This window comes from Crotalus tigris, unplaced genomic scaffold (genome assembly GCF_016545835.1).
Source record: "Crotalus tigris isolate CLP2741 ecotype Arizona unplaced genomic scaffold, ASM1654583v1 scf7180000017551.9496454, whole genome shotgun sequence".
NCBI lineage: Eukaryota > Metazoa > Chordata > Lepidosauria > Squamata > Viperidae > Crotalus > Crotalus tigris.
This window is the reverse complement of record NW_024096469.1, coordinates 6673454-6745542: the sequence shown is the minus strand read 5'-3', so window position 1 is coordinate 6745542 and position 72089 is coordinate 6673454. Positions and strand designations below refer to the sequence as shown.

General features: G+C 42.2%; 1 protein-coding gene and 1 long non-coding RNA gene across 3 annotated transcripts; one reads left to right on the top strand and one right to left on the bottom strand.

Annotated features, from left to right (window-relative positions):
* Positions 1–23286: 23286 nt before the first annotated feature.
* On the bottom strand, positions 23287–26036 carry LOC120308995. 2 transcript variants are annotated; one of them, XR_005556975.1, is made up of 2 exons: positions 24363–26036; positions 23287–23593 (listed from the first exon to the last, which is right to left on the bottom strand). It is a non-coding gene; the product is annotated as an uncharacterized LOC120308995 (long non-coding RNA). The 2 variants fall into 2 exon arrangements; XR_005556977.1 differs by having other exon boundaries at positions 25506–26036.
* A 7451-nt stretch (positions 26037–33487) lies between these two features.
* CBX4 (chromobox 4) lies at positions 33488–41751 on the top strand. The gene is made up of 5 exons (XM_039345735.1): positions 33488–33683; positions 33796–33839; positions 34821–34886; positions 37310–37376; positions 38269–41751. The coding sequence occupies exons 1-5, from the start codon at positions 33615–33617 to the stop codon at positions 39628–39630; spliced, it is 1608 nt and encodes a 535-aa protein (XP_039201669.1). The 5' UTR covers positions 33488–33614; the 3' UTR covers positions 39631–41751.
* Positions 41752–72089: the final 30338 nt, after the last annotated feature.

Here is a 72089-nt window from a genome sequence, read left to right as displayed (position 1 = left end):
GACTTCTATTTAGCCATGGGACTGGTGAACACCTGATCATACCAACATCAGATATTACTGTCTCTGGATTCAGAATGGAGAAATCGGTGGTAACTTTTTGTAAGGTGCTACCTTCACGAAAGACAACTAAGGCCTCAGCTGCCCCCTTTCTGCCCTTTCCACTTTTACGCAAGCACAAACCCCATGAAGACATCAGCAGGACAGCATGCTTCTTCCTGTCTTTCGTAGGTGACTCAGGCCTTGCTCAGAGAATAGCTATGGCCTTCTTCTTTGCTGAATCACCATAGACAGCAATTGTTCTTGCCCTTTAAAGCCTTCCTTTTGTAAAGTCAAAGCCTATGGAAATGTAATGGGAGAATCAACAAGCCATTGTCAGAAGGGCTTAATTTAGCAGGCAAGCTATTCAGGCACACAGTAAACAATGCCCCATGGTGCGTAAGCAAAAGCCCAGGAACAAGATGAATCAGCCATATTAATCTTCAGCACAATCTGTAGAGGCTGAGCTGGCAGAGAAGACAGGTATGCCAACCTGTAATTTATTCCTACATGAGCAAATGGGTTGGAAAATGACAGCTCTTTATTAGATGTCAGAAGACAGCAATTAGCCAGGAATTGACTTAGTCAAACCACCATTTGTATTTGGGTTACATTAGAGCTATCAGCTTTTATTTTTAAAGAAATCCTCTTTTGCTTCAAGTATTTAAATGTAGCCTTTTTCAAAAATTGGCAAAATCAAATGAAGCACCTCTTACACCACTTCTCTATTTAACAAAACTTTTTAAAATCATATTTAGCATCCTTGGTACAAGCTTGGGAATATTTATTTGGATTTCATATGCTCACAGGTAAACTCCATTGATGTCAATGAGCATTGTATCCTAGTAGACTTCGGTATGGTTGGGCTGTAGGTCATGCAAAACTCAGTGGAACTTGTTTCCAAATAAACTTAACTAAATTTGAATAGTGGTTTGCGTCCGATGCCAGCTAGTCACCAAGGTATCCAGTTGGCACTTAGATTTTCATTCATTCTATAGGGAAGTCATTCCATCAGTGATTAGAAAAAACACTTCCTTCTGATTTTTGGCTCATAAGGTTGGCAGCAATTTTAAGAAAGGATTCCAACCTCCTTTAAATTCTATAGATGTCTAACAAGACACTTTTAACACATTCCTGTTTTTATTCTATTTGCTTTTCTTAGATTTCATGAAGCCAGCTAGGCCTTTGGTATAGCGTTAGGATGGCTTTTAATATGTATTTATTTAAATATTTGAATTATATCTTACTGTTTTACTTTGCTTTATATCTTTTTACATAATTATCACCCTACTTGGTTGTATTGATTGGATGGAAAGATGGGAATAAATGAATGTACATTTCCTGTGTTATCCTTGTAAGAGCTCTGTTCACACAGTAAACATCATGGCTGAGTGGGAATATAAGTTTAAGATTAATTCTCTGGTCGTGTTCACCTAACATTTTATCTTCAGGTCATTTATAGAGCTACTGATTGTATTTGCATATGCTAAACTCGGTCAGTGTCAACCTTGATTAAGTTTTTTGTGGCTTCCTGGATATGTTGGATGAATCCCCCCAGTGTGGTTAATTTAAAATTTAGTATATTGTTGAACTCTGACAAAGGGTTCCTTCATTCAGTAACCAATTAAGCGTGCTATGTGAAAGCAGCCTGTTTTGTTTTTATTTCTTTTTTTAAAAAATACTATTCTGGCTGTTTCTCAACTATCAGGAGAGATGAATGGCTTCTAGTATAAACTAGCAGCCACATGACTGTTCTTCCATGAAACATCCATTTCCAAGCTTTGGGAATTGTTTGGTACATTTCCTTTTTCTTTTATTAATGTAACAACATGGAGTTTTTGCAGCCTCCACGCAGCATGTAAAGGAAGATTCCTTCTTGCCCTTTTCTCTTGGAATAAATTAGTAGCAGGGAAAAGAAGGAAGGGAGGAATGAAAGAAGGAATCAGTGAGAGAAAAGAAAAAACAGAAAGACCAGTGGCATGAAAGCTCCTCCTTGGCTTAATGACACTGTTGTAGGTTTCTTTAGCACAGTTTATGTTTGAAAAAGTTATTCTTTAAAGAATAAAGCCATTATTGTGTGTTGAGAAAAGCTGCCTTTGAGTTTATTGGCCGTGGATAAGGACCACCACATGTTGGTTGCAGGAACTCCAGATGCCAAAAAATTGTATTCAGTCTTTGGTTGCTATCACTGTACAAAATATAGTACTGTTCAAATGTACTCTTCGTTACACTACTTTCAAAGACACAATGAGAACCAGACATGCCTCTAAACCTCATTCATGGGTGGTCAGTTTCATTCTCAATTTGAGCTCACGTTTAAAAAGTTAGCAAAGGCGATGTCTGCCTTCATGGGAAAGACATGCCTGGTATTAAAATTCTGTCCATCCAGGAACCCTTATAGATTCCAGCTCTTTTTGGCTGATTCCAACCTCAAGGTACCAGCATTAATCCAGCCCAGCTGTCACACACGTGTAGTTACTTCTCAACGACACTAGATGTCCTCAGTCTGTGCTTGGTCAAAGAAACACAAGATTATTCAATAAATATAATTGTCCTTGTAATCCTCCTGAAACATGTGTCACAATTCAGCCTTAGCATCATATAACATAGCTCTGGAAGGGCAGATTTAAAAACCTGAATCCAAATCTCTGCTCCTTACAGGAATCCTGTTTAAGGCATCTGTGACAGGTCCAGCCTCTGCTTGACTGCATCCAATAACAGAGAGCTTCCCCTTCCTCATATAATTGGTCCAGGAGAATTAATCCTAATCCTCATTAATCCTAGTATTAAGACATTGCTTTATATCAATATCTGTTAATTATTAGGATGAGTGCTATTCTTGATTTTTGCCCATCCCCTGCAAGTAATGGAAGAAGCCCTCCTGAAGGCTGAGGGTTGTACAGTACTGAAAAGCCCTACCGTAGGTAGAGATAGGTTGGGGTATAGACTTGCACAAGATTTTCAAACTTAGAAAAGAATTTTGAGACCAGCTTTGGAAAGTGGGATGGCATTGGCTTATTTAGCTTGTTATTACAGATGCTATTTTCTGTATCTCCATGACTCAGACCCAAGATGGATAACAGTCATCCGTAGAAGAAGGTGACCCACCCAATTAATAGAGTAAGTCCAAGCTATCGAAAGATGAATAATGAACTCAGGGAGGCTTATTTAAAGGAAACATGTTCAGGAACAAAGTATATGTCCTCTGTTGAGAAAAGCATTTTTGGTAATGTAGTAGAAAGCTGTGGCCAACCTCAATGAATACATGTGGAAGGTTTATATGCATAGCAACAGATGGGAGCCAGCATTATAACATTATAAATTAATTGTATTTGGGGGGAGGAAGTTGGCAGATCGGGACTTGCTTGGTAACACTTTGGGGAGGGGAAAGAGAGAGAGGGAAGGGGAGAGAGAGAGAGAGGGAGGGAGGGGCAGGGGGAGAGGAGAGGGGGTGGGGGGAGGGAGGAGGAGGGAGGGGAGAGAGGAGAGAGAGAGAGAGAGATTATTGCCATTTTAGTAAGTTTATAGAAACTGCCTGGTCTGGTTTCCACCTACTTGAGTTAATAGGTCAGCTGAACACTTGGATGCATGCCAGTGCCTAGCAGAGTTGGGCAATCTACTCCACAGGATAAATAGATTGAGCCTCGACTGTCCATACATACATTCACCCACTAAATTACATGATATCCAAGCTGTGAATAATCATGATTCGGCTGGTATGCTTGGTGTTACTGCTGCCAAGGCCAAAGGTGCTATGCGCTTAACTTCTTTGTAATGCTACAGCTGTAAAAAAAAATTACAGCAATCATTTAATGAAAGCAAAGAGTTTTATCTGCATCTATTTGTTGCCATGTAATGGTCCTCCGCACTTTCACAGCCCAGATGTGATAGCAGCACCAGTAAATACAAACCTGGGCATATGGAAAGGATGATTGATTTATAGCAAGATGGTCCTGGGAAAGATTTTGCTGCAAATTCCAGAAAATTTCAGTTTTTAACCAGTGATGCAAAGCTGAACAAGCTCAGATCTGTGGAAACAGGAAAACTGTATCAACTTTCCCTGATTTCTCTTTTGTTGTCTACTACATCATCTCTTTTATTGTCTACTACATCACCTCTTTATTCAAAAATAGGTAAAAAGGAGATGGGTGATCTAGAAACATGATCTATATATCATCATTGTCATCATTTTAGCCATTGTCCATCCACTGCAAGATGAAGGCCTCTTCCACATGTTTCCTGTCAATACTGTTCTGAGCCTTTCTTTTGCCAAATGGGTCCACAATACTTGCTGATGTCATCAATCCATCTTGTTTTAGGTCTCTTTTGTGGATGCTTTTTATCAAGTGGGATCCATTCTGTGGCACCCTTGGTCCACCTGCCTTCAGTTCTTCTTGCCAGGTGATCAGCTCATTTCCATTTAAATTCTTTTACTCTCTTGATGATATTGTATTCTTGTTCTCTAATCCCTGTGCAGGTATGTGCTACCTGCTGTAAAATATGCCGGTGAAACATGGACATTCTCACAATTGATACAAAAGCTACAAGTGGCGCAAAGAGCCATGGAAAGATACATGGCATTATAAGACAAGATAGAAAGAACTACACATGAATTAGAGAGAACAAATGAAAGTATATGATATCATCAAGAGATTATATATATATTTATATATACATATGTATATGTGTATTTATAGATAAATAGACAGACATAGTCAAACAGATAGATAGATAGATAGATAGATAGATAGATAGATAGATAGATAGATAGATGGATGGATGGATGGATGGATGGATGGATGGATGGATGGATAGACAGACAGACAGACAGACAGAGAGACACACTTGGTTTGCTCCCAAGTATGTACATAGAGTAAAATTTAGAATAAGTCACATTGACTCAATGGTACTTGCTTTGGAGGTAGAAAGTGTAAGATTTTATTGTCTGTTAAAATTGATACCAATTGTGAACTGTCAGCTTATGAATTATTATGCCACATGTCAACATTATTCTCAATCAGTTGTATTTTGCAAGAATACCTAAACATTCTAGCTCAGTGATGGCGAACCTATGGCACACGTGCCAAAGGCGGCACTCAGAGCCCTCTCTGTGGGCACATCTGCCGCCGCCAGCTTGCTCAGGTCCATTAGGCCGCTGCTGGCATCCAGAGCAGCAGCTCCATCCAGCACAAAGGAGGCGAAGCAGCTGGCTAGCAAGCTTGAGTAGAGGTGGTAGAGAACACCCCATGTGCTTGCTGGCCTGTGTGTGTGGTGGCTGATGGAGTCAGGCAGCAGCCACCCCTGCCTTACCTTGCCCCACAGCAATGGCACCCCCGTCCTATCCCCTGCCTCACCCCGCAGGATGAGCTTCCTGCCCACCGCCTCCCCCACCAGAGACCCCCTGGATCTCCCCCAATCCTGCCCAGCTCCCACGGGCATCCCCCCACGAGCAACATCAAGGTGGCCATGCCCATCCCAGCCACGCCCACTCAGTCTGCTGTGACCACTGCAGCCACACCCACCCAGAGGGCCATGCCCCCTCCTGAGGGCACCACAATGCTGATGTGGCTCTGGCACTTTGCGATAAATAAGTGGGTTTCGGGTTGCAGTTTGGGCACTCGGTTTCTAAAAGGTTCCCCATCGCTGTTCTAGCTCTTTTCAGGAAAGACTGACTGCCGGGGCAAACTTAGTTCCTCCTCTTCTTTCAGTTTGCCATTTGGATGTAACAAAATGATGCGAGGAGTTTATCACTAAAGGAAAAGAAACACTGAACATTCTGTTCACATTCCTTTAGGCCTGAAGACACATTGGCCAAGGATGAATGCTTGATTGACTGATTGATTGATTGATTGATTCTTTCAGGCTGATTGCTAGTAGATTCTATAAAACTGCACAATAGATCATATCTACCAGAAATGTTATTCAAGCACAATACAAGGTCAGGAGAAAGAAGCAGATCTTACGATTCATACAGCTGGTGTGGGGTAGTGGTTAAGATTTTCGGTCAATCATTGTCTCTTAACCTACCCCATAGAGTCCCTCCAGAGGAAAAATTGAAAAAAAGATTGCTATATATATCACCTTAAGTTCCTGGAGAAAAGATAGGATATAAATCTAACCAATCAATAAATGTGATAGAAGGTGAATTAGTAATAACAATAATAATTGGTTGGGGATCATGTCTTAAAATGTTCTTAGCCCAAACCTAATCATTCATTCAAGTTATGACACAGAATGGGAAACAGCAGTACAGTATTTAAAAGTAAGAATAAAACAAATACAAACAATAAAGCAGTAAATCATAGTAAAATGGAGCCGGCTATGAGAGTCAAAAACAGGATTTAAAAAATGTATGCACGTCTAAAAGCCAGTGAAATGTGCTCTGACCGGCATCTTGTAGTTAGTCATTTCTCTGCCACATTCTGAATTAGCTGCAATTTCCAAACAGATACGTCCCACATGTAACACCTTGCAGTAAGTAATCTAAGTTGGGTAGTAGAAAAGCATGGATACTCATAGCAAAGTTGTCTCTGTTTAAGGAATGAGAACGCTGAGAAGGATAGATAGTTCTAAGCCAGGAAACTGAAATTCCAGTTTCTTCTGAAGATAATGGACAGGATATAATGTAGTGTACAATCACATTCCATTAAGCAATTTTAACTCTGATAAATGGCTCTGGGTGGGTTTTTTTCCTTATCCTATGTTAATTCAGAAGTCTTTGTTTCATTTACACACACGCGCACATAAAGAGGAAGCATGAACCTATTTTTGTAAAAGTCCCATTGAACTCAGTATAATACTTAACACAGGCTTCTGCCTTTACGACTGATGTCAAAGGAATAAAAAGGATTTTGCGTTAGTTGAATCATCTTAGCTGAGTAACTTTTGAATGGAAATAAGAGGATTGGTTCTATAAGCATCTTCCAGGTGGCTGTTGAAACATTTCTGCTTTGTTATGATTTTTAAAGCAATGGAGACTGAATTTGTTATTAGGTATCCCTTTCTATTTGTTTGTTTGTTTGTTTGTTTAATTAATTAATTTTTATGCCCCGATCTCCCTATAAGGTTATTTTGGGCAGTTTAATAATGTTAATAATTAGTTTATTAATAGTTTTAATAGTGCAATCTTAAAACATGGATTTCTGTAAAATGTTGAATTTCTGCTTTATAGTTATGGGAAGTTACTTTGGAGAAGGGGAATGTAAAGGCAGATAATAAACTGACAAAATTGGCTGTGTAATGGTCCTTCAAAAATGCCATTCTGATGATTCCTGTTAAACCATGTATGTTGTTGAAATGTTGTAGTTATAGATAGTCCATGTCATAGCAATCATTAGCAACAATGTGGGTTGATTAATGCTCATGGTATTTATGGGAGTGAGAAATAATGCTTTTGGGGTGCAGGATATTCTGTAATCTGGCATTTTGCCATACATTAATTTAACATGTGTAATTATTTCTGAGCTGTATGTAGTGAATGGTACATTATTTAGTGAAGAGCTAGTTGTTTAACCATTACAACACCTCGGTATAAAAAGATGATGAAACTCCCAAAGTTTAAAGTTATCTTAAAAAAAAACAAATTTCAGAAAATGTTGTTGAAATACACAATTATTTAAGCAGTAAGATGAAGCTGATCCTCTTTTTTTTTTTTAACCTGTTAACTCATTCAGTGTCAGTGCAGAAAATTTGTTCAGGTTCATGAGAAATAAGGTGACCAACTTCTTTACAATGAGAAGGACACAAATAAATTGAAGAAAAAAAGTGAGTCTAATGCGTGCGTGTGTGCCATGTCATGTTTCGGTAAGAAGTAAACAAAGCCACTTGCATGCGGCGCACTCTTGTGCACAGCACACTCTCTCAAAACAATTCTCCTGTGCGGAGCGCATGCGTCTCATAATTGCATCTCGCCGCATTGTACCGAGCCTTGACGAATCATCATATCAAATACAAATACGTCACATCACATGCAACGGATCAGATCAGCATCGATCGAATACGGAGATTTACAGATTAGTCTTCAAATGTCAAAAAAGAGGACATGTAGGAGGACATCTTTCGAGAGAGGACAGAACTTACAAAAGGAGGACTGTCCTCCCTAAAGGAGAACGGTTGGTCACCTTATGAAAAAAAACATATGAAAGCAGAAAAGGAACAATATTTATCTGGTTAATCTCTAAAAAAACCCTGCTGTCATTAAAAGTACAATAGGCCAGAATCATTTGAATATGGTGGGGAATAAAGGCTGAAATATCTACCCATCTACCAGAATTGGGTAGAGTTGAAAAGAGCAGAAGGTAGTTTGGGTCAGAATGACAGAAGCCCTCTTGTGTAGACATTATAGAGCAATAAAACAAAGATCTGATGAAATTCATGATAGTGAGCCAGCGAAGAACCAAGAATAAAAGGAAAGTTGAAGGTAGCAAGGGAGATTTCTGAGTCCTGTCTCCCTCCTCCAGCTGTCCATTCATTGCTCTTACAAGATAAAAAGGCAAACTGTAGCAAGACAGGGCTCTTCTCAGGGGTGTGGGAGACCCCAGCTGAAATTTCTTTCCTCACCTAAAGATCTTGCACAGTGGCATGAAACCAGAAAGGCAATATACAAAATTAGCCCAGGAAATGGCACGCCTCTCCGTTTGCCCGGCTGGAGTTCTCAGAATCTACTCAGGGAAAGCTTAGCTGGTTGGGAGCAGGCCCATCTTTCCACAGGACCACGACAATTATAGAACCGATGGCCTTCAAGGTTGTCCATCTTGACAGTAAAAAGTACAGAAATCCAAATGGTTTAGTATGGTTTTTCTGAACTAGAAAAAGGGGAGGAGAGAGAGAGAGAAAGAGAGAGATGTGGTTTGATTCCTTTTTCGTCTTTTTTTTCCCCCTCTCCACTGCTGCAGCAAATCTAATGTAAACGTACAGGAAATCTGTAATATATTTATAAAGGATGAGAACCTTCTCCGGAACTGGAGAAACTGTTCCACTCCCCCCCCCCCAAACATTCCAGCTTGCCTGTTTTTAGCTGTAAGCCTCTGCCTGCTAGGTCCTTGCCATACTGATAAGAAGATTTATTCAGCAGGAATCCTGCAGCTTATCCCCCACCTTTGTTTCTGACATCATTCTGGTCTCTATAGCAACCAGATGTGATGTAACTCCAAAAGGTTCCTTGGTCCTGGAGGGCAGGGTACTGGAAGCAGAAGAAAAGTCAGTCAGCTGGATGCTAAATAGGGAGGATCCCTTTTCAGTGTCTAAAATGGGGGGTGGGGACTGGCTCAAAAAGAGAAAGCCGAGTAGGCTGCTTGGCATGAATAGGGGAGCCCTCGCCCATCTGCCTGCAAGGAGGAAGAGACAGTGCATTGACACATAGAACTGGGATCTGGTCAGAAAAATCCCACTCTCCACCCCCTTCCTCTTGTATTTGGCAGAAATGCTATTTGTATAGGTTAATGTGTCCATATGGGAAACATCTTGTGTAATGAATGATGTCTTAGCCGATGGTTAAATAGGGCAGAAGGATCATTACACACACTTGCTCCATTTAATCAAAAAATGTGCAGCCTTGTGCTCCATCGTGAACAGGTGTGCCAAAGGCTGACAAGCAAATGGGCTATTACTCAGTTAAAATTCTTTGCTTGGTGATCTTTATCTAAGCGTTGAGCTGCCCTTCTTCCAGATGTGCTGGCTGGATCTGTGCTTCACCTCTCCCCCAACATTTTCTTTCTGCTTCTTTTCAGTCACTGCAAGCAAATAGATTTAATTGGTTGAGGTACAGTATGCATGATGGTGATTAACTCACTCATTGCTGGATTTCCCTGCAAAGGGACAGCCAGCCTGAACAGTCATCCCTGTGACACTGGAAGGTGAACAACGAAGCGTTCAGCTTGTGGAGCAGGTGGGTGAGCCTGCGTTGCACATTTGCACCCTCACCTTTTCGCCTTCCATGGCCCACAGTTGCGTTATCCCCACTGCATGACAAGAGGCCATTCTACTTAGGGTGAGGAGAGAAGGAGTTAAGTCACACAATCATGGGGCTGCCTTGTGAGTGGAAAAGAGCTCCTACCCCCCCCCCCCACAAATCATCTGGTAATAGGTTTACTGGAGTGGCCCTGGAGGTTGAGCTAAGCAGCTTTATGGCAGGGAACACCCGAGCAACTAGGGTGTGTATATACAGCACATGGAGGAAGGCTTCCCGGCTTGTCCACTAAATCTTTCCCAAACATAAAGGCCTCTGTGTAATCTGCTGAGAGGATAAAAGCTGCAGGGTGGCCACTGGACTGGTGACATCGTTTCACAAATGGCTGTGTGCTGGCATTTCTTTCAGCCTGCCAGGGCAGGGCTGGTGAACTGCACTAGAAGGGGGAGCAGAATCTGCAGAGGGAGCAGGGTGGGTGGGCCGAAGCTGCTGGAAAGGCTGTGTGCTTGTGTAGCTCCACTGGCATCTCCCTTCCAGGATAGTGAGGGCAGCCTGGCGCTCTCTCTCTCTCTCTCTCTCTCTCTCTCTCTCTCTCTCTCTCTCTCTCTCTCTCTCTCTCTCCCTGCCTCCCCCCCCCCTCAGGAGCCCGGCCATTGAAAAGAATATACTTATCCTAAGATTGTGCCGAAAGGTTTCTGCAAATCAAGGCAGATTGATAGTATTGCAAGAATGTGCCTTTATCTTAAAAGGGGCATCCAGTGCAAGACAAATGACTGAGTTGTCAAGGTTTCAAACTTACTCTCACATGGGAGGGTCTGTGTGTGTGTAATATATGTGCAGAGATTTTGGGGTGATGCATGAGTAGGGAAATTGTATTTGCATATCTACAACTCTGTGTCTCCATGTTTCTTATATGTGTGTGCATAGTTTTATGGCCCTCAAGAGCCTGCCTCAACATTTAGTGTCGCCCTCAGGGCCCAATAATTACTCAGCCCTGCAAAGCATCACTATATCATGCTATTTTTACACCATACATGCTATTTTACAGCCAGTGGATTAAATCTCCTGTTGCTCAAAGCTCTGCACTATTAATCCCCTGAAATGAATATAGGTTATGGCAGTCACCTAGAGACTATTGAAAAAAATATTTCAAAGTGGTATTTTCATAGGACACCAGATATCTAAGCAGGTCATAGAAAGAATTAATGCCCTATCTTTTCGCTGACAGCCAACACTATTGAGAAAACTCCATGGAACGAGGGAGGCATGATGTAACAAGAAGCTACTGTACCACTGCCCCAAAGGATCTGTTTGTAGCTTTTGCAGAGTGGCCGTGACATAGAAAAGCAATATTTTATGGCAGTGAGGTTGAAGTGATCCTTCCAGGGCTGTTATAAAATGAAACCTGTTCTCTCTACCTTTCATTGGATCTGTATATCAACTATGGAGACCAAGTGGTCACCAGGCTTTGAGGTGTTCCTTAATGTCATGACCCAGTAGACAGGGAGATTGCTATCCTTTGAGCATATCATCTTGGCGGAACAAGCAGCAGACAAGGTGTCAACGTGGATTTGGGAGCTCCAGGTTCAACTCCAATTCATCACAGAGAACACTGATAATTTACACTAGTCAATTTCCCAGCCAAAGCTTGCTGAGGGAATAAAATTAGGAATCTACTCTGAGCTTTTGTAGAAAAGGTGGGATATTAATGCAATAAATAGATCACACCCATATAGTCTAGTTCAATTTTCTCTAACGACTACTACAAGTTCACCCTAGTCAGTATTAATGCCCTCCAGATGTCCTAGATATATAATATCTCAACATCTAAAAGCATTAATTTTTAGAAAGGAGGTACGATGTGTAACATAAGACACATTTGGGCATCTAATTTCTTTATTTGGTCTTTTTTCCTGGCCTAGCATACAGAGGAATCATTATAATTAGGCTCCAAAGAATCTTCAAAGGAAATTAGTTAGCAGAGTCCACCCAAAGAGGCTTGAACTGTGGGATTTTAGAGAGTCTGAAATTGGTGGGGAGATAAAATATAAGGACTGGCTAAAATCATGATCAGAAGAAACCTATACTAGAGCATTTTGCTTTACTGTGGCCCCCAAGTGAAGAAAGCACAGAGGATGAAGCTGCAGATTGCCTCTCCCTTCTGCTTTTGAGGGGTCCTTGGTGCTGTCTGAGCTTGGTTGTTTTCTTGCAGACGTTTCTTTACCCAATAGCATTGGTGCTTAGACTTATATATCACTTCATAGTGCTTTACAGCCCTAAGTGGTTTACTGCCGACCTGTGGGCCGGATGCGTCACGAGGAAACCGTGCCCACCCCATTGCCAGCAGTGGGGAAAAAGTTCCGATACGTCGCATGACATCATGTGACGTTGCGAGTTTGATATGTCTGGTTTACAGAGTCAGCATATTGTCCCCAATAATCTAGGTCCTCATTTTACTGATCTTGGAAGGGTGGGAAGGCTGAGTCAATCTTGAGCAGGTCAGGTTTGAACTGTTGGCAGTGGGCAGAATTAGCCTGCAATACTGCATTCTAACCACTGCGCCACCAGGGCTCATTACCCAAACTAGGCAACATCATCAGTGTTAGTGTGATGTTACCTAGTTTGGGTAATAAAATGTCTGGAAGAAAATAACCAAGCTCAGACAGCACCAAGGACCCCACATTTCAATCCTGAGCTACAAGTACTCTCCTATTTTCCCTTTTCTGGTTTTTGTGTGAAGGGGAAGGAAAAACTCACGAATGTATCTAAGTGCAGACTTTCACATATGAAATTCATAAGCTGGTTGAGTAATTTGCTGCCTATCACAGTTTTATTAATTATTGCTGCTGTCAGTATGAGATGGAAGAGATGCATAAGATTTGTGCCACCAGAAAATGTGGATCTTTCTGGGATTTGCATTCTAGATATTCACAAACTGTATGATATTTGCAAAGCCTTTCATGTTTGAAGGCTAAAGGATGGAGAGAGAGAGAGAGAGAGAGAGAGAGAGAGAGAGAGAGAGAGAGAGAGAGAGAGAGAGAAGGGGAGTAAGAAGCACAGCTGTAAAATTGTGCCAAATATCTACGCTGTCTCACAATTCACTGAGCAGCTGATGGGCTCCTTGTTGCTCCTGTCATCAGCCCCTCTTCCTTCTGTTGCAATCGACGCATGTGCGGACCTGTTTTTCGAGGAGAAAATCCTTCAGTTATACTCCTCTTTTAGCAAAGCATCCTCTTAAGTGACATGTAATATGTGATGCTCAAGACCTAATTTTCTCTTGGCTTCCTCACCTTGACCTCAGTGCTTTGCTTGCGCACAAAATAATATGAAACAGTCCCAATGGTCTCACTGAAGTGTACAAATATCTCTGCACCTTTTGGCACAAAATAACACGTATCCCATATATTCCTTACGCTTGACTACAAGTCAGATTTAGGAGGTAGGATGACTGTGTGAAAATGAGGCCAGTGTGGCTGCCCTTTTCATAATTGTACGGTAGGCAGAATTTCAGCTTAGCTTCCCATGCTGAAATTCTGTCTTCCAGCACAAATATTAAATGTGCAGAACCATTAGTGACTTTTGCATCAGACTGACCCTGTTAACAGCAGCAGCCAGACGTTTTACTGAATCTAGAGGTCAGAACAGGAAATTGACAATAAGGATATTACTCAATCTTAAGAGTGAAAGAGATGGAAAAATTGAAAACTCTGTCCAGCATAAGCAGGACCAACATTTTGCCAGCTTTTATCTGCTTGTCTGGGGAAGGAAGTGCAAGAACATTGTTTCACTTTCATTTTTCAGAAATAAGAAATAAACTATCAAATAGCCTTCCTGTTCTTATTTATCTGAGAACTAAACTAAGCACGCCTGTCCTGCCTCCTCCAGCATATTCATTGTTAGCACCTCATCACACCCAGAGGCTAAAAATAGGTAGAAAGAAAAGATGCAGCTTTTAGCTATAGGAAATATTACCTATCCCGGTATAGAGAAACAGGCTGCTTGTTTCTTGTTTACATTATTCCAAATGCCTACATTTCATTACAATTTATAATAAGTGTTGGGATTTCTCTGGAAACCTGGGAAGGGTGCTGTATCTGAAAAAAGAATGAAAAAATGGTTAATCACAGGGACACTGCACTTTCTCATTTGCCAAGAGATTGTCTTCCTAGCTTTCTTAAGCAACTTTCCTTGAGAAAACCCCTTTTCTAGCTGCCGTTCCAGAGCGATGTCTCTCCTGCATCAATTTGAATCTCTCCCCTCCCCCCACAATCATAGTGACAAAACTCTGCAGTGTGGATTGTCTGCCTCAGTGAAAATATGCTATGAGAATGACCAACAATTGTCTTAAATATAATTTTGGCAGGTAAGATGAGCAAATCACTTCCTGGGTTGTCCCGGATGGGCATTGGGACTATGCAAAAAGCAACAGAGAGCTTTTTCTGCTAATTCAAACAAGAATGCCAGAAAGTTTCTCTCTTAATTCTTAATGCCATATTTGAAGTCCTGGGAAATTCAAGCACCCATTTTACACTATACAGGGACAAGTTTATTTTAAAGATACAGGTAGTCCTCGACGTACAACCATTCATTTAGTGACAGTTCAAAGTTGCCACGGTGCTGAAAGAAGTGAATTATGACTGTTCTTTATACTTACGATCGTTGCAGCATCCCCATGGTCACGTGATCAAAATTCAGACACTTGGCAACTGGCATGTATTCATGACAGTTGCAGTGTCCCAGGGTCATGTGATCACCTTTTGCGACCTTCTGACAAGCAAAGTGAGTGGGGAAGCCAGATTTACTTAGCAATAATGTTACTAATTTAACAACTGCAGTGATTCACTTAGCAACTGTGGCAAGAAAAGTCGTAACATGGGGCACAACTCACTTAACAGCTGTCTTGCTTAACAACAGAAATTTTGGTCTCAAAATTTGCAGCTGTAAGTCGAGGACCACCGGTAAAGGGCATTATATATGTCTTGACTTTGGTTCCAAAATTGTTGTAATCCCTGCCCTGGAGGTGTCCAAGCACCAGTTCATTCTTCAGGACTGAGAGGTTGCCACAGTATTTGGCATTTGTGATGGACTAATGCCGTGATGGCAAACCTTTTACAGACCGAGTGCCCAAACCGCAACCCAAAACCCATTTATTTATCACAAAGTGCCAGGGCCACATCAGCATTGTGGTGCCCTCGGAGGGGGGCAGGGAGGCGCCTCTGAGTGCCGCCTCTGGCACGCAAAAACCAGGGGCGCAAAACTGGGCCACCATGCTGCAAGGTGCAAAAATGGCCACCACTGCGCCACGGAGTGCAAATACAAGGCGCTGCACCATGCAAGAACGGGGCAGGGCTAGTGAGTATCACACAGGCACTAGCCCTGCCCCATTTGCAGCACATGCATGCTTGCGGCCCCCTGCACACACACATGCATGCATGTAAAATGCTTCCCCCTCCCTTTTCTTCCAGTCCACCAATCGACAATGGTTGGTGACCTTTGCTCTACCATCTTTATTCGAACTTGCTAGTTGGCTGCTTCTCCTCCTTTGTGCTGGGTGGGGCTCCTGCTCCGGGCGGCGGTGGAGGCCTAATGGACTTTCTGCTGGCGGTGGTGGCGCACGTGCCAACAGAGAGGGCTCTGAGTGCCGGCTCTGGCACGCGTGCCATAGGTTCGCCACCACTGGACTAATGGTATGGTCACCTTCTGTCTTGTTTTTTTTCAGTTGAGAAGGATAAACAACTGGCTCCAAAATCCTCTCAGAGGAGGGAGACAGGTTTTAAAAAGGCTGCTTCTGAAAAACACACACAGACACACACGCATACACACACAGAGAGAATAAGAAGAGGAAAATAACTACTAGTTACATGGACAAGATGCTCAAGCAAGGTGTTGCTGATCAGTTCCAGACACTTGTTGACAGAAGTAACTTTGGGATCCATTTCAATTCACTTTCAGGGATTAGTCACCCTGTGGAATTACCTATTCTTGGAGGGTAACAAAGGGAGTGTAGTCCTGTCCATTTTATGGACCAGTGCCTTTTAAGCTGGGGTGTAAGAAATTGTATACTGATAGTCCTCAAATTACAATCACAACTAAGCCCAAAATTTCTGATGCTAAGTGAAGCATTGTTAAGTGAGTTTTGCCCCATTTTTACAACCTTTCTTCCCACGGTTGTTAAGTGAATCATTGCTAAGTTAATAACATGGTTGTTAAGTGAATCTGGCGTCCCCATTGACTTTGCTTGTCTGAAGGTCACAAAAGGTGATCACATGACTCCTGGACACTGCAACCGTCATAAATATGAACCAATTGCCAATCTGAATTTTGATCATGTAACCATGGGGATGCTGCAATGGTCATGTGAAAAATAGTTATAAGTCGCTTTTTTCAATAACATTGTAACTTTGAACAGTCATGAAATGAATAGACTACCTCTATTGCAGTGGTTTCACTCAGATCAGCATAGCCAGTTCCATCAGCTGGTGATGAGCGATCACTGTTTCATCCTGTAATAATTTTTAAATTTTTAAATTCCTAAAGAATATTACCTGGAGTTGTGAACTAAGTAGGGGGATGATAGCAAGTTGTATTTTTAATCTAATACACCAAAACAGTCATTGTTCTAAATCTAAATTGACTCAATCTAGAGAAATGGAAATACTCTATCTGGCTGGATTATGTTCTTCCTCAGGATATTTAACCAATGAGGGGAAACATATAGACATAAGACACGGTCTTTTCCGTAATGGCACACAACCTTCAGAGGTTATTTCAAAAGGTTTGCTTGGTACCAACACTTTAGTCTTTTCAGCACCATTTATTTGTTAGTTCCATGCTACTGATTTGACTTTGAATTTATAAACCTCACTATTAGTTTTACAACTCTCATTTATCCATCATGTTTTAAAGTAGGATAGCTAGAACTCTTTAGCTATGGAGTAGTCTAAAAGTGTAATAAAATGTAAATTCATTTAAAACATATGTGGCAAAGTGGAACTTAGATATTGTCTTGAACTACTTATTGCATTTTTATTACTGGAAAAAACAGACCTATAAACAAGATTCAGGCCATGAAACCCACAATCAAAACTCAAAAGTCTCCTTGGAGTTTTAAGATTTCAGGTGTTAAGCCCAAAGTCTAATTAGATGCCAGCCTGCTTTTCTGGGGTGGTGTGTGTGTGTGTGTGTGTGTGTGTGTGTGTTTGTGTGTGTGTATCCTGTCATGTTTAGAGGCATGGCAAAAGGCTGAGAAAGACTTGCTTAGATCCAGAACTATTTCTACTCTTCAACATCCCCACCCCAGTTCTTTAAAGTCAAGGCTTTCTGACTTCAGAAAGCACCTTATGCATAGACTGATCAGAAAGGATCAAGGAGAACCTGTTGTTAAATACTCTCTTTTGAGAACAGAGACTCATCTCCAACCTTAGAATGTGGAAACTAAATAATCCTATAGAAAGGCTATGGGATCAGCTCTGCCAAAATCCAGATGACCACTAGAGGAAGGAGAAGACCAAGAAAACCTGGTTAAATGATGTTGATGAGATCCTCCAAAAAAAGAGAGGTTAGCCATATAAAGAACAACAGGCAGTGTCTAAAGCAGTGTATCGCAAACCAGGCAACTTTAAGATATGTGGACTTCAAATCCCAGAATTCCTGAGCCATTCAGGCTGAGGAATTCTGGGAGCTGAAATCTACACATCTTAGTTAGAGAAAAACTGATCCAAAGCAATAGATGGATGTAGTAGAAGCAAGGACAGTTTGCAAATACAGAAATATATGCAGGAATATGGTGTGTGCTATTAGCTGTAATTCCTTTTCGGTTACTTCGTGGGTGTTGCTCATTTCTTTTCTGAAAAACAGTAGCATGCTGCACGTATGTACATGTGCTTGTATGACAATGTTAGCCATACAGGTTACACGTTAAGTAAGCGATAAGCCATGATTTACAAATGGGAGAGCTGGATTTGGACAATACAAAAAACCAAAAGCTATTTAAAAATAGAACCAACAAACCATTTTTGGAACTGGGAGGCAGGGCAATTGCGTACCCCATGCAAGGAAGAAAAGAAAGAGAACAATCAGCAGGTGGAATGTTGTTTAAAGAAAGGCGGAAAAAGCTTGGAAATGAAAATCAATGGGATGCCAGAAAGTAAGAGGCACACAAAGAATCCCTGCTCTGTGTTGCCAAGGCAAACCTGTCAATAGAGTATTGAACAAGCGTTTCAGACTTGCAATTATTGTTTCCTTCGAAACACAACTTGCTCCTTCACCTCCCCGATCAAACTCAAGGCTCGAGGGTTGCAAAGATTTCAGGGGGAAAGGACCTTGCTTCAAAAGGAGAAAAAAACTAGTCCCTTAAAAGGAAAGCTCTCAAATGGTGCCTTCCTGAAGGAGCTGACCAGCCGCTGATTGACAGCGACAAATTTCTACACTACAGAGGGGCTCCTTTCATGCAATGCAGCAAAGCTCACAAAAGGGATGTGGCATACCTGAAAGGCTGACATATTTGCTATAACATATCTGTATGTTCTCGACTAGGATGATCTAGCAGAATTCAACCCACGAAAGAATGGTTCTCAGCTATCTAGTGTAATTACTTACAGTATGTCTAATAGATATAGAGGAAATAAATGTAGGCTGTGAGGCCAGATAGCCATGAAATACAAAAGGTGCAATTCGGGACATTCAGTGTACTGCTTTAAGATTTAGATATAACTTATTTACCTAAATATATTGTGATTGTTTGGTCCTACTGTGGATCTCCCTCCCTCTCTCTTATCCACTATTTTACCAAGTTATTAACCAACAAGGAAACGTCTCATCTCTCAAAGCTTATGCCACAATAAATCTCTTTATTTTTAAGTTCCACAGGTCTCGGGGCTGCACGTGGAGGCAAATCTAATACTTTAGCTAAACAGTCATCTGAGCTTATTGTTGGCAATTGTTCAGCTGTCTGAGAGACAACTACAAAAGCAAAGTGACTGAATTTGAAGACATGTCTATACCTGGAATGAACAATCCAGATGAGGTCCCCACTTCAGACAGGACATGTGTAATAAGCTCAAAACCTAAAAACCTGCCATGCTGTTATGTAACATTGCTAAGGTGCTATTAGAAAAAGCCATTTCACCATACCTGCTCCTGAGCTGGGTGAGGATTGGGGAACCCCTGAACAATATTGTGTTAGTCCCTAAGTTCTGCAGTCCTGGGACACACACTACTTTGTTTAGTTGCCTGTCCATGGTAAAGGAAGGAGATATATAGTACTTGTCAGCTTTATATGAACCATTCAGACTATGTGGACTGAAGAAGCAATGCTGGCAGTTGGCGGCTACTGTTCTTGTCTCTTTACAGATGATTTCCCACAAAGTCTAGACAGAATACCAAGCCAGACGTGGGAAGCTCACCTGCAGCACAGTCCTAACGATTGTATTGATTAAGACTCAAGGTTTTGTAAAGCTCTTCCCCTGGATATAGAAAACAGATGGAAAAGCGCATGTCCAAGGAGAGTTGACAAAGACAAACACACAAAGCAAAGTGGAAGCCAAATGTATGGAAAACAAATGTTACCTTTTGATATCTGGAATTAAAAAGTCAGATAATTTCCCTTAGCCATCAACAGCCACAGGATCTTGCCAGCAATAGGCAAGATAATCATTCATTGTTCACAATACTTGTATTTCAGATTTTCTCCATATATTTAAATAGCTATCATTTCTATGCATGTCAACCAATTGGAATAAAGATAGATTTACTTCCAGGAGAAGACACACACACACACACACACACACACACACACACACAGCCCTGGTGGTGTCAAAATTACAAAAAACTCAGTGGCTCCTGCATTTTTAAACTTGGCCCAAAGAAAATGCTAGAAATTGCCTCTTGCGTGAGAAGCTGCAACAGTCTTCCCTAATCTAATGTCTTCTAGTGGTTAGTACAATTCTCATCAAACTGATCAAGAAGCTGTAGTGATGGTAATTGTAGTCCAGTCCTTTAGAGATCACTAGGAAAAGAAATGCTCACCCATGTCTTTATTTTGTCTTTCCCAAGGCACAATAGTCATATCTCCTTTGCCTTCCACCCTACTCCAAAGACAGTGGAGCAATGTACATAGATGCTGTGCTTACAGTTCGAAAAGACAAATAAAGAAAATAAGCCAGGGGGTCTTAAGCTACAAGGAAAGATCTTAAGCTACTAGGTCATAGTCTCAACCTTTTTCTACTTTTGCTGAAAATACTACTCAGGAATACAGTGAAATTTTATTGTCTGAAAAAGCAAGATTTAAGGAAAAGGTTAAAGTCACTTCATGGGCCAGAAAACAGTCTGCACATATACACACTGCACAGCAGAGCAAAATCTAGTATTAGTACACAGTCTGGAAGATCCGTTCTGCACCTACAATGCCCTGTATGGTGTCCTCATTGCCATCCAGTATTCATTGTATTAATTCAGTGGTTCTCAACCTTTCTAATGCTGTGACCCCATAATACAATTCCCCATGTTGTGGTGACCCCGAAGTGGGTGTGGCCACCAATAAGAGGGAGTAGGACAGCTAGGGAAAAGGGGAAAAAATGGCGGACAGCGTGGTTTGGCGACCCCCATGAAATGATCGTTCTACCCCAAATGGGGTCCCGACCCACAGGTTGAGAACCACTGTATTAATTGAATGTCTTTGAATTTTTCTATCCAGTATAGCACTCTGCATTTGTCTCAATTAAAGTCCTTTTACTGGCTTCTGCCAATTGCTCCAGGTTGTCCACTGGAGCTGAGCAGCTTATAAATTCAAATTAATAACCATAATCATAAGAAGCAAAAAGAAGTAAAGGTAATAATAATAGTAGCAATAGCAACAGCACTTAGACTTTATACCACTTTACAGCCTTGTCTAAGCGGTTTACAGAGTCAGCATATGGCTCCCAACAATCTGGGTCCTCATTTTACCAACCTCGGAAGAATGGAAGGCTGAGTCAACCTTGAGGCGGTGAGAATCGAACTGCTGGCAGTCAGCAGAATTAGCCTGCAACACTGCATTCTAACCACTGCACCACCATTGCTCTAGTAATTATAGTAATTATTAAAGGTAATAATACATAATAATTAGCACCTTGAGTGGAATCCCAAAACATCTAGAGCGCCACTTGAACACTATCAGAACTGACAAAAACAGTCAATTGCAAGAAGACAACTTTACTTAGAATATATATCCTGTCACAATACTTTAACACTATCAAGCAACAACACCTGTCTATCTCTGATCCTTGTGAAGGACTTGAAAGGTGGATAAAAGTGTCAAATCCAGTCTCAACATCCAGTTGACTGTGTGACCAACAACAACAACAATAATGGCCAAGACCCTCCTGAATCCAGAAACTGTGATCTAAGGTATTTGCTATCCCCCTGCCCCACTATTTTTGTGTCATCTATCTCTTGTCTAAGCCATTTATAAGTATGTTGAACAGTGTGGGCTCTAGCACTAAACTCTGCATTATGCCTCTTGACACTTCCTTCCAGCCTGATGTGCAGGCATTGATGCATGCATGTTGGATATAATGACTCAAAGAACTCAGTATTCATCTAATGGTAGCATAATCCATCCCACATTTTACTGTTTTCTCAATTAAAATCTATTGGGAGATTTTGGCAAAAGCTTTGCTGAAGCCACAGTTCATGTGTTAACTGCATTCCTGTGGTCTGCTAAAGAGGTTACACTATCACAAAAAGATCAGATTAGTTTGATATGATTGGTTCTATATGCAACTGGAAAACCATTATTGTATTTACTCTCAATCAGACCACTACAGATCTTAAGGAAATGGGTGGAAAACTCTCCTCTCTTTTATATGGTGCTGTTAATCAATGTAAAACTTGTTTTTGATATGGGGGAAAAAGTAAAATCCTGTACATACGGTACTTCCCTAAGTGAAAATTTCACTTAATTTAAACCACCAAATTCAATGAAATTTTCACTCAGGGAGATATTTAGGATTTCACTTGTACCCCCTATTAAAAAAAACCAAAGAATGTAAGTTGTTTCCTGAAAAAACAAACATGCCCAGGATTGCCCAGCATTGTTTTCTGATTATACAATTCTACCCATGCTTACTCAAAAATGGGTTCTAGCATGTCTATGACTTTTTCCTTTGTTAAGTGCACTAGAAGTGTAGCTAATTTATGAGGCAATAGTCACATATCTGCCCACCAGTGTTAAAGAAGAAAGATTTAGAAGGCTCTTGGTTAAGACAATACAATAGGTATGCATTAAATAATTTTATGGATGTCTTAATCTTATATTGTGTCTAGTTTATAATCCTTCTGTATCGTATTCTTTACAGGAAAATATTTATTTATTTATTTATATTCCCATCTTTATTTTTACAAATAACGTAAGGTGGCACACACATATCCAACACAACTTCCTCCTATTTTCCCCACAACAACCTTGTGAGATGGGTTGGGTTGAATGAGAGTGACTGGCCTAAAACACCCAACTAGCTTTCATGGCTGAGACAGGACTTGAACTCACAGTCTCCCGCTTTCTAGCCCAGCGCCTTAATCACTAGACCAAACTGGCTTTCTTAATATAATAACCCTTAGTCATTAAGATAAATAAAGGCATTGTTCTAGTGAACGTGGCTTTCCTGTGGTTTCTTGCAGAATGGCATATTTTTGAGGAGACAGGTATCACGAAGCAAAAGTTCATGAAACTCTCAGCTACAGTGAAGCCAAAGACACATTATAAGCCTGATTATAATCATTACAGTACTGTCAAATTAAGTGCAATCAGTCTGGGAGAAGAAGCCAGATGACATTCCTGCCAAAATCTATATATCAAAACAGCTCTGGCTTTTTAGCAATTTGGACTACTTATGGAATAGAATGATTCTAATATCAAATGCTGGGTTCCAGGATGTATCTTCTGCTCTTGTACATGACCAGTGCTCCCTTGTATTGCTAGCAAAGAATTAAGGGAGAACTGGAATAGCTATTTCAAACTTTTTAGTTCTTTTCAACCAGACATACCCTTCTCACATTCGAACCTGGGCCGTCTACATGTTAGGCAGCTGTGTTAACCTCTAGGCCACAGGCTTTCTCAATTTTGCCAGCTGTGTTAGGGAGGGAAGTATATATATGTGTGTTTTCTGAGGTTTTCGCGGGTGTTTGTATGTAGGTCTTTGGTTATTCAGGTTTTCTCCCGCATCATATGCAAAGTATATATGTGTATGCGTTTTCTTAAGATTATAAGTACATGTGTCATTAAAAAAAATTAAGAATTTCTCTTCCGTCCGAAAGAGTTTAACAAATTCTTAGCAGAAATACATTGATAGAAAAATTAGCATTGCTTAAAGAAAGCACGGATCCTTTTATTTTTAGAAATCGGCCCTGCCATATCCTGTGGGTCTTCTATATCAGCCTCTGTTCACAATGGATAATAATTCTTACATTAAGCCCTTTCAGGCCCTCTGGGAAATCAAAATTGTAATATCAGTTTGGTTTTTATTGGTTCAGCTCTGTGACAGTGCAGAGGCAGAGTCTTTGTTCAGCTGAAAGTCCGAGGTCTCTCCGAATGATGATCTCCAGCAACCTCTTCGAACTGCAAGCTACGATCTCTGTTCTTGTTCACCCTCAGGAAAAAAAGGGCTGCCCTGTCTAATAAAAAAAAACCATTCAGTGGCAGTCCTTTCTTTTCTACTCACTTCTTTTTCGCCCACTTGATTTGGTGATTTATTAACAGCTGCATGCACACACATGCACACACATTTTCTTTTTAATTAGAATTTTTGCCTGACAGCATAAAGATTGTCGGGCACAAGTGATTTATTTTAAAAAATCCTTATGATTTTACAATGTATCACCCTGCTATAGAATCTAATGAATGTCCCTGCATTACTTTGAATGGGATCTGACCCACCCAACGTATCTTATGCCTCAGGCAAAGAATCCAAATTATGCTTTGCAACCATGCCCATCTGATCCATCATAAACCCAGGAGCATGCACATATCTGTACGTTGCTCATGCTATGAAAAATTAGACCATGAAATTAATATAGAATGCTTCCCTCCTCCATTGCCTTAATGCATTAAACATCAGTTTTATGACATCAAGCCAGTGGTGGGATTCAAATATGTGAACATATATGTGTGGATGCCGCTTCAGGAAGTCCATTCTGGGCCTGGGCAACAAAAAATTAGCTACTGGTTCTGCCGAATTGGTGCAAACTGGCTGAATCCCACCATTGCATCAAGCTACTGCATTACAGAATGGCTTCTACATGTAGATGTGTAAGAAAGTTTGTTTTGCCCTTCAAGTCAGTCCTAAATCCTGCTGACTACCTGGGCAAGCCCACAAAGTTTTCTTAGCAGCATTTTCAAAAGGGGGTTGCCATGACCTTCTTCCTTTGATTGAAAAGGACTTACCAGCTCAGAGTCATGCAGTTGGCTTCCATATGTTAAATAGCATTAGAACTCTTATCTTCCAATCCAGTACCTTATTCAAACACACATAAATGGCCTTTCTTCTCTGGTGAGTTGAAATATTATCTGCTGATTCCGTGAGTTAGCAAAATCTTTGCCAATATAAAATCTGCTGTCTCTACTGTCAGTTCCTATTCTGCCTCTCTTTGTCTAATAATGTGCTTCAAGGCTGCCCTTGAATTTGGTCTAGAAACTTCAGCTATTATAGAATACAATATTTTTCTAAGCACAGGTCAAGTTACTGTTATTGGACTTTAGCATCCATCAATTATTCGGTTCCAAAATACTTAAAAGAACATCCATATAAACTGAAATATTCAGGTCGTTTTAACCAGGCTCTGTTCTATCAGTTTAGACTGACAAAAGTTTTTCTATTCTTTTCAAGAATATTTATCTGCTCTTCTGCTTTGCTATTGTAACATAATCTTAGATTAAGTAAAGTTGTTAACATCATTTTGTTATAAAGTGTTTATGAATAATGCTGAGTTACGAAGTAAGCCATTTCCTCATTGATGGATTTTAACGCACTAAGAATATGATTTGTGATAATCAAAATATTGCAAAGTTCTCAGGATTCTAAAAGTGAAGAAAGAACATAGCTTAAGAGACGAGGCATCCATCTAGTTCAATTTTTCAATACAAATTTATAAATCCTCTCCGGAAAATGTTGCTTTGTGGGTTTTGTTTTATTTTTCCAAAGTCTTCCTAGAAATGTTGGGCTTAAACCTGGGATCTTTTGCAGCTGTCCTGCCACCAAGTTATCCCACCAGTGCAATCTCAGTTCTTATTGCTGACATTTACTGCAATTTATGTTAACAATTTTGTTCTTAAATACACTGGTTTAACTCCTGTTCATTTGCCCTTAAATTTTCATTCTTTGGATTTTATTTCAATTTATTAATTTAAATTGAAAACAAGCCTTCACTTAGATATACACACACATACACACAAACTTGGCAACACGTTATTCCATTCCATTCTCCCTTTTCAAAAGCAGATCACAAATATATATGCAAACTAAACAAGTCTACTCTCCAAATTAATATAAGATGGGGGAGGGGGGGAAGCGATGGCTTGTCGCAATACCTGCACATTTCCTCTAGCTGTTTTCACCAGGGTCTTCCACTGAGAGGATTGCATTTTTAATGGATGAAGGAAACATAAGCTGTTTTTTTTATTTAAAAAAAAATGGATACCAATATCCTTCAGTCTTGGAAGACCCATTGCTTTGTGCAATGATGTGTCTGCTAATTGACTCAAGGCGGGACACGGTACATGAAGCACAACTCTGCTGCCCTTATCTTTTCATCATTTCTCTGTTTCCGCCAGTCTCCATGCAATGCCTTCACGCTTGTCAGTATCAATGGATAGCTTCTTCCATACATTCCTCCCCTGGTAATTCTAGGTCTGTCACTATCATTGTCATTACTGCAGGAAAGAAAATGTTTAAAAGAGGCCAACTAGTGAATAATGGGATATCTTCAACCTTCATTAACATTTGATAATAAAAGAGCTAACTAAAAGGGAAGAAAGTCCAAAGTATTTTTAAAATAATGTAAATTGCAAATATCTATATTAATATTATTGTTCTATGTTATTACTGGTCACGCTACATCGTCTAGAAACTTACACAATACATTTGCCACAAGACTCACTGTACTTGTTGCCACAACAGAGTAACAATGGTTACTTCTTTGGGACTTTTAAAACTAATGCATGGTTATTGAATTTGTTCCAGTTAATTTTTCAGGGGGGGGGGGAGAGTGCAGGGGAGAGTGAAGATTATTTTGCTTGGCTTGTTTTGATGTGGCACAAAACACAGATGAAAGTTAATGCAGCAACTGCGTTGTATAATTATAAGTGCTTTCTAGTATCAACAAGTAACACAGGGCTCGTGTTTAGAGAAGCAACACATTTTTGTGATTGTCTGATTGATCCACACTACTTCTTGTAAGCTTATGCTTAGGAATGGACCTTGGCTTTCCAATGGCTTTAAAAGAAAATGGAGAAAGCATATCATAACCGTACAATACACATCCAGGCAGTCCTTGACTTACAACCATTCATTTAATGACTGTTTGAAGTTATAACGGCACTGAAAAAAGTGACTTATGACCAATTTTCATTCTTACAACCATTGCAGCATTCCTATGGCCACATGATCAAAATTTGGGTACTTGGCAACTAGCATGTATTTATGAGTTGGTCATGTGATCACTATTTGCAACCTTCCCTGCTGGCTTCTGACAAAGCCAATGGGGGAAGCGAGATCTGCTTAATGACTGCATGATTCACTTAACAACTGCAATGATTTGCTTAACAACTACAAAAGCAAAAAAGGCGTAAAATGGGGCAAAACTACTTAATAACTGCCTTGCTTTAAAACAAAAAATTTGGACTCAGTGTGGTCGTAATTAGAGGACTATTTATATAAACTTCCAGCATTGAAGATAATGTGTCTTTGAGTATCAATTGCTAGGAACATGACCTGGAGTGATTATTGCTTGTGGGCTGGTTGGTTACAATGTTGGCCTTATTTTCTTCAAGCCAGGACTTTATGTCAATCCCATTCTGGAAAATAACTATTTTTTCCTGCTTAAACAGGCAGAACCTTCCCACAGAACATCTCAGCATTCAAATGTCAGGTGACCTTTATAAGGAGTGATCAGGGGTGTATTTGGGATGTGTGAAGAGATAGCCTCCCCTTTAAGTAATTAGCCAGTATAGGCAACCACAAGTAGAGGCAGGGGACAACATATGACATCACAGAAATGCTACAACATATGTACTTGCATCAAACATGACACAAATACTTATTGAATTTGAGGACATCATCACACACCTGCAGCCATTCTGATATCACTGAGATTTGCTACCGACACCGTTATCGGACAATGGATTTACCTGCCATATCACTAACCAGACATTAAAGAAACTCTGGACTGAATATATTCGAACTTAGAACATAGAACATAACAGGGTTGGAAAGGACTTTGGAGTCTCATTCCTGCTCAGGCAGGAAACTTTATACCATTCAAGATAAATCTAATTTCTTCTTGAAAACTTCCAATATGGCGCACCCACAATTTCTGGGGGTGAGGTATTTCACTGATTGTTCTCATTGTGAGGAAATTTCTCCTTAGTTCTAGACTGGCCCTTTCTTTAAGGATCTTCTATCCATTATTTCCTGCCCTGCCCTCTATTGCTTTGGAGAATAGGTCGACATCCCTCCCCCACTTGAGAGCCCTTCAAGTACTGGAAGATTGCTATCATATCAACCCTAGTCCTTCTCTTTGTTACACTACTAGATATACCTACTTTCTTCAACTGTAACTGTATGGTTTAGCCTTCAGACCCCTTATCATCTTTGTTGCTCTTCTCTGTACTCTTTCTAAGGTCTCAGTTCTTTTTTGTAGTATGGTGACCAGAGCTAGATGCAGTATTTCCAGTGTGGCTTCACTGGTGCAGGCTAAAGTGACACTATCATTGATGCCCAAGCCATGAGGGGGATTTTTTTTTTTTTTGAGATGAAGCACTATGAATATTGGAGGAGGCCACAGTCCAGGAAACTCAAAGAATGTGGTCAATACTTATTGAATCAGCAGATGTTGGATGACCCATTAAATTGCTAAGGAAAGGGCCTTAGAACTGGCTCAGTCCTATATCTGTACATCTAATCACCATGCAAGTCTTCCTAAATGTATGAATGGCCTTGCATTTGAGATGGAGTCAGAAACTGGAAAAAAAAAACAATTATACGTTTGACCAAGTGTGCCTTTTCCTCAAGGCATACCATAATCTTGCAATCAGACACCCTCCTCATTAAATGGCGGGAAAACTCCCCGCCCCAATTCCATAGCGGTGTTATTTTTAATAACAAAAGTCACCAAAGCTGCTTTCGGTTAGCAAGGCCCAGCAACTTCCCGCCTGTTTCTTCAAGAACTTGTCCGCGGTCTTTTTTCTTGTTTGCAATCCCGCCTTCGGCTCCGGGCCGAGCAACGGATTGGCAGTGTTTCCCCTCCGCTCAGCCAGGCCGCTGTTGAGCCACTCGCTGTCCCAGCGGACGGCGATCGAGACCGGGACTGCAAGGAGCGATCGGCTCTGGCTTTCCTTCCCTCACGAGCGACACACGTGGCTGACAACTCCGGCCTCATTTGCATGCGGGAAAGCTTAACCCCTTCGGCTCCCGGCAGACCAGGGAGCTCACGGCTGGGAAGAAGAGTCAGTGCCGGCGCCGTTTCTTGCGTCGCTGGGAAATGCTGGCGGGGATCTTGGGATTGCCGGGGTTCGAGGAAAAGCCTGGGACGCTTCAAGACCGGGGACTCGGCCTCGCTTCCTACATCGGAGTCTGAGGAATTCTTCCAAAAGCAAACACCCGGCCGCGTTTCAGGGAGTCCGGTTGGAGGGGGCGAACTGTTTGCGGATTGCATTAAATGCAAGCGTTGTTTTAAGCACCGTTTTCATCTTTCCTGCCCAGACTCTTATAGATCAGTTCTGGTGGAAATGGGGTTCAATCGAATTGTTATGTCGAGGATTCTTTGTCATTCAATTCTCACTATCTGACCTGTTCCGTTTGGCCTGCGAGCAGCCAGCAACTATTCTGAGGAGGCGTCACATTGGAGCATCCAGCGAAACCACCGTTCAACAAGCGGCCAAACCCCAAAAGGCTGCCACGTCGGCTGCCTGCTGCTTCCCCAAGACAAAAATGAGGTTCCCTAGATTCCCCACAACCAGAGGCGATCGCCACGACAACCTAATGAAGACTCCCGCCGAATTGTTTCTTTTACTCAGTGCAAAACTTCTTTGCAGCAGTAGTGGAATTTGCATTCAAGTAAACGCAGCTGCTCAGTTCGGGGTGTGAACAGCTTCCTTTTAAACAGAGCAGTTGATCGATATTTCTGAATTGGAGCTTGGATTCAGTTGACAAGGTCCAATAAATAGAAAGAGCTAGGGGGAGTTTGGGTGTGTGTACATATGTGTCCATTTATGACCGCTATCCTAAGGATTCTTCCTTGGAAAGAAGTCCGATTAAACTCAGACCTTATTTCTGCATAGGGACTATTTGCTGATGGCTACAAAACGCGGAAAACACAATTCAGTGCGTATGTCTGAATGAGGCAGTCGGAACTAAGAGCTGCTAATCGCTCTACTTCTCTAGGCGGAGAATTATTATAAATACACTCTGCTCATTTTAGCTCATAATCACAGGGTCCTTTTTTTCCCTTGGTGCCTAGATTTCTAGCTGAGATTCTGCTATTTCCTTAAGTGCTTATTTCCAAAAAGAGAAGCTATGCTCCAGGAATAATTGAGGCAGAGCCCCATAAACAGATCTACAGTACAAGACGATTTAACGGGAATGATATGGATCCTAAAGCCTAAGTTTCTCAGCAGGAATGCAACTGAAATCAGGAGAAAAGATCGGGAACCAGCCTATTTTGCCGGGATTCTGGACCAAGAACCCTTCCTTGACACAAGCTGTCTGATAATAAGCGGCTGGAGTGAATTCAGAAAGTTATCGATCGGTGCTAAAGTTCTTACGGTATTGCTGGGTGATCCCGACTGCAGATGAGACGGGCAGGGAAGGAAATGCAGACTCGGATCTCATTGTGAGAAGAGCCTGCTGAAACAGTCTGAGCTCCTAAAAGACAGAGGAATCTTTTGGTATCTGATACCATGCAGGTGGGGGGGGGGAAGCGATTGTATTTTTCCAACACAGGCAGCCATTTTTCTTTCGGTACCATTAAATTATTGCAGACTTTTCAGCCGCCTCCCTCAGTGGCTTCCTATCAGCTGGCAACCTTTGGTCTCGGCAGGCTTGATTCGCTCCAACTTTTGGAGGATTGCGTCTGATTAAGTCACGTCGGATGTTAGTGACGGAACAGCGAGTCCATCTCAGCATGTCGGCAGAAGGTGGGGCTTCCACTGGACACCGGAAAGAAAACCTTTACCCTGCCTAAATTACTCCACTTGGGTGAATCAGTTAAAGAAAGATTTGGGGGAAGAGAGGGTTGAGGGGGGCTCATGTAGTAGTTTTAAAGTTGTGCAATTTGGCATTCAAATCAGTCTGCCATTTCATTTTGTTTGGGCTACAATGGAAGCGAGAGGAATCTCAGCGCGTCCTTTCTCTAGTTTACGGTCGTCAGCTCAAAAGCCATCAACCTGGCAAACCCTCTCTCTAATTTCAAGCTGCGATAAGAACGCTCCACGTCTACCTTTCCTTTTGCCGACAGCTGACGAAATCAGCTGGTCCGCCCCTAGAAAGATCCATGACGTTCGGCTTCAGACATACTTGCTAACGGTATCTAAACAGTGGGGGAAATCTTCACGCGCCAACAACGCGCCCTGAAGAACACAACGCTAGAGCTACTCGCGCGCAAGCCTCCCTGAGCTCAAATGGGCAGAATCCCAGGGGCTGACTTTCAGGTTTCCTCAGGCCCCCACCTGAAGCATCCTCACTGCTAGGTAGCACTGAGGGGTCAGAATCTGGCCCCCTCAGACCTAAAAGGCTTCTATGGAAGGTATTGAGGAAGGACGCTGGTTTATGTGCTGTCCACATAAACCCAGCCTTCTCCACCTTGAGAGTCAGACGGGATGGGGGGGGGGGGAAATCCACGCTGATTTGAGGAGACTGACTATTGCAATCTTGGGCAGCCCAAATTCACACTCTATACATTTTTGCATGGGCACAGGAAGACATCCTATAAGCCCTCTACCCACTCTGTTCCTACCAAACTTTCTGATTCTCGGGTTTTCTGACATTTCCTCCCGTTAAATTAAGTTTTCAGATAGCAGAGCCGTATTGAATTATGCTAGATGACAGTAGGGGGCGCACTGCCGAGGAACTACCATTTTTTTTCTTAAAAAAAAATTCAGCTATTCGCACGGGAAAATATATATATATATATAGAAAAGGGGAAAATGAGGAGTGAGTTCATCATTTTAAACGCCCCATCTTCTTGTGTTTTGAAGCCAAAGGTGGTTGATAGCTAATGAGAAATGATCGAAGCCCAGTTATTTTTCCAAGGGTTGAACGTGTTGGAAAAGCAGCGGGTGTCCCCGCCTTCCACTCCAGACGCCTGCTTCCCGGCGACTCCTTTTCCTAACATAGATGTAGATTAGGGGTCCCTTGGAGCGAGATCAGCTCGGATTCAAGTAGTTCAGTACTTAAACGTCAGCCGGCTTCTGTTTTTCAGATAATATGGAAAGGTCCATTCCTCTACTATTGAAAATCCGCCCCTTTACTTAGATTAATAAAGAATTTTCTGGACCCTGTGTGGACAGAGGATTCCACCTGACCTCGGGTCTGAGGCAACTCCTCTTGACACGTCGCAGTCCGATCTTTGAAAAGAATTGTCCTGCGCCCTTTCCGGAATCAATGCAATCTTGAGTGCGTGCGCCTTTTGTGGTGGGTTGTGTGTGTGTGAAATAAATAGCTAGATTCCTGTTCGCATTGCCTACAGAACTGACTCCATCTTTCATCAAATTATATAGGTCTCTGTCATAGAACACACCATTTAGGTATATTATTCTCCAAGGTTATTCCGGACAGGAAGGGGCATATCTAGAACCCTACGTTTCCCCACTGCTAGCCTAGAGATGGAGCTTTCCCCTGGCATCTCTGTTATGCTGATTGTCCCGTCTTTAGTAGCAGAATTGCTCCACAGTACCCTAAAAATTCTTCACTTAGTCTTTGTCTAACTTCCGGGAGGACAATTTCGGCTCTTCACCACCCCAAAAATCTATGTTGGTCGCTCTTAAAATCTATGCCTATTTTTGGAAAAATAGGTGGAATGTTTCCCCCCCCCGCAATCCCAGATTGCTGTTTCCCGTTTCTCATAGCCTCCCCCCCCTCACATCAACAGCTGATTGGCTTCCATGGTCTCTCTCGACCGCACTCAGGCAGTTATCTTTCTCCTACGCGCTGCATTCCTGCGTCTTCCGCGGGATCAGGACCCGGGGACTAATGCAACCCTTGCATCAACGCAGGCGCCCATCTCTGCCGCCTTGGCATCCTGCCCATTCTCCGCCTTTCCAGCTTCTTTCGCTCACCTTCCACTCTACTTCCTAGAGATCGTCACACCCCTCTCTTTCGACTTCTGTGCTCCCTCTCCCGCCCCTGTGCGCGCGGTGTCAGTTAAAGTGGCCGAGCTGCACTAATCAGGTGTGGTAATCGAAGAGATACTCCTGATGTTCAGGGAAATGAAAGCCCAGGGGCCTCTTTTGAAGGAGATCGCAGCTAGACGAATTGTTTTATGCATGTATCAGAAATTAACCCGGACTTAAAGATCAGAGCTGAAATCCTGCCGAGAACTCGAAAAAACTGTTGACTCTCAAAAGGGGAAGAAGGTGAAGTGTCAGAAAGCCTACACAAAGGGCTTCGCATTTTCCAAGTTAACCCCAAAGCCCTCAATCTGTCCCGGGACTAGCCTCTAAAGTTACCAGATCTTCAATCCAAACACTCATCACCACCAAGCACCCAAAAAGTTCTTCTCCCGTGGCAGAAGGAGTTCGTGGCAAGGGAAAGTAAACACAGAAAAAAACATAATTAGGTGCTCTTTGGGCTTCTGCGGACGATCCTCTTTTCTGACAGCGCCGGACTGAAGCACCCCTGAAATAGGTGCCAATCCTTCAGTTTAACTTTTCGTCCTCCTGGTTGTTCCGTGGCGTTGAAAATCAGGGGTTCAGGGCTGCATCAGGCGGTAGGACCAGACAGAGGGCCGGAGGGTGATCTCCATAGCCCTGGCGCTTGTATTACATCGGAACTGTATTCGATCCTGGCATTGTCTGCATTGAAACACTTCGAAACATTACGGGCGGGGGAGGGGACTGAGGGTAGTTTGCTGAGCAACGGAGCAGCCAAATCCTTGCTAACACGCATACACACCACCGCCTGCAAAAGGGAAGGGGGGGGGAGGTAAAGGCACTCCTCCCTCAAGTCCTCTCCCTTTCCCCTTTTTCCAGCCCTCGAAAGCGCCGAGCCAATCGTCTAGCCGCGTTCCTCTTTGACAGGCAGCGAGGTCCCCGCCTCCTCTGACGTCCCCAACTGGATTTGCATGAGTTGCGCTGCTGCGAAAAGCTGCAGCTCAGTCGTCTGGAAAGGCGAAGTGAACGGCGAGGAAGACTCGTCTGTCTGCAGGACGCAAGCCCCGGTTCCCCTCCTCCGGATCGCGTCCCCCTGAGAAAAAATCTACAAAAATGGAGCTGCCGGCGGTGGGGGAGCATGTCTTCGCGGTGGAAAGCATCGAAAAGCAGCGAATCCGGAAGGTGAGCGACCAGCCAGTCTTAAAGCTCAAGGCTGGAATCTGGAGAACAGCCGAAGGGGTTAGCCTTCCAGAGATCTCTCCGGATCCTGACGTCTTTTATCCTTCTCTTGCAGGGCCGAGCGGAGTATCTCGTCAAATGGAGGGGATGGTCTTCCAAGTAAGTCTCGTGAGGGGAATCGGGCACTGTAAGGACCCGGTGTCCTTAACGCGGGCTCCAGTGTCTGACCCAACCCCCGCGAATATTCTGCCACGCTCCAGAAATCCGAAAAGTGCCTCCGTTTTTATGCATGGGTTAAAAAGGGAGAGCCCATTAATTGGGAAGGCGGCAGAATAGAAAGAGGAGACCGGGGGTGGGGGTGGGGGTGCAGAGCCAGCAGCTTCAGGGGAGGAAGGCAAGGCGGACTGATGTGCAGCAGTTGCAGAAAATGGCTCCTTTCCCTTGGAAAGCAGGCTCCATATTGCAGAACCGAGCAGCCCCGGAGATCAGGGGGAGGAGGGGGAGAGGGAGGAGAAAACCCATTTTTTAAAAAACACCCATGCTTGAAATCCTTGAACCCACTCGGGATGAAGAGGGCGGCGAAAGGCGATCACTGTCACCAGGTTCCTATCCTGCTGGCAGTGAAGCTGCACATTTAGCCTGAGCAACCCTCCGGTCTGCTACTTCTGCTGGATCAAAGGAGCTGCAAATGAACCTTTAAGGGACATGGAGCGGGGGGGGGGGAGAGGGTGTTGAAGTCTGAAATGACGGAGCCCATCGAGAGGGGTAAAGGGGCCGTCAGACTTAGAAATAGCGGAGGGGATCGGCAGGGCTTTGAACCCCGTTCTCTATAATATGCATGGAATTCCTTTGGAATAATAACTGCACTAAATAAACAGATCTGCATAACCTCCCTCCCTCCCGCCACCCAACCCATCCCCCCTGCTCGAGTTAGCGCCAGTCCTGAATGCGCACTTTGAAACAGGTCCTAGAAAATGGGAGGGAGGCGGTGGCTATTGCAGCCAGTTTTTAAAATGGCCCCACCGCACAGAGGGGATAGCTGCGAATAAGGGCTCCTTCCCAAATAGTGCTCTCTGAATAGCTAAGCTATTGTTAAGGTTTAAAATATACCAACAATGCCCTGTTTTCTTCTTTTGCAAGGTATAACACGTGGGAGCCGGAAGAAAATATCCTGGATCCCAGGCTGCTAATCGCTTTTCAAAACAGGTGAGTGCATGCCTCGGCGTGGGAGCTTGGGGTTGCTGACACGGGGAAGTGTCGGGCTTCTTCGGAGGAGAGGAAAGCCTGCAAACATTCGCTCCTGCAGCAGGGGACGAAGGAGCCCGCGGCTATGGAAGAAAAGTGCCCCCTATTTCGGCTGCAGGGCAGGTCGGCGGCAGCGTGGCAGCCTTGTGCAAGTCGCGCTGCACGTTACGGAACTTCATTTTAACCCCTGCTTCGCTGCGTGGCGGGACTTCCTTTGCAGCGTGAAGTTGCCTGGCTTAAGCTCGTTGCTGGCTTGTGGCGCCTGCACGTGACGGAAGGGAGCGGGGCGGCGGGTATGCGCCGCCTGCGCCCTGCCGCTCCTGCGCTCGGCAGTTTTTGCCAAGCCTGCCGGGGAGGAATCGCGACCGCAAAACTGCCCGCGCAAGAGGCCCCTCGCCCCGTCTCGGTGGCAGCTTGCAAAATGCATACCGGGCGGGGCCTGGGATGGCCTAGGAGGAGCATCGCGAAGGTTGAAGGGCTGGGCTGCATCCTCCCTCCGCCGCCGCCGCTGCCGCCCTTGGCTGCGCGCTTCTGATTTCCTGCAGGATCTTGACCCTCGAGGCAAGTGTCATCTTCAGGCCTTGAGGAAGAGACGGCCCTCTTGCTCTGGCCTTTTCCCGAGCTGCTAAAATGCTGCCCGTTGCCAGAGCCCCTTCGGAACGTTCCTTAACCTCTATCCTGCTTGGAGGCTCCGAACAAACCTCTTGGTCTTGCAAAGGATTAAACACGGGGGCGCCGGGAACCGTAGGCCCTCAAGTTGCAGAGGTTAGGAGAATCGGCAGCCCTTAGGTGGCTTCGTCTCCCGCCCCTCATTTGTGCGGTTGTCGCCAGTCGCGGTAAGCAAAGGCCGCACCTGGTCGGGGAGACGACCTTCCCTCTCCTGCATTAGGTCGATAATTTGGTTAATTTGCCGTTAAGCAAACCGGAAGGGGGAGCAGAATCCCCCCCCTTCGTGTTGTCAGCGAATGAGCGGCCTATGAGGCTGCGGTGTGGAGAAGCGCCTTATCATGTGAATCCTAATGAGGTGATTAGCATCCAGTGCAGCGCCTGCTTCTTATTGCAGCCGCCCTGGTTCCCTGGCAGTGCTGGGTGGGAAGTTGGATGCTTGTTGCTGATAGTTCCTATAGCACTGCAGCCTGTTCTTCTGGGCCAAAGCTTATCTGGTTTGCTGTTTCCTGCAGTCTATTGCATATTACTGTTGTACAAAATCTGGATTGTCTTTTGGAGCTCGCCTGCTTTATATGGCATTCTTGAGTACTGTTATGCTTAATATGACCCAACTTCACTGACCTTAAAAATAAGTACTGGTTTGTTCTTGAATGGGAAACCACCAAAATACAGTTTTGGAATTAGAGGAATGCCTCCTATGATAAAGAGTGAATGGGGCAATGGAAGCAATGGAAGTGAAGAATTGTTTTACATATTCTAAATAGTTTAATTTGGCTGGAAGCAGTTGTGTTTTCCAGTAGATTTGAAGGGCTGGCTTGCACATCTTAAGCATCTTTGCTTTCAAATAAAGCTGGTTGTTTGGCTGAGAACAAACAATCTGAAGCTGTGTAGAAGCTTCATAGAATATGGTGGGACTTACTTTTGAGGAGATTTATAAAGCAGCAGTATCAGTAAACTCAGAATTGGGTGGCAGGTTCAGATTCACATTTTTAACAAAACAGTAGCCAGTTTATAAATCAAGGTGCAAAGGTCTTCAGAAGAAGTTCTGGTTTCAGTTCAACTGAAATTTGAGCAGATAGATGAATGGTTTGCAGGAAATGAAGATAGCTGAAATCTAAATTGGTGCTTTTGGATGTCTGAGCAGCACTGGTGACATTCTGGGCACTGGGAAGGAGAAATTTTCAGATTTGCCTGTGTCTTCATAGATCTTTTTTTTTTTGTCTTGGTGATTTATATTTGTAGTGTGCATGCTTGTATTTTAGCTCATTCCTGCGTCTTGATGTATGAAATAACACCCCCCCCTCCCCATCTTGGCTTTTCCACTTGCTGATCTGCCCATTTAATATATGCTGTATGAAAATAAATAATTGCTCCTCCCTTCCTGCTTATTTCTGGATGGCATCGCTCTCTATAACACAGGCCCTTGAAAGAGCCATGCTTACTGACTGGTATTAATTCCTGTGACCTTTCAGTGTTTCCTCGTGTTTCCTGTAGTCTCTTCCTGCTGCTCTGTTATAAACACTCAGGGCGGTCCCATGTGTCTCTCTTTAAAAAAGACTGTGATTCAGTGACGCTTATTCCCAGGAAGTCTGCCTAGGATCATCATTTTCATCTTATGTCTGTGTTAAATAGTACAATAGAGGTCCAATTATGCTTCTGAGGTCAAGCATTTCTAATTGTGTCTTTGATGATTTTTTAAAAAAATCTTTCTTCAGGGAGAGGCAAGAGCAACTTATGGGATACCGCAAGCGAGGACCAAAACCAAAGCCACTGGTAGTTCAGGTAAATTCAATTAATTGTGCTGCTTTTTTTTTTCATTGGAGTAAAATGAAATAATCTATACTAAAAGTGAAAGTAATTGACTCCTGAAGGTAGAATCTTGCTGAACAGGCTGACCTGTTTTTGTTTCTTTTCTTTTCTTTTCAAGAGCCTTTGTTGGTGACTAGTTTGTTTTCCTTCAATTAATTAATATTCCCTTCCTTTTCTAGTGCATATCCCAAGGGGGAGAATTTCATCTTGATTTCATCATGTTCTCAGAGACCCATGTGCAACCTTGCCTTGTTAACTATAAATGCCTTAGGAAGATCTGTTCTACCCATTCTTTCTCTTTTACAGCCAGCACATTTCCTAACAAGGGCTTCAGAAGGCCTCAAGGCCAGTTCAAACTCTAACATGGCACAGGATTCATCAGGCTTGGGCTGAATCCTGAGAGTCCATAACTGTGTGTTCCAGATTTAAAAGGTTTCTTGAAAGCAGCAGAAAGAAGCCGATTGGCTACAACTCACTGGCTTGCCTTCTCTAGAATAAATCCTTCCAGTTAGGAAAGATGATGCCTAGTTGGGGTCTAGGGATTAGGAAAGCAAAGGGCCAAGGAACAACTGGCCAGAGAAAAGGCATGCAGCTGCAATGGGTAGGATGTTTTGTTCTGGCTCCTGTTTTTCTTTGGCTTGCCACATATGCTGTAGTTTTTTGCCTCTGTGTTCAAAGGGGTGATTGTGTGAAAGAATGCCATTTCCTCTAGTCTCCTATATAGCTGTGTCTGGGAAAAGTTAGAGCAGGAGCATCCCTTTATTATGACTTTGTAAAGTGTTCTGAGCTGCCAAGCCAGATGCTTGTTTTGATCAGGTTCCAGAAGCTTTTCTGAAATTCCTAATATATTTTTCCCCTCTTACAGCTGCCATCTTTTGCACGTCGCTCTAATATCCTCACCGGCCTGCAGGACCCAGCCGTGGAAAACAGGCCCAAGCTGGATCTCAGCAGCTCAGGCAAAAGTCAGCAGCATCAGTACGAACTCAACAGCAAGAAGCACCATCAGTATCAGCCCAACAGCAAGGAGAGCAGCATCAAACACCAGTCGCACAGTAAAGGGAAGTACTACTATCAGCTGAACAGCAAAAAGCACCACCATTATCAGCCGGACCCCAAGATGTATGAACCTCACTACCAGCCTAACAGCAAGGAGCCACAGCAAGGACAGGCCTGCTTGGATCATAGCAAAAGCCCCTTAATGTCCCAGTCAGACAAATGGTCCCATGGCTCCACAAAGAGTTTGCTGAATCCTGTCAAGAGTTTGAGTGGGGTTGAAGGAAAGAACGGGGCAGAGAAGAACCTCTCCAGTGGCACAGGGCCACCACCAGCATCTCCCCGGGAGGGCGTGTCCAGCAATGGCATTGGTGGCAAAATGAAAATTGTGAAGAACAAAAATAAGAATGGACGCATTGTGATTGTCATGAGCAAGTACATGGAGAATGGCATGCAGGCAGTAAAGATTAAATCTGGAGAGGCCCCGAAGAAGCGGGTAGCTGAGGAGAGGACTACTAAGAGAGGGTCTGAGGAGAGGCAGGAGTCCTGGAAAAAGCCCTGGGAGGAGAGGTGGCTGAGTAGCGGTCTCAGAGGGAAAGCTGCCACAGAGGCCAGTCAGCTTCCTTCTGAGATAGGAAGCAGCCCTTCCAAGACAGTGGCCTCCAGCCAAGAGCTGCCTGTTCCTGAGCAGCAGCCTCTGCAGCTGACTACCAAGCCCAGCCTGGCTTCCTGGACCCTGGATTCCAGCCAGCAGGAGCAGATCTCCCCTACCCCAGAACTAAGCCTTTCACCCAGTTACGGTGGCTCCCGGAAACGCTGCCTTTCTGAGCCCCACAGAGACAAGGAGAGTGGCAAGAAGCGCCTCACTTCCCGGAGCATCAGTGCCCCCACCTGCCCAAACTCCCCAGCCCCGGAAAAACTCGAGTCCCCGGCCTTTCCCACCTCTCAGCCTGAGGTCATCCTGTTGGACTCTGACTTAGATGAGCCCATAGACTTGCGGTGTGTCAAGGCTCGGGGGGACAGAGAGCCTGGCCTAGTACAGGTGAAGCCAGAGATTGTGCCGGTGTCACCAGAGCAGTCGGGGCCAGAGCCGGAGAAGCAGGTGGAACACTTTGAAGTGGAGGAGGAAGAGGAGCCCGTGCAGGAGTTCAAGCCTTTTTTTGGGAATATAATAATTACAGATGTGACTGCAAACTGCCTGACAGTAACCTTTAAGGAATATGTGACATTGTGAGGAGTTAAGGGCAAGCTCCTCCTCCTGCCTCTCTCCCTTGGCAGCCTGGCTCCTCCCTTAAGATACCGCTCTAGCTCTATCCGGAGAAACTCTTTGGCGCTGCGGAGCAGCAGCAAGGAGTAGGTCTTCTCCAGAGATCAAACATATGTACTTTGATGCCTGGAAGAAGGGAGGGTTAGGATGCAAGGCTTCCCCTTGGCCTTCGGGACTGAAGGTTTACTCCAAGGCGCTCTTGGCCTGCCAGAGTCTTGGGCATCAGGGGTGCCGGCTCCCCAGATAACTCACGGGAGAAGAGTTCTATAGTATTATATTTTAACAGTGCTAACTTGTTCAGTGGTTCATGCTCCCGTTTGTATGTGGTGTTGCTAAAAATGTATTGTTTGAACTGAAGGCAGGCCTCCCCAGGTGGGTCATGCAATTATATTTATTTGTAGGTATTTATATAATGAAATATAAAAAGCCTAGATTTATGGAGTTCCCTAGATTGCCCTATATATATATATAATTATATTAAATACATATATATTATATATATATAAAAAGCTATATCAAAATATTTTCTTTCCTTCCCTTTTTTAAAAGCCACTTCTCTTTTTTTGATTTCCTCGCTCCTTGTTTTCATAAAACTGCAGGACCATCATTCATACACACACACACACACACACACACACACACACACACACACACACAGATTTCTATCTCAGTGTGCAACCCCCACCCCCAAATAATCTAAAGCTATTATAGAAATTGCTGCTACTAGAAATGTCTAAACTATAAGCTTCCAATTATTATGAATTGCTTGAATGTAAATATTAAATGGTAATATGTGGAAAGTGCATTTGATGTTCTGCAGTTGGCCTAGGCCGGGATGGCAAAGGCTAGCTATGAAGCAGGAGGGCCGCAGCCCCTGAGAGGCACCTTGGTGCCTTCAGAAACCAGAGGGAGGAGAAAGGTAAACTCTGTGTCATGCAGTCATTACAAAGGTCTATAAACCTTTCCAAAAATGACAGGTGGTGTGAGTCCTTTTATTGATACTTTGGGGATCCTGAGGTCTGGCTGCAACACATTTCAAGTGGCCAACCTGGATGCTTGCTTTTCAGTTGCAGGCAAGAGAGACCCGTGGTAATACCTTTGTGGTGCCGTAAATGGGACTTCATGACATCCGAAGTTCTCAAAAGCTGGACTTGCAAGTGATAGGCAAGTGGTTTTGCTTTTGAATGCTTTTGCTTTTGAATGCTGAAACAGTGCAGGAAAGAGGGAGGAGCCACACACATTTATTATCACCAAACTGGTTAGTACATAATGGGCTGGAACATGGTGTTCTGTAATAGAAAACATTGGTACCTTCTTAAGAAGTCAATTTTAATTTCTTAAGGAAACTTAAATATAATGAGTCATTGTGATGGAATCATAGTAAAAGGCTTCTTTCTCCACTGCCCGTGACATCTAATCCTTAAGAATGATTTAATATGAATGTGGTGGGTGTTCTGCCCTATAAGGTTGGGGTGTGTGCAGGAAGGTGAATTTTACATAGGTAGCATTTACCAAATCATTCTAACTAGTTTTCCAACTATAGTCACCGGGATGCTGCTTACCATTAAGCAAACAATGTCAGCTTTTGCCTAACCTTGCATGCTGTGTAGAGATAAAGAACATGGCACAGTTAGTGGGTAGCAGCAGCAACAGCTTATTTGCTGGAAATGCTATGAAGAAAGCCAAATAACAGATCAGTCTTCCTCAAAGAATGCGGTCAAGCTGTGGTAACTGAAACCCCTGGTTCAGAGGATGTTTCATAACCCCAAAGTAATATATCTCTTGTCTCTGAGAAATCAAAATTAACTGAAAAGAAACTTTCCTACCAGATGTCTCCAGGATAAGTCCTGATCAACAGAATGGAAGGTGCTAGCTTGTACCTCAGCAAGCTGTTGGTTTCTCTAACTCAGCATTGTCAGTACCAGCAGGAAGGCTGTTTGGGGTTTTCTGCTTGCTAAGCATGTATTTGGTCTCTGAACTAAGGAGTGTGGAGAGAATTCATTGAAAGTTGGGCCTGAGCTCTAGAAGCGTGGAGGATACACCAGATCTGAATAATAATCAAGGCTGAAGTACTTTGCTGGAGACTACTGAGTTCTGTTATGGGGAGGGGAGGAGGATGAGGGAGACAGTCTTCTGAGAACAAATGACAAAAGAAATTACAGTTCCCTGTTTTGGGATGATTTCATCTTGCCCTGTGGTAGATACTACATGTTTTGCAGCTTTCCTACTGCTGCAAAACAAATAAGAATGTGAAAGAATGAATGCTAATTCCCATTTGGGCAATCAAAGGTGCCAGCAAGGGGGGCAAAAATCAATCCTTTTTTGGAAGCAAAATGAATGAAAGGCAGGACTTGCTTTCCAAGAAGCACACCTTGGATTGAATTATGTGTTTGACTCATGCTAGCACCTCTCTGAGAAAGAGAGGATTTTAATCATGTCACAACCCCTAACAACAGTTAATGGAAATTTAACAAAGTCTCTTTCAAAAAATGTTGGAAGATGGATAAAAACCAACACAGAGGCAATAATCTCTCCAATAAATGCTTGATTTGGCTTAACACAATTGCACAAAGCAACTCCCAAACATTGGGTTTTTTTCTCTCTCTCCTACATGTAAATATACTTCATTTTTAAAAAAAATCAAACCTTTCTTCCTGAGCCAAATTTCTTGTTAAATATAAACCAGTGGTAAGCTTTTGCAATAATATGGCAATGTATATCTATACAGAAACAAGTGCCATTGAACCGAATCAGATTTCCTTCAGGTAAGTGTGTATTGAGTTAAGGTCTGTAAGAACAAAGTTGGATTTCCCAATTAAAATTTTAAGCACTTTGGGGAAACTCAAGGGAAAAACTATTAAACATTTTTAAATGAAACTATGTTCCCCTCTTCTGCCTCATCTGTTTCTCATGAGTTGGTTTATTATATTTATTCCTAATTTAAAGGTTGAGAGAAATTGAGGAGAAAAGTCCTTTTATTTTTCAAAATAAAAATGCTGTTTTCCTATCCCCTAGTTCATCTGTTTCTCATGAATTGATTTATTTATTCCCAACTTGAGAGAGAATTCCGGTTTCTGAGTCTCAAGCTAAGGGCTGAGATTTATTTTTTTTTAAAAGAAACCAAACAGGTTCTTGCCTTCTGATCTTTCACTTAAAAAAATAGCAAGGAAAAAGACACTCAAGAGTCAAATAGGTTAGTGAATTGTGGATACGATGAGGTTCTTTTGATTTATTGCTATGGTGTTGTCAAGTGCAAAACATGTTTTTCAAAACTGAAAAAGTACCAAACCTTGAAATGGAATATGGCCCTCAAAGCTCCTGCATTGTGCCACATTTCCTGTATCAGAAATATGTCAGTGGTTATGAGATGAATCTTCCTGTTTCTCTGGCAACCCTAATTACATTTAATACCTTTAATCATTGGTGGTTAGCAGTTTGTGCAAAGTACATTATTGCTAGTATATTAAAAACAGCTTAATTGCAACTTGTTTTGAGCTCATCCAATTGCTTGCATACTCCCCCATCCCTTCTCCATATCATCTAACCCTTGACTGATATGAACAGAGAAGCTGAAAAAGCCCTGGGTGTTTTGGCACAGTTTGTGGGGTGTTTGGATGAATACCATTTCCTGTAAGCATTTCTTGCACTGAAGCTGCACGAGTAACTGGCAGGCAGCTTCAGGTGCAGCTGAGATAGGAAGCAGGCAACAAAACGGATGGGGCTCATCCGCTGGTCAAATAGTGAAAGAAATTATATTTTTAGTGTGTGATGTTTGCTGTTCAGATTTGCTTGCTGGCAGCTGGAGACTAGCAACTGAACACAGGTAGTTGTGTGCAGCTGGCCACTTCTTGTGAAATGAATGCAGCAAATGGGGAGGTACAGTAGATAAAAGGCTTTAAATTAGGTGTATGGTTTTGTCACGGGCTGCATCAGAGAGTTAGACAACATGATAGATCTTCATTGTGCTTAGAGTAAATATTAAATTCAGCTGAGCTTATCCATCTGATTTTAATGTTAGTTTAGATCTGTTAGAGACTTTAAACTAATTGTCTCAGAAGTAAATATTAATATTTAGATGAAAGGCCATCACACAAAAACCTAGGATTGTCACTTCGACTGAGAAGTTGAAATAACATCCCATGAGAAGACAATGTCCTATTAGCTCCAGAATGTTCTCAAGAAATTCTTAAGAAATCAGTTAAGGCCTTTTCGTGAAGTCATCAGAAGTTCAGTTTCAAGGGGCTCTAATGCAGTGGTTCTCAACCTTTTTAATGCCGCGACCCCGAGGACTACTCAACTGGTGCAGCACCGTTTGCAGAATGGGACTTTTGGTGGGCTCAGCAGGGCAGAGACAGCCTGGACAATTCCTATTGGCTTTTGAAAGCCAATAGAATTAGACTCTATTCAAAAGAATCTATTCTATTGGCTTTCAAAAGCCAATAGAATAAAAGGGAGTAGCACAGCTAAGGAAAAGGGGGAAAAAATGGCGGACTGCGTTGTTTGGCGACCCCCGTGAAATGGTCATTCGACCACAGATTGAGAACCACTGCTCTAATGGGACCAGTGCAGTACAAGGGTCAAATTGTTGGAAAGACTGAGGAGACCAGTTTGAGATCACCCTCGATTTTGGAAGCTTTCTAGATTACTTTAGGCCACTCACTTTCTCACAAGCCAAGGAAGTTGTGGGGTAAAATAAGGAGAGTGTGCAATATATGTCACTTTGGGGTTTTAAAAGTACAAGTAAATAGGTACTTTTACTTATAGAATTCATGTCAGGGGAATTTAGAGTAGCCTAAACCAAGCAGCCTGTCCTCCACCCAACCTACAACCTGCTTAGTTTTAGCATTATCTAGGCCCAAATTATAATAATACTGTAAGATAAGAGGAGAGAAGATAAATAACTACTGAAATCTCAAATGCAGTCTCTTAAGACATCTTCATCAATAATTTGGATGAGGGGATAGATGGGGAACTCATCAAATTTGCAGACAACACCAAGCTGGCAGGAATAGCCAACACTCCAGAAGATAGGCTTAAGATACAGGAGGATCTTGACAGACTTGGATGTTGGACACTATATAACAAAATGAAATTCAATGGTGAAAAAAGCAAGGTTCTACATTTAGGCAAGAAAAACCAAATGCACAGGTATAATTTAGGAGGTACCTTGCTCAATAGTAGCAACTGTGAGGGATCTCGGTGTCCTAGTGGACAATCACGTAAATATGAGCCAGCAGTGTGCTGCAGCTGCCAAAAAAGCCAACAGAGTGGTAGGCTGCATTAATAGAGGGATAAAATCAAGATTACATGAAGTGTCAATACTACTTTACAATGCCTTGGTAAGGCCAAGCTTGGAATACTGCATCCAGTTTTGGTCACCACGATGTAAAAAAGATGTTGAGACTCTAGAAAGAGTACAGAGAAGAGCAACAAAGATGATTAGGGGACTAGAGGCTAAAGCATATAAAGAACGGCTGCTGGAATTGGGTATGTCTAGTTTAATGAAGAGAAGGACAAGGGGGGACATGATAGCAGTGTTCCAATATCTCAGGGGTTTCCACAAAGAAGAGGGAATCAAGGTATTCTCCAAAGCACCTGAAGGCAGGACAAGCAATGGGTGGAAACTAGCCAAAGAGAGAAGCAACTAGAACAGACCGAGTGCCCAAACTGCAACCCAAAACCCACTTATTTATCGCCGGATGCCAGGTAGACGTGGCCCACTGGGTGGGCATGGCTGTGGTAGTCATGGCAGATTGGGTGGGAGTGGCCAAAGTGGGTGTGATCACTTCGATTTACTCATGGGGAGGGACGCCTGTGGGGGCCAGGCAGGGTTGGGGGAGATCCAGGGGGGGTCTGCCAGGTGGGGTGGTGGACAGGAGTCTTGTCTGTGGGGTGAGGCGAGGCAGGATGGAGGTACCATTGTCACAGGGCAAGGTGTGGCAGGGGCAGGGCGGCTGCTGCCTGACACCATCAACCTCTGCATACAGAGGCCAGCGAGCGCATGGGTGCTGGGATGCATACGGCCATGTGGGACCTTAGTGAGTTAGCGGGCAACTGGTTGAAGAGGGACGATTGCCATCTCCAGGGCATGGCCTATGTGCCCGCAGAGAGGACTCTGAGTGCCACCTCTGGCATGCGTGCCATAGGTTCGCCACCACTGACCTAGAACAAAAGAGAAACTTCTTGACAGAACAATTAATCAGTGGAACAACCTACTTCCAGAAGCTGTGAATGCTCCAACACTAGAAGTCTTTAAGAAGAGATTGGACATCCATTTGTCTGTAATGGTATAGGGTTTCCTGCCTAAGCAGGGGGTTGGACTAGATGACCTCCAAGGTCCCTTCCAGCTTTATTATTATTATTAAAAGCTAGTTGCTTGATATTGACTCTGCAGTACTGAAAGGGGCCTGTAGGAAATCCTAAAGAACTGGAATCAGGCATTCTAACTGATATCTAAGGAGTGTCACTTGGTTTACGTTTGAACTCTGTATGCTAAAGTGGTCAGACACAGTTGGCAACATGAGTGTATAGAATAGGAAAATTCGGTAAAAGAAGCTACTCCTGTTGAGATTCCATCTTCTGCCTATATGCTAAACACACAGAAAGACATCTTTCCTCCCATAAGTTGTTACAAGCCATCTAACTAGATAACAAACGGAATAAATGACTGGATTGACATACTGTGCTAAACTATAATGTGATTGGTTTTACACTGAGCTGGTAGCATTCATCTGTGATGGTTTGTTAGCTGTGACTTATGATTTTATACATTGCAGCCAGACATTCATAGCTTATTCTGCAAAGTATGATCCAAGAAACCACAATGTCATCCAATATATGAATACAGCCCTTATAAAAACAAGTTAGCTCATCTATCCACACACTGAAATGTCCAGGGGGCAGGAGATACATATTGCACTAAAATCATATGTGGCTTGTTTGGATTTGGCTCAGGAACTTGTACAAATCCATTCAGTTGTGGCTTATTCAGTAAGTCATAGGTAAGTATATTTTGACTAAGAATCAGCTCTGAGGTTGGAATGCTAAACTGTCATAAGAGTTAAGAAAGGGACCAATTTGTGTAATATATAAAGGGAGGGGAAATAAGATATGGGGCAACTGCTTGTAGAGTTTATTAGACTCTGTGATCTGGGTGGGGCAATTTCTCCCTTCTCCCAGCTGTGTGATGTAAATGGAAGGAGATGCCAAGGGCATTCCTCTGGCTTGCATTTCTGGCACATTCTCCCTGCTTCCCAAATGAAAATAAGGGATTATCTGTCCAAACATATTTTCTCTTACAAATATTTATGAAACACGTTTTGACAGAATCTTGGAATTATTTTTTCCAGTATCGCATTTTAGCATCCAAAATCTAATGTTTGGGGCTTTTTTTTTTAAACAGTCATGAATGCGCTTAAATTATTAACCTTGTTTATATTCTTAATCAAAATGTCAGCTCTCATTTAGAGTTCCCACTTTAAAAGAAAAAAGATTCTGCATCAACAAAAAGGTGGAAAGAAACATTTTTCTCATGGTGGAACTGAAGCGCACAGCAATCATTCATCTTTAGGTTCATAGCTTTGGGATGGCACTCTTGTTTTTTGGTTATTTATTTATATTTGTATTTCACTTTTATTATTGAATTTCTAAACAACTGAAGGCAGCAAACATACCTAATACTTTTTCCTCCTATTTTCCCCACAACAACAACCCTGTGAAGTGGTTTGGACTAAGTGACTGGCCCAGCTGACTTTCACGCTTATGGCAGGACTAGAATTCACAGTTTCCTGGTTTTTAGCTTGGTGCCTTATCCATCATTGCCATACCAGTGGTTTTTCAACATGTAGTTTTAGAGCATATAGCACCACTAAGCCATAATTAAAAGCTGCTCAGAGTCATGTCAAACTGTGAGGTGGGTGGCACATAAATTTAATAAATAAAAATAAATAATCTAATGACACTGGCTGAGTTCTCAAATATGCTAGGTTAAACTGTTTTTGTTCAGGTATGGTTCAGCATATCATACAAGTGTACCCAAGAAAAAAAATTACATTACTTCACATCAGATCATAGTTAAAATTATACAAATAGGACTAGTGTAACTAACATTATTTTGCTTCTTTAGTTTAACAATTTCCCCCAGGGTTATCTGAATTATAAATGCTTTTCAATATGGCAGTTCAGAATTGCAATAATCTGAAGCTGGCAGGAAGAACTTGTGAATGTAACCTTGAGGTGATAAAACTAAACCATATAACCAGAGTTCTCAGACCTGGGCTGAAAAATAGACAACCAAAAATATTAATTCTTTGCTGCTTTTTCCTGTCATTCAAAGTTTGGCAGCCTAGTGGCTCTATCATAAATAATTCTTTTTAATCTTGATGGCTCTACTCTCAGAGAGATATTATTTTAAGTAGAATTGCATTAAGGCAACAACATGAAATGCACAAATCTGAAAGACAGAACTTCATTCAACTTTCTAAAATCTTGTAGGAACGATACATTCTGCTCACTGAGCTAATTGGTCAGGTCTTGGCCAATAACTACCAAAGAAAATCCATTAAATGGTTAAACCAGGTATTTTAAACTAGGTATATTAAAGGAAAAAGGAGAAGGAGACAGCAGAGGATGAAATGGTTAGATAGTGTCATTGACACAATGAACATGAATTGGAACAAACTCCGGGAGATAGTGGAAGGCAGGGGGACCTGGCATGCTACGGTCCATGGGGTCACAAAGCGTCGGACATGACTTAGCAATTGAACAACAACAAGGTATTTTGGATATTCATACATTTATGTAGGCACAGATATAGCCATCAATTACTTTTTTTTTACAATCAGTGATGTTATGCAAAGAGTAAGAAATTAAATCATAAGAAAAAATATATATACACATAAATCACATTTACACCAACTTCATCCACCAACACATCTTTCTATCCTAGCTAAACATAATTGCTTCTACCACATCAATCTGTTGCTGCAGAGGCTGCTTTTTGTTCCTTCTAATCTTCTCTTTTGGAGGATCTCATTAAATCTAGCCAGCCACAATTCCAACACCTCTAACATAACCACATGCGTTACTTATACAGTTATCCATAAATGCATGAAACAGTTCAGGGAATTCTCTGCTCACCATTGAGAGACAGTGTGGCATGGTGCTATACTAGAAGCAGAAAGAACCAGATTCTAGTTCTCTTTTGAGCGTTGAAGCCATTCCCTCCCTCTCAATCTTAATCAGAGTCAAGCTTTGGGATTCTCAGCAAGCACAAAAATAGCCACCCCTACAACACAGCAGAACAAACAGTAAGGACAACTCTCTGGTCAGTGTTGAATACTTTTCTCGGTGATGTGCTGAACTCAATGAAGGCGCCCTTCCTCAGCAAAAACTCACAATGCACCACTTGAAGGTGCTCATTATTATATCATGTATTCTTTCCGTCATAATTCTGCCCAATACCTTCCCAAGCACCCTTAAGGAACTCAGTCATTTTCTGTCTTTGCATTCATTCTTGCTATCTTCCCTTGCTAGGGGAAATAGCAATCTTAAGTCATAATTTCAATTGTGAAATATGGATGCAATTTTCACACACGTTCCATAAGTGAATGATAACTATATTTCAACATTTCTCCAGTTATTCCATTTACTTTCGCAACTGTATAATTTTTCTTAAATTATAAGAATGCCTAAATGCCATGCATTTTAAATGCCTAAATTGTAGGCATTTATGGACTTCTTTGTCATCAGGTTTTCTTGGGCATCAGCATTAGTAACCTTAATTTCAATTCTGCTCCCCAACATATCACTATTTTTTGCATGTACATCTGTAAGTCATTCTTCAGCATTTCTTCATTTGGTGTCATATGAATAATTTGAACACTTTTAGCTTAATTCCATTCACTGCTACAGGCTCCTTGGTTAATTCTCTTCGTCTATTTCCAATACGGTGTTTTAATTTCCTTTGAATCACTTCCCTGTTTGGCTATATTCTTTGAAACTGTTTTTTTCTCTCTAGAGACTTTAAACAATAATGTTATTGCTGTAAGCATACAGAAAGCCAGTTTGATGCAGTGGCACCAAGCTAGAAACGGAGAGACCTTGAGTTCTCTGGTTCACGAAGTTGGTTGGATGACCTTGGGTTAGTATAGTTTTCTCAGCTTTAGGAAAGAGACAATGAAAAACCACTGCTGAGATCTTGCCAAGAAAACTGCAGGTACTGCTCCATGCAATCGCCAGAAGTCAAGACTGGCTTGAAGGCACCAAGAAAAGTATAATACTGTATACAGAAAAAAACAAGGCAGAAATAAAGAACTAAAACATAATAAAAATGCAGGAAAAGAAAAAAGTGATATATCACAAAATACACAGATGTAGGAAAATAATTCACTTTTTAAAAAACAAAACAAATATTGACCACATGAAAAGATACTGGCCTCCTTTTCCTGTAGGTTGATGTAAAACAAATTCCTAGATAGAAAGTGAACATATGCAGTATTAACAATTCAAGATTTATAATCCGGCATTATAGAACCTTTCTATCAAAATAAACCAATACTTTATGCTACAATCCATGCACGATAGATTCAGTATTCATCTTATATCAATGTTAGAAATTTGGGCTATTTAGTTCAATATCTTTAAACCTTATTCTTCTTCTGATCATCGTACTAACAAATGTATAAATTTTAACATTAGTGGGACAAACCCAAAACATATGAACAAATACCTCCTTCATTTACCACAAACTGAAGTTGCCACCCAAGCTTAAATTTCCTTTGAGGTGTCCAATAAGCTCAAAAAAGAATATTTGTTGAATTAAATGCATCTAAACCTAGCTCAAAAACAGTAACTGTGAGAGGGACCTTGGAGTCCTAGTGGACGATCACTTGACTGTGAGACAGCAGTGTGCAGCAGCCGCCAAAAAAGCTAATACAATCCTGTGTTATATAAACAGAGGCATAGAATCAAGATCACGCGAAGTATTAGTACCACTTTATAAAACTCTAGTAAGACCACACCTGGAATACTGCAGCCAATTTTGGTCACCATATCACAAAAAAGATGTTGAGAGTTTGGAAAAAAAATCAGAGAAGAGCAACTAGGATGATCAAAGGCCTGGAGACTAAAACATACAAAGAACGGTTGTAGGACTTGGGTTTGGCTAGTCCAGCGTTTCTCAACCTGTGGGTCGCGACCCCATTTGGGGTCAAACGACCATTTCACACGGGGGCGCCAAACAACGTAGTCCGCCATTTTTTTTTTCTTTTCCTTAGCTGTGCTACTCCCTTTTATTCTATTGGCTTTTGAAAGCCAATAGAATAGACTCTCTTGAATAGAGTCTAATTCTATTGGCTTTCAAAAGCCAATAGGAATTGTCCAGACTGTCTCTGCCCTGCTGAGCCTGCCAAAAGTTCCATTCTGCAAACGGTGCTGCAAGTTGTCTGCAGTGAAGATGAGCTGTCTGGAAGTTTCCACCCCTCCTGCTGAGCAACTACTAAAAATGTAAGTAAAAGAAGGCCGGGGGTGGGAGGTGGGAGGCCGGCGGGCACAGGGAGGGTTGCTGGCGCGTGAGGCCTGGCGGGTGCCTTACCTCCCTTGGGCTTGGCCAGCTAGTGGCCCAGCCGGTGGTTGCCCTGCGCCATCACTGCCCCTTGCCAGCTACGCCTCAGCCAGCACAGGGGGCGGCACCATGCATGCGCAGTGCTCCTGGGCAGGGAAAGTCCTCGACTTACGACCAGTTGAGTAGTCCTCAACTTACAACCGGTTGAGTAGTCCTCGACTTACGACCAGTTGGGGGTCGCGGCATTAAAAAGGTTGAGAACCACTGGGCTGGTCTAAAGAAAAGAAGAAATAGGGGAGACATGATAGCAGTATTCCAGTATTTGAGGGGCTGCCACCAAGAAGAGGGGGTCACATTATTCACCAAAGCTCCAGAGGGCAGGACAAGAAACAATGGTTGGAAACTGATCAAAGAGAGAAATAAACTGGAATTAAGGAGAAACTTCCTAACAGTGAGGACAATTAACTAGTGGAACAGCTTGCCTCCAGAAATCATGGACGCTCCATCACTGGAGATTTTTAAGAAGGGGCAGTCACTTGCCTGAGATGGTATAGGTTCCCCTGCTTGAGCAGGGGGCTAGACTAAAAGTCCTCCAAGATGTCCAATTCTATTATTATTATTAAACTACCAAAGTTGCATATTTCACTTAAAATATTGAGCAATTTATTTTTAAACAAACTATCTCAATGTTTTATTCCAAATTTTAATAAATTACCAAAATCTATTTTTATTACAGGTAGTCCTCAATTTATGGCCACAATTGAGTCCCAAATTTTTGTTGCTAAGTGAGACAGTTATTAAGTGAATTTGTCCCATGTTACAACCTTTCTTGCCACACTTGTTAAGTGAATCACTGTAGTTGTTAAGTTAATAACACGGTTGTTAACTAAATCTGGCTTTTCCATTGACTTTGTTTGTCAGAAGGTAGTAAAAAGTGATCATATGACCCCTGAACATTGTAACCATCATAAATAGTAGTCAGTTGCTAATGTGAAAAACGGTCATAAGTCACTTTTTTCAGTGCCATTGTAACTTTGAACAGTCACTAAATTAACTATTGTAAGTCAAGGACTACCTGTATATCTTCCAGTTATTTATAGAACTCAGCTATAGGTTTGGAAACATCTCAAATTCTTTAAAAAAAAATTAGGAAATTCAGACACTGGTAATACATTTAGTCCAAACTGTATAATCAAATATGCTTTAACTGTATGTATTGCCTCCACAGACTTTGAAAATCCAAATTCTTACTGCAGCAGTGGAAATGCTTTGACAGGCTGCTTAGCAAAGACCTGACTTAAAACACTAACTAATACCACAATTTGCCTATTTAACTAAAAAACAAACACAGTTCATCAGCAATTTTCAAGCTAAGATTATTATCCCTGAATCTTAATTTTTCACACCAAGAGGGATTAAACTTCCCTCACCACAACATCCAAATATATCTCACAGACTTTAATGCAGAAAATAGAATAGTTTTTAGACCAGAACAAAACCTTTGTCCATATATCAAAAAGGTCGTATAGTAACTTTCTAACTGTGTCCATAGAGCTTTTTCAGAAAACCCACATACTTCCATATAAACATAAAGGCCAAAGTATACATTCAGTGATAAATCTGAAAATGTAGAAAGTTTAAATGCATGAGAGCTATGAAGAATGTCTGGCAATCCCATACAATTTTCTCAATATCTTATCAATTTGCTTTTAGAAAACTGGCAGGTATGAATATGAGAATCCCTTCAACAACATATATAGGACATCAGTATTGAGTAATATTAATCTTAATAACATTTATTCTTCACTGTAAACTAAAGCCATTTTTAATTATATAATAATATCAATATTAAATTGAGATAAAAAGTTACAAATATTAAGCTGCACATACATGGAAAACTTCTTTGTGATAATTTTCCAAAGTATTTAAAGGGATTAAAGCAATATGTAAAATATCAGTCTTTATGTCTAAGTACAACATTTTGTCTAATATGTTTCCCATAATATATTCTATGAAATTGTTTATGAAAATTCTCAATCATCCAGGTCATGGTTGTTGCAAAGGTGCTTTTTCCGAAAGGCAACTGGATTTTCTTGATATATTTTTTTTCTTTGAAAACGTTTTGCTACTCATCCAGGAAGCTTCTCAGAACTGAAGAAGCTTCCTGGATAAAAAGCAAACAGTATATCATCTTATAAAAAATCTCTTTCAAATTGTAACTCAGTGTAAATTTCAGTCTGTTACTCCACATATTCTTCTATTGATCAAGCTTCATATTGTATTCAAAATGAAAAAAATGTCCATTTAATCACAGTGTCAACATATTCATCTTCCATATTCATTTTCAATAAACATTTATACATCTAAGCAATAACATGCTTTTTTAAATTATAATTTTATGAAACTTATCCAAGCATAAAATACAAATAAAAATAAAAGTAGTGGGAAAAGAATGGAGGGAAATAGGGAAAGAAAAAAATGTAGTGTGAAGGGAAAAAGAAAAATATTGACTACAGACCCTTTTTAGCATATTGCAGCAGAATAAAATAATAACAACACAGGTTCAACTTTTTATGAGCTGAGCTAGTATGTACTGACCATTTCTATAATACCAAAACTATATAATAAACAAAATGCAAATTTTAATTTTTTTCCATCTCAAGCACAAAATCCAGAAATGGTTTCCAAGGAGAAATAAAGTTGGATATGTTCTTTTCTTTGATTAGAACAGTGAATTTAACCATCTCTACTAGTCCCATCAGTTTTTCCAATCATTAACCCATTGTGGGAATTAGAGTATTTTTCCATTTTTGTGCATAAAGTGTTTTTGCTGCTGTCAACATATGTGACAGCAAGATTTCAATTTTTTTTTCAAGTTCTTTGTCCATTAAACCTGAAAGAAACATCTCTGGCTTAATTTTTATATTCATTTTAAGAATCTCCTGCCTTAAAATATAAATCTTAACCCTGTATTTCTTTGCTTTGTTACAAGTCTACCAAGGACGGTAAAAAGTTCCTTCTTTATATTTACATTTCCAACATACATTTGAAATATCTTTGTACATCTTTAACAATTTATTGGGTGGTAAATACCAACAGTACATCATTTTGTAAAAAATACAAACACTATATTATAACCAAATTATTTGCCCGTTGAAACATGCAATGCTTCACATATTCATTCTCCAAATTCAGTTTTGATAATAATTTATAAACCTCAGCAATAATATGCTTATCATTATCACACATTATAGTTTCAAACTCATTTTTTACAAAGTCAAACCTGTAAGGGTTTTTTTGTCTAATCTAAGCCTTTCTTTCAGTTATAAATACATAAACCAGTGACACATGTGTCCTTCTGATTCCAAATCTTCTTTGGACTTAAAAGTAGGTTCAGCTTGATTAAAACATTATTTGACCATCAGTCCACCAATGCTAATAACATGCCTATTATTAATACATAAACCCAAGTCAAAGCCCGTTTTCTCATTTACAAAATTATAATTCTTCTTGTCCAATCTAAATCTTTCTGCCAACTAAGCATAAGCAAACCATTGACAAGTATAACCTTCCATTTCCAACACTTCTCTTGTTTTTAATTTAGGTTCTCCTTCAAGAAAGTCAATAAATCAACATAGGGCAGCCAAGTCTGGATAATCATAATTTCTCTTCTAAAAAAAACCTCCTTGGGTGACAACAGTGGAGGAATTTTGAGAGACAATCTTGCTTTATGCCTGTTCCAAACCCTCAATATGGCACACCCAATAAAATTATTTGTAAAATCTGTATTAAGCTTAACTTTGTCATTCCATAATTCAGACATGCCACCCAAATCCCAAATCATGCCCTTCTAACGCCAATAACCTCTCATTTCTCAGAATCATCCAGTCTTTCATCCATACCTGATGACAAGGACTGAAATACAGCTTTAAGTCAGGTAATCCTAGCTCACCTCTTTCTTTAATACTTTGCAACAATTTAAGCTTAATTCTTGTTTTTACCTTGTCATACAACTTAAAAATACCTGTTTGCCATTGTTTCAAAGGTACACCAGTCATTAATATCTGTATTGTCTGAAATCAAAATGGCATCCCAGGTAAAACCGTCTTCTTAATTACAGAAAGTCTACCCAACATAGACAATTGTAATTTGCGCCACCTCAATAAGTCTTTTTAATCTCATCCCATACCTTAACATAGTTGTTCCGAAACAACATACAATTGATGTTAGCCAATGTGACCCCATCCCGGTACCTTCTTCTCAATTTCAAAACCAGTCTCCTTTATCAAAATCTCTTGTTCTGTGTACTCATTTTTTAAACAAACATCTTTGTTTTTTGTTTGTTTTCTTTAAAACCAACTAATGTGCCAAAATCCTTTAATCTCTTCATTAAGTGTTCAATGCCATTCTGAAGCTCTTATAAAATCAAAGCCCATTGGCAAAAGCCTTCAGTTGGTAAGCCTTTTTAAATGTTCAAACTCTTATTTTCATCATCCTGGTCTAATATCAACACAAAGGTGACAAAGGATATTCCTGTCATGTCCTCTTCTGTATCACAATAATATATGCCTTTTGAGATGTATAAAAAAGGATAAAGGACTCCCCACAGATTTTACTCCACTAGTCCTTGCCGACTATACGGGATGGTGCTTATCTCCATTTCAAGGCCATTGAGCCAGCGCTGTCCACAGACATTTCTGCTGTCATGTGGCCAACATCACAGAGTGCTGTTTACCTTCTCACTGAATTGATATCTATTTATCTACTCATATCTGCATGCTTTCAAACTGCTAAGTTGGCAAAAGCTGGGATGAGGATAGGAGCTCACCCTGTCACATGGCACTTGGGTCTAAATCCTGAGCTGCCTGCTTTCCAGCCAACAAGCTGAGCATCTTAACCACCGGGTCACCACGCCATCCCTCTGAGATGTATATATCAATTTAATCCCTTGAATAAAATTTTCCCTGAAGTCCATATAGGACCAACTCAAATTATCAAAAGCTTTCTCTGTAGCCAGAAAAATCAGTGCTGCGTGCTTCTCGTTATAAATACTCTATTATATCTAATACGATTCTTGTGCTATTTCCTAATTGCCTTTTGGATAAAAACGCACATTAGTCATTATGAATAAAAAACTGTAAAATCTCCTTTAACCTATCAGCCAATATTATTTATGACTATAAAATATTCTCTGAAACTTCTATTCTTTTGTCTCCAAGAATCCATTAGCACCAAATTGTTCATCAAGTTAAAAAAAGATTTCGGTAGCTTTCCTTGATTAAACTTGATTCCCTTGCCTAAAATTCAATCAAGTTGTGGAAAGGCTACTCCATTCCCCCAACAAGCACCAATTCTCATATGAAAATAATGACAATTCGTCAATAATTTTTTTAAATTTCTTTTTGTCATCATTTGGCACATAAAAATCCAACAATTAGAGATTTAATCCTTTACATCTCCAATTCTACCCTGTATCTATCATGTTCATCAGAGACGAGAAGCTGTGTTTCAGTTGTGACTTAATATATAAAACAACACAATTACAAACCTGCTGAGATAGATAGATAGATAGATAGATAGATAGATAGATAGATATTTAAATAATCAGATTTTCTTTACATAAAACAAACCAAAGGGGAGAAAGCATGAATTCTGGAACACTTTTCCACTACTTTATCAATATAAGACATCAGTATTTAATGAAATAACAAACTGAGTGAACATCTCTATGTGTTTATCTATATATGTGTGTGTACACTTTCTCCCTAGGAACTAATCAGGATTATGCACATTTGTTGCTTTTTTGAGTGGGTCTATCTACATATGATACCGCTCTGTATAGTGCATACATGTGGATATCTCAGGGTATGAAAAGAATGAGCAAATATACATTGTGTCTCTATGTGTTTGAATCAACATGTCACGTACACTGGGAAGCATAGGGCTGGAGACTACATCTGCTCCATTTTAGATCACGTATCCAAGATGAACAAGAGGTCCATGCCGAGCTGTCTCTTCTTCATGGCCAATCTGAACATCTGCAGCATTGAACCAGCCATATACAGCTGGGAAGACAGTTCCAGTACAGTTCAGGCTATATGTATTTGCTGCAGGGTCATTTTTTATTATTTTAATTTTATTTTTATATGTATATGTCCTATACTATACCTGTGCATTTGGTTTTTCTTGACTAAATGTAGAACCTTACTTTTTTCACCACTGAATTTCATTTTGTTAGATAGCACCCAATGTTCAAATCTGTCAAGATCCTTCTGTATCTTAAGTCTATCTTCTGGAGTGTTGGCTATTCCTGCCAGCTTGTCATCTGCAAATTTGATGAGTTCCCCATCTATCCCCTCATCCAAATCATTGATGAAGATGTTGAAGAGCATTGGGCCCAGAAGAAAGTTCTGGGGCACCCTACTACACATTTTCCTCCATGTAGATGCAGTTCCATTGAGGACCACACGCTGAGTATGGCCAGTCAGTCAGCTATGGATCCATCTGATAGTGATGCTGTCTAACCCACATTTTTCTATCTTATCAAGTAGTAGGTTGTAGTCTACTTTATCAAATGCTTTACTGAAGTCCAAGTAAATCATATCCACAGCATTCCTCTGATCCACTAATTTTGTCACCTCGTCAAAGAATGCAGTACGATTTGTCTGGCATGGTCTGTTTTTGACAAAACCATGTTTGCTTTTGGTAATGACTTTGCTTTGTTTTGTTTGTTTGTTGCTGATTCCTTGCTTATCTTTTCCAAGATCGTCCCAGATATTGAGATGAGGCTGATAGGTCTGTAGTTTCCTGGATCCATTTTTTTCCTTTTTTTGAAGATGGGAACTACATCAGCTCTTTTCCAGTCCTCTGGTAGATCCCCAGTGCTCCAGGATTTTGGAAAGATATAGTTCAGTGGTTCTGAGATCACATCTGCCAGTTCCTTCAGAATCTTGAGGTGTAGTCCATCTGGTCCTGGTGATTTGAACTCATTGAGGGTGGAAAGGTGCTCGCTTACCATTTTCTTGCCTATCTTAACTTGTTTTTCTAATCTATTTTTTACTGTACTGTTTTTGATAGGTCGGACTATTTTTTCCCTTTGTGTAAAGACGATGCAAAAAACGAGTTGAGTAGTTCTGTTTTCTCCCTGTTGCTTGTCACCTTCTTGCCACTTTCTCCCACTAGTGGACCAATCAGCTTTTTTTTGGTTATTTTTTACTTTTGTTGCAAGCCTTAGTTCATTTTGAGCCTTAGCTTTCCTCACTTGATCTTTGCAGGCTCGGGCTATTTGCTGAGAGTTTGTTTGAGAGTCTTGTGAAGTGCTGGAGCAGCGGTTCTCAACCTGTGGGTCGTGACCCCGAACAACCATTTCACAGGGGTCGCCAAACAACGCAGTCCGCCATTTTTTTTTCTCCTTTTCCTTAGCTGTGCTACTCCCTTTTATTCTATTGGCTTTTGAGAGCCAATAGAATAGACTCTCTTGAATAGAGTCTAATTCTATTGGCTTTCAAAAGCCAATAGGAATTGTCCAGGCTGTCTCTGCCCTGCTGAGCCTGCCAAAAGTCCCATTCTGCAAATGGTGCTGCAAGTTGTCTGCAGCAAAGGCGAGCTGTCTGAAAATTTCCACCCCTCCCTGCTGAGCAACTACTAAAAATGTAAGTAAAAGAAGGCCAGGGGTGGGAGGTGGGAGGCTGGCGGACGCAGGGAGGGTTGCTGGCGTGCGTGGGGCCCGGCGGGTGCCTTACCTCCCTTGGCCTGGGCCAGCTGGTGGTTGCCCTGTGCCATCGCTGCCCCTTGCCAGCTATGCCTCGGCCGGCGCAGGGGGCGGCACCACACATGCGCGGTGCTCCCGGGCAGGGAAGATCCTCGACTTACGACCGGTTGGGGGTCGCGGCATTAAAAAGGTTGAGAACCACTGTGCTGGAGGGAAATATGTTTTTTTTCTTTTGGGTCTGGTTTTGAATTTTTTTTTCATCTTGTGAATTGTCTTCAGTCGGCTTGATTGTCCAAGATATAGATACATATAATGAATAAAGGTAACATAAGAGAAAAAAGATATTTAAATGTTTGCCAGTGTGAGAAGGTAAAGGTTTTATTTCTTTTCCAGTTTTAGAATTCTGATTCTTTTCAACTACAAATATGGCAAAGAAAGATCTTAAATATTGTTTTGCCACACAGTGCCCAAGAAAGGAACATGTAATACAGTCAATTGTAGTTTATTATATTTGAATGTTTTGGCTGCTTGTGCCGATCTAATAGGACTTGCACAATGTTTTTCTGCCTTTTTTTATCATATTTTTTAATCGATAGTAGATATACAGGGCAGCTGCTACACACAAATTAAATTCTCCAATATTCATACCGATTATGATAATACAGGTAGCCCTCAACTTACAACCACAATTGAGCCCAAAATTTCTGTTACTAAGAAAAACATTTGTTAAGTGAATTGCCCCACTTTATGACCTTTCTTGCCACACTTGTTAAATGAATCACTGCAGTTGTTAAGTTAGTGACACGATTGTTAAGTGAATCTGGCTTCTCCATTGATTTTGCTTGTCAGAAGGTCACAAAAGGTGATCACATGACCCGGGAGACACTGCAAGCATCATAAATATGAGTCAGTTGTCAAATGTCTGAATTTTGATCACGTGGCCATGGGGATGCTGCAATGGTCATAAGTGTGAAATACGGTCATAAGTCGCTTTTTTCAGTGCTGAGTGGTCACTAAATGAAATGCTGTAAATCAACGACTATCTATAACGACCCATAACACTTTATATTTTGTGGGGCCGGAATTTTGTAATGCTGGTTATATATGATTAGAAAGAGCTAAAACTATTCAGTCAGCAGAAAATCTCTGTGCATGTGTGTGTGTTGCATTTGTGCAGCAAATAGACACACACAGCATACTGTGGGGGTTTTCTTTGTGCACAGTTTCACATAGTGTGAAAACCGATTATAGAAAATTTCATTCCTCCTATCCCCTTTTTTGTTATTATTTTTGTATACCCATAACAGAATCTGGCTTTCACCAACTAGAACAGTGGTTCTTAACCTTCCTAATGCCGCGACCCCTAACCATGTGGTAGTAAATCGAGGACTACCTGTATTTCTCTGCGGGCGGGGCAGGAGGAGGTGCGCATGCTCCGCCTCCTCTCCTGTGGCTGGAGCGCACGCTGGGCAGGCCAAGGGTGCATCAGGCTGTCGCCCAGCAACCGCCTCGGCCTGGAAGCACCACACACGCGTGGTGCCGCCCCTGTGCCGGCTGACGCATAGCTGGCAAGCGGCAGCGACGGCGCAGGCTGACCACCAGCTGGGCTACCAGCTGGCCCAGCCCAAGGGAGGTAAGCCACCCGCTGGGCCCCATGCGCACCAGCAACCCTCCCTGCACCCGCCGCTGCCCCGCTAGCTTTACCTTGGCCACCGCACCTTTGGTGCGGCGGCAGGCAGGCCCAGGTGCTCCTGGGCGCCATGGCACATGGCAGCGAGGGCGCAGGGCAACCACCGACTGGGCCACCAGCTGGCCCAGCCCAAGGAAGGTAAGGCACCCACCGGGCCCCACGCGCGCCAGCAACCCTCCCTGTGCTCACTGGCCTCCCACCTCCTACCCCTGGCCCTCTTTTACTTACATTTAGTAGTTGCTCAGCAGGGAGGGGTGGAAACATCCAGAAAGCTCGCCTTAGCTGCAGACAACGTGCAGCACTGTTTGCAGACTGGGACTTTTGGCGGGCTCAGCAGGGCAGAGACAGCCTGGACAATTCCTATTGGCTTTTGAAAGCCATAGAATTAGACTCTATTCAAGAGATTCTATTGGCTTTTGAACACCAATAGAATAGAGTCTCTTGAATAGAGTCTATTCTATTGGCTTTCAAAAGCCAATAGAATAAGAGGGAGTAGCACAGCTAAGGAAAAGGGGAAAAAAAATGGCAGACTGCGTTGTTTGGCGACCCCCGTGAAATGGTCATTTGACCCCAAATGGGATCACGACCCACAGGTTGAGAACCGCTGAACTAGAAGGTAGCCAAGTACAGATTATCCTTAATCCCACTGGGAGTGCTGCGATAATGAAAAGCAGGTAACACATTTTACTAATACATTCATAAAGAATTTAAAACAACAACACTGCACCACATTCCTTAAGCTATTGTGCAGAATTGTTGCCATTTTGGGTATACAGAAAGGGAGTCGTCAAATCAAAAAGAGGATACATGTCTCTCCCCCCCCCCCCAAACAGCTGAACAATATGCATGGGAGAATCAGAAGGCATTCTCTGATCAGAGACCAAGAGAGCATATTGAGTACAGGATCCAGTGCAGAAGTGAGACAAGATTTTGCAGTGGGGGGGGGGGAGACTCAAGTTCAGATCTCTTGGCACAATGCATTCTCACAGGGTTGTTGATGTGGGTGGAAATTAGAAGAGTGGCTCCTATGAGGTGGCGTAAACCTGCCTTAAGCAGGAGGTTGGACTGGAAGATCTCCAAGCTTTCTTCCAACTCTATGATTCTATCATTCTATCCTGTGCCCCTCTTGAGATCCTGGAGAAAATGTGGGCTTTAAAGTTAATATAGGATTTTGAGCTAATAATCTGCAGTGGATCAATTTTTCACATTAAAAAAAAAATCTTCCCTATCTTCCTCAGAAAACATTTTTAAAAAAACAGTGTGGATGTCATTTTATGAATGAATATAGGCTGTGTGGACATGAAAAGGAAGGCGGCAATGCCCAGGGGGCAAGTTCTTTTAATTAAAACCTAATGGCAGCCATTAGAAAGCTGCTTAGGCGCTATGATGCTGGAGATAGATGAGAAAGCAAGCAGAGGTGTAAAATGAGGGCAATTTATCACCTGGTCAAGCTGTTTCCCCAAGGCTGTAGAGAGTAGAAATGGGGGTGGGAGAGATCAGGCAGGCATATCTGCCCCAGTACTAAAATAAACAGTGCACTGGGCATTGCATTTTGGCTGCTGCCATTGTGAAATACTGTTTGCTCAGCTCTATCATCTCAAGGATGCTGCAGTACATTACACTCCCTGTGGCCCATCTAACTGATTGGTGACTGACTGCTTCTTAGTGCTGAAGGTTCTCCCAAATTTCCTAATATTGAAGAGCTGGAATGACCTGGGGAAGTCAAAGACCTGCATAATCTTGGCTCTCTATCTGCTATCTCCCTAACTCCCTCTTATTGAAGAGCTGGAATGAGATGGGGAAGTCAAAGACCAGGATAACCTTGGCTCTTTCTGCTATCTCCCTAACTCCTTCTCATAGAACAGCTGGAATGACTTGGGGAAGTCAAAGGCCTGGATAACCTTGGCTATCTATCAGCTATCCTTGGCAAGTACCCAGGACCTCCCTATAGCTGCAATTGCTAAGAATCCTAAGAGCTGTCTCATCCTTCTGGCATTCCTCCTTCAAGAGAAGCTTGAGTAATGGCAGTAGAGGTAGACCTTTCTCATATTCTGCCTCTCTTCCTCTTCATTTTCCTCTTTCTTACTTTCTTACTTTTCAGAACTCAGGCCCTTTCAGTTGCACTAGCAAGTATTGAGGCCAAAGTACATTAAATAAATTTATAGGCTCTTGGCTCTGTCCCTTCATGCTCTAAAGTGCTTTAAACATGAATTGCTCAAAGTGCTTGGAGATGCTTAAAGCCTGGCTAGTGGAGCTTCAAGGGTCTGTGAGCAACACAAACAAATATAACAAATAAACAAAAAGTATTTGATCCTGAAGTTGTATTTATGTAAACCTGTATGGGTTAGAAGGAGTAAGCAAGATAGATGGATCGATGGGTAGGTAGGTAGATAGGTAAATAAGTAGATTCACCAATAGAGATACCATGGCTTTAATGGTTATATAACAAGCAGAAAGCCAGAAGGGGCAGCCACTATACAATCCTTTTACAACAGAGCACTTTGGGGTTGGTTTGTTTTTTGCTTACACCCCTCTTTGACACTGCAGATTTCGTGCCAGCAAATAAGGGGCCACTTTAGCTACTCTCCTGAATGCATCATCCCCCTGGGAAAAATCATCTTTCTTCTTTTCAATAATAAAATAACACTCTCAAAATCACATCTATTTCAAGTATTTAAAAGGTGTCCTTTGAATGTGTGCTTTTAAAAAAACAAAGAAACAACTCCCCCACCCCCCACAATAAAACTATGTATCTCAGTGCAGCTCCTGAAATAGAAACCAAGAGAAGTGACTGAGAATACTTAGAAGGAAAATAGGGCATCAGTGTTATATTTGGAAGGAAAGTAGGACATCATAATGGGAGCTTTTCCCAAGAAGCCTGTGTTTCTCAATCTTGGCAACTTGAAGACATGTGGACTTCAACTCCCAGAATTCCCCATTCAGCATGTTAGAGATTCTGGAAGTTGAAGTCCATACATCTTCAAGTTGTTAAAGTTGAAATACCCTGCAATTATCCATCGGGCATATAGCACAGTCTGGGCTGCCAACTGAATAGATGCTTGTTTTCAAAGAACAACTACAGTCTGTCTAAAAATAATGCAAGCTCTTCTTCACCAGCCCAGCCCTTATAAACTCTTTACAGTCTAGTCTTTCTCATTACTAAATTTACTTAGCAACCAAGTCTGGGCAGCAAGTTCACTTCGTTTTCCTTCCTACAAAGCCAAGAGCGGCCTTGAACTGGCACTTTGGCCTCTTCTAATTGTGGTCTTCTCTGAGGCAGCTGATCTAATGGTCTGATAAGGAAGATCTCAGGCTGATGTTGAGGCCTTCAATGAACTGCCCTTAAGCAGCTTATAATAGCAGAAGTAGCCAGTCAATGGAATTTAGTCTATTGCTTCTTTTTCTTTATACCAGTTGGGGAAATGATCTGGATCATCTCTATCAGGAAGGGGAAGGAGAGAAATAGCAATATCATTTCCTGCCAAAGGAAGCATTTTGAGAGCATGTGAGGGGTTCCAACAGAAAATGGAAGCCACAAAATGGCTACCATAGTAGGGGTAAACACTCAACTAAAATAGTTCACCTAAAGGCAAATCTTATTATTGCATACACCACCCCATACACCAGTGATGGCAAATCTTTTAGAGACCGAGTGCCCAAACTGCAACCCAAAATCCACTTATTTATTGCTGGGTGCCAGGTGGGCGTGGTCCATTGGGTGGCTGTGACTGTGGTGGTCATGGCAGATTGGGTGGGTGTGGCCAAGGTGGGCGTGGTCACCTCAATGTTGCTCATGGGGAGGGACGCCTGTGGGGGGTGGGCAGGGTTGGGGGAGATCCAGGGGGTCTCTGGCAGGTGGGGCGATAGGCAGGAGGCTCATCCTGCGGGGTGAAGTGAGGCAGGGTGGGGGTGCCATTGCCATGGGGCAAGGCAAGGGCCAGGGCAGCTGCTGCTGCCTGACACCATCGGGCCCCGCACACAGAGGTCAATGAGCGCATGGGGGCCAATGGTGTCCATCAGCAGCCACAGCCTGCTGGCCCCTCGACCGGCACACTCCAGGGCCCTACAGCCCACCGCCAGCAGTTCAAAGAAGCTGCCTCTGAGCTGGATGGCCAGCCGTCAGCTGAGGAGGCGATGTAGTGGGTCATGCCTGGGAAAAGGAGAGTAAGCCAGGAGGGACGGGAGGGAGGGAAACCAGCCGTGCCGGAATGCAGGCAGCTGGTTGAAGAGAGACAGTTGCCATCTCTGGGGCATGGCGTGTGTGCTCACAAAGAAGGCTATGAGTGCCGCCTCTGGCATGCGTGCCATAGGTTCGCCACCATTGCCATACACCCTTTAGCTTCTCAAATGGCTGATTATCCCAGGTTATCCCTTGGAGTGGAGGGGGGGGGATTTTAGGTTGCTTTCAATCAAAACCTTGAGTGCAGCCACTTACCATTTTAATTTCCTAACAATGTCCATGGGGCCTACATAGGTACTATGAGGCCTATTATTGTAAATGAAATTAATGCTAAAGGCTGATCTATCACATTATATTATGAACACTTTGCACTGGTTAATTGGTTGGTTGGTTTATAATGTTTAAATCAAAAATTACCCTGGAGGTATACCATTTATGTTAACTGGAGTCTCACAAAGAAAGAGACAGTATTAAAATATAATTAATGTTTTTATATTATTAACATCTTTCCTTTGTGCCATGGCAAGTAATATTATATCCACTTTTGTTTCATGGAACTCACTATAACTTATTTTAGCATTGTATAACTCTTATTGTTATATACACATTTCCTAGAATTAAAGTCCTACAGGAAATCGTGCTTTTTGTAGACATGGATAAAGATTGCTTATCATACCTTGCTAACTGCTTTCTTCTTTTTAATACAGAAATCAGCTAGTCTGATATTGTCTTACATGAGGCCTAAAGCTGAAACATCACCAAAAAGTCACCAGACCAACAAAGCATGACTTGATATAGATCTGTTGATTTATACCATATCTTTTGGATCATATATGCATTGGATTTGTCTCCAAATGAACAATCCAATATTATTCAGTAATTATCTAATCTCTTCTCTTTCTGGGAATCTGCTTATGACTTTGGCTACCTGGGTCATATGCACTAAAGAATATTTTTTAGATAATTTTACAGAAATCCCCCCCCCACATATCACTAATTAAAACATTCAATGAACAATAAATAAAATTGTTCATGTAACCATGCATACATATATAGTAGAATGATCATGTATCCTGGGGAATGAGGCTAAATCTACAATACATGGATTCCACTGATACAAAAAATAATTGCTTTTAATAGGCACTCCCTGTATCTTGTTCCACTTTGAAGGAAAGTTACAGCTGGGCTGGGCGTGTTAGCCAGAAGTGACTCAGTGTGTTTTAAGAGAGAAAAAGGAAGTTTGGCCTCTTAGTGCGGCTTGGATTCATGTGGGGCGTGGAAGGGATTCAACATGTACAAGAAGCACTTTTTCTCAATATTTGAAAACTATTGGCAATGGGATTAACCCAAAATATAAAATAAAAACCAGGAGTACTTTGGGAAAAATAGTAACTGATAAGAAGGGCACTGGAACTAGATCCGTATAGTATGGAGGATCCTCTGGCCATTTATGAATCTCCCTAAATGACACTGAGAGGCAAGAGCTTGACCTCTCAGTCAAAGCTAATTTCATAGAGCTTTGCAGAGCTGGCTGTCAATAGGGGCATCTTCTATATGTGTACTAAATGAGAGGCCAAATTGGGATAGCAAGATATCAGTCACTCCTGCATTATGTATCATATATTAATAATAATAATAATAATAATAATAATAATAATAATAATAATAATAATAATAATAAGAAGAAGAAGAAGAAGAAGAAGAAGAAGAAGAAGAAGAAGAAGAAGAAGAAGAAGAAGAAGAAGAAGAAGAAGAAGAAGAAGAAGAAGAAGAAGAAGAAGAAGAAGAAGAAGAAGAAGAAGAAGAGAGAAAGAACTGGAGAAGATAACAAAATACAAAGACCTACAAATAGAAATAGAAAGACTGGCAAAAGCAAGCAAGGGTAGTACCAATAGTCATAGGCACCTTGGGTGCAATCCCAAAACAACTGGAGCACCACTTGAACACCATTGGCATTGACAAATTCGCTATTAGTCAATTGCAAAAGGCAGCCTTATTAGGAACTGCTTCTATCCTGCGACGATATCTGTAATACCATCAAACATCCACATCTGCCTATCCCAGGTCCTGGGTAAGGACTCGATAGGTAGACAAAATGCCAAATCCAGTCTGAACATCTGGCTGACTGTGCGATGATCAATAATAATAATAACTACTGTGTCTTGCAGTGCAGATTATTGTCTTCATTTTACAAATAAGGAACTGAGATCAAGAGATTACCAGTGGCCCAAGAGTGCCATTGGGTGAATTATTAATTGACCAACTATAAATCAGTAATATCATGTCTGAAATACTTTATTTTTGTATTGTTGTGCTAGCCATTTGCTTTGTACCTGAAAACTTGCTCCAGGCCGAGGATGAACAGAAAATAGATCAGGATCATTTGAGAGCTGTCTGGCTGATCTACAGTAAATTAATACAAATTTCTGAGATCTGGTTGTTGAACCACCAAATTATTTCTCTCCCTTCATACTGCTTAAGTTAGACCGAATAAGAGGGAGAGCAGGAGTGGATGTTTAGTTGGAAAATGTACTGCTCTGGTACTCAAAATTAATGCCTTGTCCATGTATTTCGCACTAGGTCTCACATACTGGAGTTCTAAGTTCTAGGGGTTTTTGTTTTTTTAAAAAAGTAGATTCCCAAATATTAATGTTTACCTGAATATTTTTAATTAGATATGCTGTTAAAGGCTTATCTTTAAGTATATTTTGGGGGAAAAACAATTACATGCTGATCATATAAAGATATCTGTCAAAAATGTCTGTGACTTTGGGAAACATCTCTGTATACAAGATGAGAATATATTTTTCTTTGTGATTAAGATAGTTATTCCAATATAATTCACAATGGGTTTAATACATACTTGCTTTAGGTCTCTACAAAGAATGTATGTGTGTATGTATATACTGCTTCAAACACACCCTGCAAAGGAATATTGAAGGAATACTTCTAAATTAATAGAACACCTAGTTATTTTTAGACTCTAGAGTTAATGATCTAAGATGAATTCTGCAATGTTGGACTTTTGCCCCCAAATCCTGCCTTTAGTGAATCTCTCTTGCAAACAGTAAGATGAAGTTTAAAGAAGTGCACTATGGATATGGAAGTTTAAATGTATTAATGTACAGTACCATTTTTAAGTGTGTATTTTGATATTTAAACATAAGAATGGTGTTTATGGGGACAGATAACCACTTTGAGACTATCTCATTTTGATTCTGATGTCTTAGTAATTATCTGATCCCACAAAGCAGGTAATTCCAATGATGGTCACTTCATATAGGTTAAGAATTTAGTTAAGAGCATCTCACTGGGAGGTATATCTGTTGCACAGATGCCTAATTGTGGGTGGACATAGTAGATAATGATGATTTGGGAGGTCTAAAATAGAAATATATTAGAAGTGTTTAGGTGAAAGTCAATGACTCACAAGGGTGAATTTAATCAAGTTGATCCCTGAATATACTCAGAACAACTGGAAGATCTCTGATAGGTTTTCTTTCCAGAAGATGACCATTTCCTGACCAGGCCTGCAGGTAAAACTGATGAAGAGTGAGTTCTGCTTAGCTATTCCTTCCCTTTATTAGCTGTCTATTAGCAGTCTAGAAACGAAGAGAGGAAATTAATAGTAGAGCAAGATTCATTACAAATTTTTGGGTCATCTTTCTGCTAAGAATTTAATTCCCCCTGACATACTTTGTTTCTCCAACTTTGAAGCTATCAGATTTAGGTGGGAGATTTTTAAAAATCTCCTCTTATCCCTAGGCAGTACTAAAAAGGCAGTGAAAAGGCAAGGTACGTCATAATGTATTTATATTTACTGCTAAATTCATATTCTCCAAAATCCTCACTTTGATTCAGAGTTATATGTTAATTCAAAAAGCAGATTCATGTAGATCAGATTCCTCTTAGCCTTAGCTAGCGAACTGGCCATAGGTGTTTGCCTAAATTCAAACCATTGCTCTTCATTAAAATCAGGTACAGCTGTCTTTACAGCTTGCTTATTTTTAGGAAATTCTCTTAAAAGAAAACTGAGCCAAGAGACAGAAACTCTGTGTCACACATTCAGGTGTCTATAAGGCCTTTAAAAAAAAAAAAAAGTAGGATTATAGTCAGTAATTCTAATTCAAGTTTTACCTCCTGCAGGAACCTGAACTGTATTTTTCTCATTCTATTGCTCTTCAAGCACCCTTCATTTCAACCAGGTAAATAAAAATAGCCTTGTCCCACTGCTGGTTGGTTGTCCTTCACCTTAGAAGCCCCAGTTACTCATATTGGGTAGATACTGTGGAAATTGGTCCCAACATCTGGAGGCCACTGGGTTGAAAGATGCTGTGTATGATTGCGGCCCAACTCGTGGGATGGAGCCTAATCCAAATAGTGGGAAGCGGTGGGCTGACAAAACAGGCGCCGGGAAAGCGACCAGGGAGCGATCACTCCGGCGCCGGACGAGCCGTCAAACCACCCAGGGGCTCCGGCAGCTGGTCTCAGTTTCAGGCCAGGCAAGGGGCGTTAGGACTGCAAATAGGACCGCCACACTTTCGGGGGCTACAGAAGCCTCTTGGAGGGGAGGGCTGAGTCGAGAAAATGTAAGTTTTGCAAAGTGGAAGGTTTCTCGAGAGCCACTCTTACTAAATTCGCTGCTGCCGCAGGAATCTCAATTCGCGCCCCCCTTGCTAAGGTGAAGTGCAGTGGGGCGAGAACTTGTTACTTGGCTTGGCTGACGCAGCTCGCTTTGGAGCCAGAAGTGCGCTCTGTGCATGCTCAGAGGGCACGTGGAATCGCAAGCAGACTACCCCGAAGCGGGGACCAAGCGGCGATCATCAGTTCTCCAGCTTCCAGCGCGCCCAGGCTAAGATCCCCGAGACCCTCGTGAGCGTGGCGCCTGTGCAACCCCCCCCCCAAAACGGACCGGTTTTAGGTGACCTTCCTTGAGGGAAAGCTCCCCGCAAAGCTGGGATCTGTTATAAACTCTGACAAATTAAGTCAGTTTAGGTGTGTACCGCACACGGAACCAAAGGAAACCACCCACAAATCTATCCATATTTAACCTAAAACAGAGCAACTTTGTGGCTCAACGCCGTGGAAACGCAGTCGTGGAAGTGCGGTTTCTGACGAGTTTGGGGGACTAATCCCAAGCAGGTCACGTGAGCGACTGGCTTGCCCTCTCGTTAGCTGGGTGGGAGATCCACCGCTGTTGAGCTTTTCCTTGTCTGGGGGAGAGAAAAATAACGCCCCCGAATTAACAAGCGGGCGATCTGGGCAGAAAGAAAGCCCTTTCCAAGCGCACCCTTTCCTCCTGGCTCCCCCCTCCGTTTCTCCTGCTCTTGCTACGCAGGGGTTGTTATCCGGAGGACGGTGCGTACTGGGGAGGGGGGGGGGCGGAAATCCAACCAACCGGTTGTAGTACATTGACTGCAGTTGGTTGTAACGTAGTAAGCATTTCAGGATTTTCGTCGCTGGCGGAACGACACTAAAGAAATGGACCTACAGACTTGGGGGCGCCACGCTTGGTTCCAGAAGCGTGCAGGGCATGTACTGCATGCACCCTCAGGGATTACTTCTGAGGAAGTAGCCTAATGTTGCCGAGTTTATCCTTCAAAAATCAGCCTTTCAAAGTTCAGTGACAAGTTCCTAGTCCGTTCTGTTTATTTAGATATATTTCAATTCCCCAAATCTATATGAAGACAGGGAAGCACCAGGTTCAGATCCTGACTAATCACTAAGTACCTTTAGGCCCAAACAGGGTCTCCTGCCTTACAAGGTTTAAGGAACAGAATGAAAGGGGTGGGGCGTGGGAAGAGTCTAGCCACGCACTATTTATCCCTGGAGGAAAGGCAGGATAAGTACAACTAACGGGCTGAAGGAGAATTTGGGCTAAGTCCTCATCACCTAAGTCAGGGGTAGGCAACCTCGGCTCTTTGATGACTTATGGACTTCAACTCCCAGAATTCCTGAGCCAGCTATGGAATTCTGGGAGTTGAAGTCCATGAGTCATAAAAGAGCAGAGGTTGCCTATCCCTGACCTAAGTCCTCGGATGCCCACTGAAATCCATGAAACCAGGGCGGGAAAACGGGGCAGCTCGCTCTGTTTTCTGAGTGGGAGGCCCGGGTAGTGGGGACTTTTCCCAGGAGGCTTCCGTGAAGCACAACGTCCTTGGGAACTTGGAAGGTTCAAGAAGCCCACCTTTGAAACAAAAACAACCACAGCATTCCTGGTCACAGCCCCCCCCCCGCCAGTGGTAACCCTGTTTGCTCCAGTAAGGGATGAACCACGGTGGACCACGGGTGACTACAGCTAACAATCGCAGGGGACAGATAGACCGCAGGGTGCCAGATTTCAAGCCCCAGCCCTGTTTAGGAAGAAATTGCAGACTCCGAGATCTTCAGAACGGCTTCTTTTCAATAGCTCAAGCCTTGAATCCTTTTCTCCTCCCCGGGTCTGTGGGCGCGTAAAACCTGGTTGTGGACTCTGTTTCTAGGCTGAAAGCCAGAACCTCCTCGGTGACTCCGAAGCTCTGGGACTGAAGCAGGACCACCGCCACCACCACCACCTCCTTCCAGGAATGATTACGAATCCTGGCCTTTAGAATCGGGTTGGAAAGAACCTCCCCTCCCCTCACTTGCTTGCCCAATTGCCTTGGGCTGAGGCTTCGGCTGGATATCGAGTGGACCCCTCGTGTCTCACCCGGGGGCTGACCGCGTATGGATGCTCCTAGTGGCTTAGGCTAAAAGGCACTGACTGGAGAAGGGAAGGACTGGGTGGCGACAGGTGGGGGAAGTTGGAGGTGCGAAAAGCCGAGCTGGTCCAGCTCCGGCCGCAGGCTAGCTATACAAAGGCTCCCGCACCTGCATTGCAACAGCAACAAGTCCCTCCTTGCGGTTTTCTTTAGGCTGACAATACCCTGCAATGCAGCAACGCAAACGCCCCTTTTCCTTTTTACCACGATTTCTCAGTAAACTATGAATGTCCTGTGCTTCCCCCGTCCCCCCCCCCAATCAGATAAGTCAATCTGCTCTAGAGGCTTCCGATTTAATTTTGGGAATACCGTCTCCGAAAGCTTCGGCTCCCTAGAGAGTCTTGCCTTTTACAGAGGAATGTTTAGCTTGGTTGCGCATCCCCTCACCCTGAAGGCGAAGAGCCCTTTCTCGAAAAATATCTATTGGTGGCCATTTCAGAACCAGCAGGGCGGGGGGAAAAACAACTGGGTTCGGTTGGTCAGGATGAGTTGGTCATGGTGAAATACCCTGGTTTATTTCTTAGCTACCTTGTAAACGCTTG

Bases quoted from the DNA above. Each gene is read 5' to 3' on its own strand.
- CBX4 (XM_039345735.1), top strand. From the start codon at position 33,615: ATGGAGCTGCCGGCGGTGGGGGAGCATGTCTTCGCGGTGGAAAGCATC. The intron at 33,684-33,795 runs GTGAGCGACCAG...CTTCTCTTGCAG, and splicing joins AAAAGCAGCGAATCCGGAAG to GGCCGAGCGGAGTATCTCGT. The intron at 33,840-34,820 runs GTAAGTCTCGTG...TTCTTTTGCAAG, and splicing joins TGGAGGGGATGGTCTTCCAA to GTATAACACGTGGGAGCCGG.